Below are 72,089 nucleotides of genomic sequence, written 5' to 3' on the forward strand. Positions count from 1 at the left end.
CGTCAACTCAAATTTTTCTCCACGGATGTTGCCTGACCTGCTGAGTTTTTCCAGCATTTTCTGTTGTTATTTCGGATTTCCAACATCTGCAGTATTTTGCTATCGTACCCCTTATCCTTAGTCTGCGACCCCTGGTTCTGGACTCCCCGGCCATCGGGAACATCATTCCTGCATCTAGTCTGTCTAGTCCTGTTAGAATTTTATAAGTTACAATGAGATCCCCTCTCATTCTTCTAAACTCCAGTGAGCATAAGCCCAATCGACCCAATCTCTCCTCATACGTCATTCCTGCCATCCCAGGTATCAGCCTGGTGAATCTTCGCTGCACTCCTTCCATGGCAAGAACAACTTTCCTCAGATAAGGCGACCAAAACTGCACACAATACTCAAGGTGCGGTCTCACCAAGGCCCTGTACAACTGCAGCAAGACATCCTTGTTCCTGTACTTGAACCCTCTCGCTACGAAGGCCAGCATACCATTTGCCTTCTTAACTGCCTGCTGCACCTGCATGCTTACCTTCAGCGACTGGTGCACAAGGACATCCAGGTCTCGTTGCACTTCCCCTTCTCCCAATCTATTGCCATTCAGATAATAATCTGCCTTCCTGTTTTTGCCACCAAAGTGGATAACCTTGCATTTATCCACATTATACGCATCTGCCATGTTTCTGCCCAATCACCCAACCTGTCCAAATCATACTGGAGTTTCTCGGCATCCTCCTCACAGCACACATGCCCACCCAGCTTTGTGTCATTTGCAAACTTGGAGATATTACATCTAGTTCCCTCGTCTAGATCATTTATATATATTGTGAATAGCTGGGGTCCCAGGACCGATCCCTGCGGTACCCCACTAGTCACTGCCTGTGAGTCTGATTAAACATCAGCAAGTTCACACTGATGAGAGACCGTTTAGTTGCTCTCACTGTGGGAAGAGGTTCATCCAAACATATGGCACACCAGTGTGTTCACACGAGGGGGCGGCCATTATCTGCTTCGTGTGTGTGAAGGAATTCTCCCAGTCATCCAACCTGCTGACACACCAGCGAGTTCACGTGTGACTGCAGGGGTTAGATTCTGCTATTTTTCTGCTGTTAATCACATCCAGGACTGAACCATGTTCACTCTGCTGGTGTTAATAACCCTTCTAACTGGGGTGGAATTTAATATTAAAAGAAAAACTTACATTTATATAGCGCCTTTCACGACCACCGGACGTCCCAAAGCGCTTTACAGCCATTGAAATACTTTTTTTTTAAGTGTAATCACTGTTGTAATGCAGGAAATGCAACAGCCAATTTGGGCACAGCAAGCTCCCACAAACAGCAATGTGATAATAACCAGATAGTCTGTTTCAGTGATGGTGATTCTGGATATATGCCAAATAAATCATCTTTGTTTTAAACAGTGTATCAATTCCTTGGTTTTTCCATGATAAGAGGAGACGAATGGATTTCCTGCTACCGATTGTTCCATTTTCGGGCCTTTTCTCCTGTCTTACTCTAGAATTTTTAAGTTCTCATAAATTTGGTTACCCTCATGGACAAGTCCCCGCTCCCCATATCTTTCAGAGAGCCTCTCCTAGCCTTGGTAGCCTAACTGTAAGACCCTAACCCGAATCATTAACATAATCCCTAACCCCAACCTCTGACTGTATCTCCCTAACCACAGTCCTCACGTCTATCACTGATCCCTAAAGTGCCCGCTCGCAATAGTGCTTGTGACGTCATCGTTGGGCAGAGGTCAACGGCCAGGTTATTTTTAAATATATAACTTGCCAAGGCTTCTTCGGCAGCACCTCCCAAACCCGCAACCTCTTCCACCTAGAAGGACAAGGCAGCAGGCGCATGGGAACACCATCCCCTCCAAGTCACACACGGTTCTGATTTTCAAGTATATCGCTGTTCCTTCATCGTCACTGGGTCAAAATCCTGGAACTCCCGCCCTAACAGCACTGTGGGAGTACCTTCACACACGGACTGCAGCGGTTCAAGACGGCGGCTCACCGCCACCTTCTCAAGGGCAATTCGGAATGGGCAATAAATGCTGGCCTTGCCAGCGACGCCCACATCCCATGAAAGAATTTTTAAAATGCTTTCCTCGCCTCACTTCCTGGTCCAAATGCACCTCTTCTGTTCCTCAACCGCTCCATTCACCCAAGACATGTGGTATTATTTAGAGGACAGGCCGCTGATACGCGTAAAAAAGGATCAATTATCAGTAATTGCTTCACATCCTCAATGGCGGCAGTAGGTACCCAGAATGCCGCGCGGTTGTGAATACGCCCTATCTGAGTGATGGGGGCCCGGTGCGCAGGCGCAGTGGAGCCGGGTTCCTGGGCCGCCTGGAGGAAGATGATGGTCGGGACAGAGCGGACGCGGTAGGAGAGGGCGGGCGGGCGCGGTGGGAGAATAAACCACAAGGCCGACTTTATAATAAAGGGGCTGTGGCCTTAGAGCCGAATAACAGCCTCCGGGGCCGGGGTTCATCCAGATGCGGGGTGGCGGCTGTGAGGCTTTCTCCCGGGGACAGAAGGAGGAATTGGACCCGTGGGTGGGCTGGGAAGCTTCACAAACACCCGGTGTAGGCCTCAGGCCCCAAATTAGAGCCCAGAGGCCCCGGGTTTACCCCGCGGGGACAGGCCCGGGCCAGCGGGGGTCACTGGCTGCCATCTTGGGCAGGGCGGGGGTCACGGCGCATGCACAGCCATCTTGGGCAGGAACCAAGAGTGGGCGGGGCTTCAGGGTCCCAGTGACCAGGAGAGACAATCATTGACTCATTGATTTTATTCTCACTCTGCACACAGCGGGTGGAGAACTGAACCCAACCAGAGTAGAGGGAGGGGGAAAACTGGGAGTGGAGGAAAGAAATGTTGGAGATGTACGCTGTCGACACCCAGCTCTACCTCACTACATCTTCTCTCAACCCCTCCACGGTCTCTAAATTGTCAGACTGCTTATCCGACATACAGTTCTGGATGAGCAGAAATATTCTCCAATTAAATATTGGGAAGACCGAAGCCATTGTTTTCGGTCCCCACCACAAACTCCATTCCCTAGTCACTGACTCCATCCCTCTCTTTAACATCTGTCTGAGGCTGAACCACACTGTTTGCAACTTTGGTGTCATATTTGACCCTGAAATGAGCTTCTGACCACATATCTGCTGCATAACAAAGACAGCTCATTTCCACCTCCGCAACATCGCCCATTTCCACCCTTGCCTCAGCTCATCCGATGCTGAACCCCTCATCCATGCCTTTATTACCTTTAGACTTGACTATTCCAACTCACTCCTGGCTGGCCTCCCACATTCTGCCCTACGTAAACTTGAGGTCATCCAAAACTCAGCTGCCCGTGTCCTAACTTGGACCAAGTCTTGCTCACCCATCACCCCTGTGCTCGCTGACCTACATTGGCTCCTGGTTAAGCAGCACCTCGATTTCAGAATTCTCGCTCTACCATTGGTGGCCGTGCCTTCTGTTGCCTGGGCCCTGAGCTCTGGAATTCCCTGCCTAAACTTGTCCACCTTGCTACCTCTCTTTCCTCCTTTCAGACGCTCCTTAAAACCTACCTCTGACAAAGCTTTTGGTTATCTGCCCTAATTTATCCTTATGTGGCTCGGTGTCAAATTTTTTGACTTACAATACTCCTGTGCAGCGCCTTGGAACATTTTGCTATGTTAAAGGTGCTATATAAATACAAGTTGTTGTTGTTGTTGAGATGGTGTGATGGGTTTGGATTTCAGCACAGGGAGGAGGGAGAGTGTGTGGGATGGGGATTTACAGCTTTGGGGGAACAAGAGAGACAAGAATGTTCCATAGAAACTAGAATTGTCTGTTCTGAATTTCTATCCTGTAATTACAGTGATGACTTTTGTAAACTCCTTTTACAGGGTATTAGAAGGCAGGAATTGCAGTCAGGAAAATCAAACCAAACATCATATCAAGATCTGACAGAGTCACTCCATTCATCAGGACCCGAATATCAACAGCCTCTGAAATTGGAAGGAGAAATGTTTGTCTGGTCTGTCTGTGGGAAAAGATTTCAAACATCAGTGTGACTGGAAAAGCACCGAGACACACACACCCGAGTGAGAGTGTTCCAGTGCACTGACTGTGGAAAGAACTTTAACCAGTTACACAGCCTGAAAAAACATTGCACCGCTCACAGCGGGGAGAAACCGTACACGTGTTCTGTGTGTGGACAAGGCTTCAACTGATCATCCAACCTGGAGAGACACAAGGACACCCGCACCACGGAGAAACCGTGGAAATGTGAGGACTGTGGGAAGGGATTCAATTACCCATCCAAGCTGGAAACTCATAGGCGCAGTCACACCGGGGAGAGGCCATTTACCTGCTCCGTGTGCGGGAAGGGATTCACTCAGTCATCTATCCTGCTGACACACCAGCGAGTTCACACTGGGGAGAGGCCATTTTCTTGCTCAGTGTGTGGGAAGGGATTCAGTTGTTCATCCCATCTTCAGACACACCAGCGAGTTCACACCGGGGAGAGGCCATTCACCTGCTCCGTGTGTGGGAAGGGATTCACTTCTTCATCCCATCTTCTGACACACCAGCGAGTTCACACCGGGGAGAGGCCGTTCACCTGCTCTGTGTGTGGGAAGGGATTCACTTCTTCATCCCATCTTCTGACACACCAGCGAGTTCACACTGGGGAGAGTACGTTCACCTGCTCCGTGTGTGGGAAGGAATTCACTGTTTCATCCAGGCTGCTGACACACCAAGGCGTTCACACTGGAGAGACACCATTCACCTGTTCCATCTGTGGAAAGGGATTCACTCATTTATCACATCTGCTGAGACACCAGCGTGTGCACTTTTAGCAGAGGCCATTATTGCTGCTGTTAATCTGCCCATGTGTGCAAAGAGATTCAGTTGATCACCCACCTCAGTAAACAACAGCATGTTTACAACAGTGACTACACTCCGAAAGTACTTCATTGACTATAAAGTGCTTTGAGACGTCCGGTGGTCATGAAAGCGCCATATAAATGCAAGTCTTTTTACACTAATAAAAGACTTTTCAAATGTTCTGACTGTGAGAGGGGACTGTGGGAAGGGATTCACTACTTCATCCAACCTGCTGAAACACCGGCGAGTTCACACATCATTGCAGGGGTTGGATTCTGCTGTTATTGCTGCTGTTAATCACAACCATGACTGAACCATGTTCATTCTAACAGTTGGGGTTTGTTTCTGCTGATGGGAGGAGGCTTGTGTGGAGCATACAGCATTTCTGTGCTGTAAATACCATGTAATACTTTGTAGGTAAAGAGATAAGGGAATGGAGTTCCTACAATGTGTTCAGTACTCCTTTCTAACCCAGTATGTAACAAGCCCAACAAGGGAGGATTCTCTACTGGATCTAGTAATGGAGAATGAACCAGAGCAGATAACAGAAGTAAAAGTAGGGGAACATCTAGGCAATAGTGACCATAATATAATAAGCTTTAAGATAATAATTGAGAAGGACATAAGTATGACGAAGACCAAGGTAATAGATTGGAGAAAAGCTGATTTTTGAAGGGCTGAGAATAGAACTTGGGAAAATAAAATTGACGACAATATGGGCAAGCAGTGATGTAGAAGAGCAATGGGAAACATTTAAAACGGTGTTCATCAGAGTCCAGGAAAAATATATTCCGCTAAAAACAAACTTAGCTCTCATGAGACACCATAGATGAATAAAGACACAAGTGGACAATTACGGGTAAGGAAAGAGGCATACACCAAGTACATGGACAGCAGGGGAGAACATGACAAGGGAGAATAGAAAGAGATTTTAAAAAACAATTAGGAAGGCAAAGAGGGACTATGAAATTAAATTATCAAGGAACATAAAGCAAAATAGTAACATACTCTGCAGGTACATAATTTTTTTTAAAGTCTGGAATGGGAATATGGCTACTAAGGGATGGACAGGATAAAATCACAGGCAGCAATAGCAAAATGGGAGAAATATTAAAAAATTACTTTGCTTCAGCATTTACCAGGGAGACAGATCAGGTGGACATGACATCAGCGATAAGATTAGAAATGATATAACTGCATTTAAAATGAAAAGTGGAGAAATATTAAATAAACTAATCAAACTCAAAGAGGATAACACCCCTGGTCTAGACAGATTACATCCGCGCATTTTAAAAGAAACTATGAAAGAGATAGCAGAGGTGCTATTATTTAATAATTCATTAGAAAAATGTGTAGTGCCAGAGGACTGGTGGATAGCTAAAATTATACCTCTATTTAAAAAGAGAGATAGAACATGTCCAGGGAGCTATAGACCAGTCAGCTTAACATCGGTGGTAGGGAAAATAATGGAATCCCTACTAAAGGAGAAAATAGAACATCTCGAAACCAATAACATTATAATGATTAGTCAGCATGGAATTCAAAAGGGAAGGTCTTGCTTGACCAACCTCATTGAATTGTTTGAAGAGGTAACAGAGAGAGTAGACAAGGGTAATGCAGCAGATGTAATTTATCTAGATTTCCAAAAGGCCTTCGATAAGGTGCCACATAATAGACTAGTGAAATAGCAGAATGGATTGCTGGCTGGCTTCAGGGCAGGAAGCAGAGAGTAGGAGTAAAGGGTAGCTATTCACAGTGGTAGAAGGTGGGAAGAGGTGTTCCACAAGGATCAGTGCTGAGACCACTGCTGTTCACAATTTACATTAACGATTTAAACTTTGGAATCAAAAACACAATTTCTAAATTTGCAGATGAGACCAAATTGGGTGCGATAGTCAATACTGAGGAGGACTGCAACAAATTACAAGAAGACTTTAATTAACTTGAAGAATGGGCCTATAATTGGCAAATGAAATTCAACACAGATAAGTGTGAGATATTACATTTTGGTAGGAAGAATGGGGAGGTCACTTATCACTTGGAGGTTGCGAGTCCAGGTGGGGTAGAGGAGCAAAGGGATCTGGGAGTACAAATACACAAATCACTAAAAGTAACGACACAAGTTAACAAGGCCATAAAAAAGCAAACCAAGCACCAGGGTTTATTTCTACAGGTGTCAAATTGAAAAGTAGGAAGTTATGCTAACCCTGTATCGAACCTTGGCTAGACCACACTTGGAGGACTGCGTACAGTTCTGGTTGCCATATTATAAAAAGGATATAGAGGCACTGGAGAGGGTGCAGAGAAGATTTACAAGGATGATACCAGAAATGCGAGGGTATACAGATCAGGAAAGGATGAACAGGCTGGGTCTCTTCTCTTGTAAAAAGGCTGAGGGATGACCAAATAGAGGTCTTTAAAATTATGAAAGGTTTTGATAGAGTGGATACAGAGAGAGTGATTCCACTTGTGGGGAAGAACATAACTAGAGGCCATCAATATAAGATAGTCACCAAGAAATCCAATAGGGAATTCAGGAGAAACTTCTTTACCCAGAGAGTGGTGAGAATGTGGAACTCGCTACCACAGGGAGTGGTTGAAGTGAACAGTATCGATGCATTTAAGGGAAGGCTGGACAAGCAGATGAGGGAGAAGGGAATAGAGGGTTACGCTGATAGATTTAGATGAGGAAAGACGGGAGGAGGCTCGAGTGGAGCATAAACGCCAGCTTGGACTGGTTGGGCCGAATGGCTTGCTTCTCTGCTTTGTAATTTTTAAAAGATGGATCTACAAGATGTCCAAGTCTGACAGGACAGAAAATTCTGTTATATAACAAAAGTCCACTTCAATCACCCTGGGCAGATTTCCATTATAAAGGATGTGATAACACGACTTAGAAAATATCAACGGGATTAGACAAAGTCAACATGGATTTATGAAAGGGAAATCGTGTTTGACAAACCTACTGGATTTTTTGAGGATGTAACTGGTAGAATAGGTAAGGGAGACCCAGTGGATGTGGTGTATTTGGATTTTCAGAAGGCCTTCGATAAGGTCCCACATAAGAGGTTAGTGTGCAAAATTAAAGCTCATGGGATTGGGGGTAATATACTGGCACGGATTGAAAAGTTTTTTTTTTAACTCGTCCATGGGATCTGGGTGTCGCCAGCAAGGCCAGCATTTATTGCCCATCCCTAATTGCCCTCGAGAAGGTTGTGGTGAGTCGCCATTTCTGAGGGCGGTTAAGAGTCAACCACATTGCTGTGGGTTTGGAGTCACCAATAGGCCAGACCGGGTAAGGACGGTAGATTTCCTTCCCTAAATGACATCAGTGAACCAGGTGGGTTTTGACGACAATCCAGTCGTTTCATGGTCACCATTACTGGTATTAGCTTTTTATTCCAGATTTTATTGAATTAACTGAATTTAAATTCCCCAGCTGCTGTGGTGGGATTTGAACTCACGTCTACGGATCATTAGGAAGGCAAAAATGGTATGTTGGCCTTCATTGCAAGAGGATTTGAGTACAAGAGCAAGGATGTCTTACTACAGTTATACAGGGCCTTGGTGAGACCACACCTGGAGTACTGTGTGCAGTTTTGGTCTCCTTACCTAAGAAAGGATATACTTGCCATAGAGGGAGTGCAGGGAAGGTTCACCAGACTGATTCCTGGGATGGTGGGACTGTCGTATGAGGAGAGATTGGGTCAGCTAGGCCTGTATTCACTAGAATTTAGACGAATGAGAGAGGATCTCATTTAAACGTATAAAATTCTGAGGAGAAATGTCTTCACTCAGAGGGTGGTGAACCTGTGGAATTCTCTACCACAGAAGGCTGTGGAGGCCAAGTCACTGAATATATTTAAGAAGGAGATAGATAGATTTCTAGACACAAAAGGCATCAAGGGGTATGGGGAGAGAGTGGGAATATGGTGTTGAGATAGAGGATCAGTCATGATCACATTGAATGGTGGAGCAGGCTCGAAGGGCCAAATGGCCTACTCCTGCTCCTATTTTTCTATGTTTCTAACAGCTGCTTTCTGATTTCACTCCTAGGTGGCCGAGCCTTAATTTGAAGGTGATGGCCTCTTGTTCTGGACCCACCTACCAGAGAAAATAGTTTCTATTTGGACATTAGGCAATCCCTTTCTCATTTTAAATACCCGGATCAGATCACCCCTCAATGTTTGAAACTCAGGGGAATACAAACCAACTTTATACAACCTGGCCTCATAATTGAAGCCTTCAAGCCCCAGTATCATTCTGGTGAATCTGCACTGCACCCCCTCCAAGGCCAGGCTATCCTTCCTGAGGATCAGTGGCCAGTACTGAACACAGTTCTCCAGATGGGTTCTGACCCAGGCTCTGTACAACTGAAGCATCATTCCCCCCTTTGTATTCCAGCCCCTCGAGATAAAGGACAACATTCCATTACCATTGTCATTACTTTCTGTATCTGTGCCCTGGCTTTTAGTGATTTGTGTACATTGACACCCAAACCCCTCTGCTCCTCCACAGTTCCCAGTCGCTCGCTTTAAGAAAATACTCAGATTTATCTTTCTTGCACTTAATCTACATACGTCTCTTTGTAACTTCCTGCTCCCATCTACACATCTTACTGTGCCTCCTAATTTAACATCACCTGGAAACTTGGATATAAAACTCTCTCTTCCTCCATCCCAGTCAATGGTGTATATGGTGAAAAGCTGAGGCTCCAGTACTGATCCCCAGGGATCACCACTTGTCACATCCTGTCAATCAGAGTACGTTCCCTTTATCCCAGTCTCTGTCTCCTATCTCCCAACCAATTTCCAATCCATGTCACAAGATGATTTTCAATTTTTTAAGCTTTTATTTTTGCTAATCACCTCTTGTTATGAACCTTATTAAATGCTGTCTGGAAATCCATAGACAACATCCATAGACACTCCCATGTCTACCTTATCAGAGACCTCAAAAATGCTACTAGGTTAGTCAGACATGACCTACTCTTCACAAATCCACGTTGACTTCCTTTGATCAGCTCGTACTTGTTCAAGTGCTCAATCATTTTGTCTGATAGATTCCAGTAACTTCCCCACAACTGACATTAAACTGACAGGTCTGTATTTTCCTGGTTTTCCCTCCCTCCTTTCCTAACTAATGGACTGACGTTATCAGTTTTCATATCCAAAGGCACAATTCCAGAGTCTCTTCTTCTTAGGCAGTCCCTCGGAACTGAGGATGACTTGCTTCCACCTTAAAAATGAGTTCTCAGGTGACTGATGAGTCCAATGCGGGACCTACAGTCTCTGTCACAGGTGGGGCAGACGGTGGTTGAAGGGGCGGGTGGGTGGGGGGCTTGGGTTGACGTGCGCTCCTTGTGCTGCCTGTGCTTGGCTTCTGCTTGCTACTGGCGAAGAGACTCGAGGTGTTCGGCGCCTTCCCGGATGCTTCTCCCCCACTGGGCCAGGGATTCCCAGGTGTCAGTGGGGAAGTTACACTTTTTCAAGGAGGCTTTGAGGGTGTCCTTGAAGCATTTCCTCTGCCCACCTGGGGCTCTCTTGCCGTGCTGGAGCTCCGAGTGGAGCGCTTGTTTTGGGAGTCTCGTATCAGGCATGCGGACAATGTGACCCGTCCATCGGAGCTGATTGAGCGTGGTCAGAGCTTCGATGCTGGGGATGTTGGCCTGAGCAAGAACACTGACGTTGGATTTGCAGGATCTTGCGGAGGCAGCGTTGGTGTTACCTCTCCAGTGCTTTGAGGTGCCTGCTGTACATGGTCCATGTCTCTGAGGCATACAGCAGGGCGGGTATTACTACTGCTCTGTAGACAATGAGCTTAGTGCCAGGTTAGAGGTCCTGGTCTTCAAACACTCTCTTCCTCAGGCGACCGAAGGTTGCACTGGCACGCTGAAGGCGGTGTTGGACTTTGTCATCAATGTCTGCCCTTGTTGACAGTAGGCTCCCAAGGTATGGAAAGTGGTCCATATAGTGTATGTGCCTTTAAGAGCCCCCTGTGTACTGTAATGCCAGTAATGGCCACTCGGGCTATATAAGCCTGTATATTGTGTTGTATCAGTTAGTTCCCCTCCAGACTTTGTTCAGTAAACACCTGTGAAACCAACTCCTGTCTTCAGTGTCTCTATTAACACACGGACACAACAGTGGTGACGAATTGGAAACGGACTTACCTGCAATTCGGCAGCACCTCAAGGACATCGATTCCTCTGGCATCCAAAGTCAAAGAAAATCAAGAGAAAGAAAAAGCTGTGGTTTCACCAGCTAGCCGAGCTGGTGGCAGGTACTGCAATAATCCTTCCTGGACGTCGGGCTGGGGCTCCAGTGGCTGGCTCTGCAGCTAGGCCAAGCAGCGAAGGCGGAGGCAAGCAGTAACAGACAGGGAGGGAGCACTCGGGAGACGGCCGGCGCTGCAAGCAGGTCAGCGTTCAGACCTAGCAGAGAGAGTCTGGCGGGAACGAGCCTCCACCTGTAAATAAATGAATAAAAAGAAGGGAAACCCGTGGGAAACAGTGTTGTCATCGGCAGCAGCGGTGGGGAAGCGCGGGAAGCGCCATATCTTTTCTGCAGAAAAGAAAGAAAAGCGTGGGAGGCGCCATTTTTTTTCTAGGATGCCTAAGTCTGGCAATATTGATGCTTTTGATAATGAGATAGAGGATTGGACCACATATGTGGAAAGAGTGGAGGTATATTGAACCGCAAATGGAATAGAAAATGAAAAAAAAGCGTCAGTACTTCTAAATCTAATGGGCGCAAAGACATACGGGCTGTTACGAAACTTAATCACTCCAGCCAAACCAAAGGACAAGAATTTTAAAGAAATTGTTGATACCCTACAGGAGCACTTAAACCCAACACCGCTGCTGATAGTGGAACGATTCAAATTCTTCAAGAGGAATCAACACAAGAATGAAAGTAACGCTGATTACCTCACCGAATTAAGAAAGCTATCAAAGCACTGCCAAGTCGGGGCAGGACTAGCAGATTATCTTCGAGACAAATTCGTCTGCGGTCTTCTAAGTGAAGGAACACAGAAAAGGCTGCTTTCTGAAAAAGATATAACACTGGACAAGGCTTTCAGTATGGCTGTATCATACGAAGCAGCCGCAAGAGGAGCTGCAGAGATACGACAAAAGACACAGGACTTCGGCACCCATGAAATGACACAGGGTTTCGAGAGATATTATCGCTGTGGCAGATCCACCCATGACCAGAGGGACTGCTGGTTCAAGGACAAAGCATGCAGGCAATGCGGAAAGATTGGACACATTGCATGGGTATGCCGATCTGGACAAAAAAAATCCACGGACAGGAAAAAAAAATCAATAAAGAAAAGTACAGAAAGGTACAAATGATGACGGACAGTAGCTCCGAAGACCAGAAGAGCGCTAGCAACTCCGAAAACAAGAGACTAAGCTGTCTCAAATTACATAATGTAATTGCTAAAGAAGATTACCAGACCATTTGGGTTACCCTCACGATAGCAGGGTCCCCAGTTAAAATGGAGCTAGATACAGGATCAGCTCTGACCGTCATAAATCGACGGGATTACGAGCGTCTATTTCCGCATATACCTTTAAAAGACACATCCATTATCTTGAAAACATATACGGGGCAGAAAGTATACCCCAAAGCAAAAATAAGGGTGCCTGTTGTATACAACGGCAAGGAAATACAAAAGTTGTATTTATACGTTCTACAAGATGGTGGTCCACTGCTGTTGGGACGTGAATGGATCAGGAAAATATGTTTAGACTGGCACTCCATTCAGGCACTGACGGTGACCAGTAAGGAAAAAAACGATGATGATGTCATACCTGACCGATTCAAAGACATCTTGGCCAACGCCAAAGAAGCGTTTCAAGAGAAACTAGGAACCTTGAAAGGCATCACCGCCTCAATAAAAGTGGAAGATGCGGCAATTCCCAAGTTTTTTAAGGCAAGACCGGTGCCATACGCAATTCGTCCAGCCGCCGAGGCAGAGCTGGAGAATTTGGAAAAGGCAGGCGTATTATCCAAAATAGATTGGAGCGAGTGGGCAACACCCATCGTCCCAGTCATGAAGAAAGCGTTGAATAATGATAAATCTGAAGAACAGAGAAAAATTCGCATCTGTGGAGACTTCAAGGTGACTGTAAACCCGGTCCTTCACACGGTACAGTATCCTCTTCCGAGGATAGAAGATATTTTCGCCTCACTATCCGGAGGGAAACGTTCCACCAAAATTGACTTGGCACAGGCATATCTACAGATGGAGGTAGAAGAGGCTTCTAAAAAGTATCTCACGATAAATACACACAAAGGTCTGTACCAGTACAATCGACTGGTTTTCGGAGCAGCATCCGCTCCAGCTATCTGGCAAAGAGCTATGGAGCAAGTCCTCCAAGGGATTCCGGGGACTCAATGCTACCTAGACGACATCCTTGTAACAGGAGAAAACGACAATGAGCACCTTGCCAATTTGGAGCAAGTGCGAATTTTTCCGGAATCAAATATCATATTGTGGCCACATGATTAATAAGGAAGGGTTGCATAAGTCACCTGAAAAAATTGAAGCGGTCATAAAAGCCCCAGCACATGAAAATGTTTCACAATTAAGGTCGTTCCTGGGATTAATAAATTACTATCATAAATTTTTACCGAACATATCAACTCTTCTGCACCCTCTTAATGAACTGCTACAAACAGGAGTAATTTGGAAATGGAGCGAAGACTGTAAACGTGCCTTCCATAAATGCAAAGACTTAATCACATCCAAAGAAGTTTTGGCTCATTACAACCCACCACTGCCAATCAGACTGGCGTGCGATGCATCCCCTTACGGCGTAGGAGCAGTATTATCGCATAAATTCCCTGATGGCTCGGAACGGCCTATAGCTTTTGCGTCACGCTCATTGAACTCAGCTGAGCGTAACTATGCCCAAATCGTCAGGGAAGCACTCAGCCTGGTATGGGGAGTGAAGAAATTCAACCATTACCTACACGGACAAAAAATTACCTTATTGACTGACCATCAACCCTTCATCTCCATATTCAACCCTAAAAAGGGTGTTCCCATTATGACAGCGCAAAGGCTACAGAGGTGGTCCCTTTTTCTAGGGGCACACCAATATAACATAGAATACAAAGGATCAAAACAGCATGGGAATGCTGATGGTTTATCGCGTCTACCGTTGCCAATGGTAGAAGAAGCACCTACCGTAGACCCAGTGGAGATTTTTCACTCTGCCATAGTCGAATGTGTACCAGTAACAAATTCTGCCATTGAAAGGGAAACTAGAAATGACCCGACTCTCTCACGAGTCTACGATTTAACAGTGAAGGGATGGCCAGCACATGGCGAACCACTGTTGCCAGCATTCTCGCAAAGAAGAGAACAGCTGCCAGTGTGCCGAGGAACCTTGATGTGTGGATCTAGAGTGGTGATTCCACCCAAACTCCAGGATAACGTTCTAAAGGAGCTTCACGAGGGGCATCTGGGTGGAGTGAAAATGAAGAACCTAGCCAGGGCGTTTGTATGGTGGCCAGGTATCGATGGAGACATCGAAGAAATGACCAAGAGCTGCCTAGGATGCCAGAAGGTCCAAAACGCTCCACCACAAGCCCCTCTACATCCATGGGAGTGGCCCTCATCTCCCTGGCAAAGGGTACACATCGACTTTGCTGGTCCATTTATGGACTCAATGTTCTTAATCGCGGTTGATGCACACTCCAAGTGGCCGGAGGTAATAAAGATGTCCTCCACCACCACGGAAAAAACCATCACAGTATTAAGGACCATATTTGCCAGGAATGGGCTGCCTGAACAGATCTGTTCTGATAATGGACCACAATTTGTGTCCGAAGAATTCAGGAAGTTCTTAAAAAACAATGGGGTTAAGCACTACACGTCCACCCCATACCATCCCGCCACCAATGGATTGGCTGAAAGGTTTGTCCGGACCTTCAAGAAGGCCATAAAGGCCATGGGTAATGAAGACATAAAACTTCAGCACAAGGTGAATAACTTCTTGTTTGCATACAGGAATGCAACACATATGTTTACAAACCAAACTCCCGCCATGATGTTCTTCAATAGAAGCCTAAGATGCCGACTGGATTTGATCAAGCCAAACATCAGAAGGGACGTGGAGAACCGGCAATTTCAAGGCATGAATGAAAGGCCAACTAGAACCTTCCAGGTAGGTCAACAAGTTTTGGCCCGGGACTACCGTACCGAGAAATGGCAGCCTGGAACTATCTGCACACGACTAGGACCACTGATGTATACCGTGGACATCGGAGAAAGCATAATAAGGTGCCATGCTGACCAAATCATAGAGTCATCCGAAAAGGGACAACCTACACCACAACTCTATACGCCTAATGATGAAGTAGAGATACCCATATCTACCTCCGATCCGGTGATACTGGAACCCGATGAACCCGACACTGGCATTCAAGCCGAATCAGCCTTGCCAAAAGAACCTACTACACCACCAGAAACTACTACACCACCGAGGCGTTATCTGGACCGAGTCAGGAAGCCTCCAGAGAGACTGACTTATAATTAATTAACTACAGCAATGTGTAGATTATTTTTCTTGTAACATGTAATTAATGATTACTTAAAATATTATGTACTGCTTGGCTAAAAGGGGAGGAATTGTAGTGTATGTGCCTTTAAGAGCCCCCTGTGTACTGTAATGCCGGTAATGGCCACTTGGGCTATATAAGCCTGTATATTGTGTTGTATCAGTTAGTTCCCCTCCAGACTTTGTTCAGTAAACACCTGTGAAACCAACTCCTGTCTTCAGTGTCTCTATTAACACATGGACACAACAGTCCACGTTGTCCAAGGCCTTGTCGTGGATTTTGATAATCGGGGAGCAGTACTGTGTGGCGGGGGCAGGTTGGTAGAGGACCTTTGTCTTATGGATGTTTAGTGTAAGGCTCATGCTCTCGTACGCTTCGGTGAAGGTGTTGACAATGGTTTGGAGTTCGACCTCCGAGTGAGCACAGATGCAAGCGTCGTCTGCACACTGTAATTCGACGACAGAGGAAGGGATGACCTTGGATCTGGACTGGAGGCGACGGAGGTTGAATAGTTTCCCATTTGTTCTGTAAATTAGCTCCACTCCAGTGTGGAGCTTGCTGAGGGTGAGATGGAGCATTGCAGCAAGGAAGATCGAGAAGAGCGTTGGTGCAATGACACAGCCTTGCTTGACCCCAGTTCGTAAATGAATTGGGTCTGTGGTGGAACTGTTGGTCAGGATTACGGCTTGCATGTCATCGTGAAGCAGGCGGAGGATGGTGACAAACCTTTGAGGGCAGCCGAATTTGAGGAGGACACTCCATAATCCCTCACGGTTGACAAAGGGATTACTTAAGAAAGGGAAAATAGAATATGAGAGTAAGCTTTCAGGGAACAAAGAAACTGACTGTAAAAGCTTTTATAGATATGTGAAGAGAAAAAGATTGGTGAAGTCAAGCGTAGGTCCCTTGCAGTCAGAATCAGGGGAATTTATAATGGGGAGCAAAGAAATGGCTGACCAATTAAATACATATTTTGGTTCTGTCTTCACAAAGGAGGACACAAATAACCTCCCAGAGATGTCGGGGAACATAGGGTCTGATGAAAGGGAGGAACTGAAAGAAATCAGTATTTGTAGGGAAATGGTGTTAGGAAAATTGATGGGATTGAAGGCCGATAAATCCCCAGGGCCTGATAATCTACATCCTAGGGTACTTAAGGAAGTGGCCCTAGAAATAGTAGATGCATTGCTGATCATCTTCCAACATTCGATAGAATCTGGAACAGTACCCATGGGTTGGAGGGTAGCTAATGTTACCTCACTATTCAAAAAAGGTGGTAGAGAGAAAACGGGGAATTACAGATCGGTAAGCCTGACATCGGTAGTGGGGAAAATGCTAGAGTCCATTATAAAGGATGTAATAGCAGAGCACTTGAAAAACAGTGACAGGATCGGACAAAATCAACATGGATTTACAAAAGGAAAATCGTGCTTGACTAATCTACTGGAATTTTTTGAGGATGGAACTAGTAAAATAGATAAGGGAGAACCAGTGGATGTGGTATATTTGGACTTTCAGAAGGCTTTTGATAAGGTCCCGCATAAGAGATTAGCGTGTAAAATTAAGGCACATGGGATTGGGGGCAAGGTATTGACTTGGATAGAGAACTGGTTGGCAGACAGAAAGCAAAGAGTTGGAATAAACGGGTCTTTTTCCGAATGGCAGGCAGTGACTAGTGGGGTACCGCAGGGATCGGTCCTTGGACCCCAGCTATTCACACTATATATTAATGATCTAGACAAGGGAACTAGATATAATATCTCCAAATTTGCAGATGACACAAAGCTGGGTGGGCGTGTGTGCTGTGAGGAGGATGCCAAGAAACTACAGGATGATTTGGACAGGTTGGGTGATTGGGCAGAAGCATGGCAGATGCAATATAACGTGGAAAAATGTGAGGTTATCCGCTTTGGTGGCAAAAACAGGAAGGCAGATTATTATCTGAATGGCAATAGATTGGGAAAAGGGGAAGTGCAACGAGACCTGGGTGGCCTTGTGCACCAGTCGCTGAAGGTAAGCGTGCAGGTGCAGCAGGCGGTTAAGAAGGCAAATGGTATGTTGGCCTTCGTAGCAAGAGGGTTTGAGTACAGGAACAAGGATGTCTTGCTGCAGTTGTACAGGGCGTTGGTGAGACTACATCTTCAGTATTGTGTGCAGTTTTGATCATCTTATCTGAGGAAGGATGTTCTTGCCATGGAAGGAGTTCAGCGAAGATTCACCAGGCTGATACCTGGGATGGCAGGAATGACATATGAGGAGAGATTGGGACGATTGGGCTTGTACTCGCTGAAGTTTAGAAGAATGAGAGGGGATCTCATTGAAACTTATAAAATTCCGACCGGACTGGATAGACTAGATGCAGGAAGGATGTTCCCGATGGTCGGGGAGTCCAGAACCAGGGGTCACAGTCTAAGTTTAAGGGGTTGGCCATTTAGAACAGAAATGAGGAATTTCTTCACCCAGAGAGTGGTGAATCTGTGGAATTCTCTACCACAGAAGGCAGTAGAGGCCAATTCATTAAATATATTCAAGAAGGAGTTGTATATATTTCTTAAGGCTAAAGGGATCAAGGGATATGGGGAGAAAGCAGGGACCGGGTACTGAATTTGGATGATCAGCCATGATCACATTGAATGGCGAAGCAGGCTCGAGGGGCCGAATGGCCTACTCCTGCTCCTATCTTCTATGTTTCTAAGTTTCTATGACAGTGTCGAAGGCCTTTGTGAATTCAAAGAAGGCTATGTACAGCGGTTGGTGCTGTTCCCTGCATTTCTCTTGTAATTGACGTGCGGTGAAGATCATGTCCATTGTGCCCCTTAGTGGCCGGAAGACCAACCACCCGCTCGGTCCTCCAGCCCTGCCCCGCTCTTCCTATTGTTCCGGAGCTCCCGTCAATCACCCGGGCAGTGTGAGCTGAGCATGCGCGGGCGGCGGTGGCGACTGTGGGTGAGGCAGCAGGTGAGAGAAGGGTGGAGGGAGCAGGTTAATAAACCCTGGGGGGACGCGGGCTGCACACACTCCAAGTGCAGCCCAAGGCCCCATTATTAAAACACACAGGGCTAGAAATTCGGTATCGCCCCGTTTGGGGCGCTAGTCCTGGTGAAGTGCAAAGTTTAGTGCCAGGCGCAATTTAGCGCCACCTAGCGTGATATTGGGTCGCAGCGCCCCTGAAGGTGATTGCGGCGCTAAATCAGGCACTGCACGAGACTCCTAAGGCGCTAACCCGGCGGCGCAACCCAATTTCGCGGCGGCGGGGCGCAGCGCAGGTGCTGTCAATAATCACTTTACCTGAGACACACTGGCGCCAACCAGCTCTTAAAGGGGCAGGTCAATTGGCATCACCAGGCACACTCACTGCCTTGTAGGCCTTCAAATCGGTGGGAGCCTACCTGTGGCGCACCAGCCTAGCAAGACATGGAAAGGGTGAGGCAGAGGGCGGAACGCCTCACTGATGGGGCATTGGATGCTTTGGTTGGCGCAGTGGAATCAAAGCCAAGGAAGATGGTCGGAATGTGATTTATGTTTTGGACAGTCTCCCGGGTGTGAGAGGCAGTTATGTGTCAGTGTATTAGTTTTGCTTTCTGTTGCCATAGCTTTCTCATGTTTGAAGGAACCACATTTTGTGTAATGAAACACTTTCTTCATTTACAATGGCCATGTCTGCTATACAATGGCCATGTCTGCTATTTACATGCATCTTGCCCTTCACAAGCTTGGGGGTATCAGACCAGTTCCATGCCTGTTCTTGGAATGGCAGCAAGCATTCCGTGAGAGGGGTCTAGAAGCTACTGCTGATCAGCCTCTGACGTGCAGCCTGAGAAGAGCCGCTCGCGTAGAAGTTCAGGCCAGCAGGCATCTTCTCAGCCACCGACAGAGATTACCTGCACCTTATCTGAGGCTGCAGATCTGGCTGAAGCAGCTGGCACAGCTCAGTCACCACCTCCTTTCTAAATCGCAGCCTTCTGACACACTGCTCATCCGATATGTTCATGTAGGAAAACTGCTGTCGGAAATTCCTGCCAGCGCAAGGTCTGCTGTGGCGACGTCTGTTGGCTCTCCTCCGTCTGGCCATGCCCGCCCCCCTCTCCCAGCGTCTCAGTGCCCTTTCCAGATGATACAGCAGCAGGACATTCCCCTCCAATGCAGCCCCCATAATAAGTGCCCACAGGAAGGTTCCCCATTGTTAAGGCTCACCAACAGCAAGGTGATGGTCAGAAGGCTGAAGATCGTCTGCCTGCGCTGGCTCAATAGTCAAATGGCTCTCAGTGTGCAGCTCAGCAACTCTTTGTAGCTCTCGAGGAAATTGTGCTCCAAAAGCGGCTGCCGCTTTTAAACCACACCAGTCCCCTTTAAATAACGCCCCTCCAGCCCGAGAGCGACTTGGTAAGTTTCCAGGTAAGCTGTCACTATTAGCGCCAGGTGCTACGGAGGTGGGCGACACTGAATTTCCGGTCTGGGGCACCCAAAAGGTGTTGCACACTCAAATGACATCATAATCTGCCTGTGCCCATGAGCGGGCGCTAAGATTTAGCGCCGACACTAAATGCATGCTCAATATGTGGCTAGGCGCACTGCGCCCGGGCGGAAATTGGTTAGCGCCCCACTTTTCGGCCTCTTTAGGTGCTAATCGGTGGTGCTACCAACCGAATTTCTAGCCCTCAACATTATCCACTTCACAAAACACCCGGGGTGGGCCTCAGACCCCGAACAAGAGCCTCTGGGCCGGGCGTTTGCCCTGAGCGGGGCGGCAGCAGTGGGGCTTTCTCCTGGTGACAGGCCCGGGTTAACGGCCGACATCTTGAGAGGCTCAGGGGGCAGCAGGGCGCATGCGCGGCCCCCTTGGCCAGGAACCAGGAGGAGAGAATTGTAATGTATATACCTTTAAGGGGGGAACTAATTTTTACAGCTCATGTATACTGTAGTACAGGCAGTGACCACACCTGTATATAGCACTGAGTAGTGTGAGCCACGTTGAGTAAATACCTGTTGTACCGTTCTCCTGCAGTCTGTGTCTTATTATACACGGACGCAACATTGGCGATGAGGCAGGTTCGAACCTACCTGCAACTCTGCATCACCTCCCAGGGATTCGTTCCTGGAGATCAGTGGATTGGAGGTCAAGGCCAGAGACTTGGGCGTCGACCACAGGCAACTACCCTGTCATCCAGCAGAGACTCGAGAATTGCGGGGGAGGCTGTCGAGAGCCAGGCTTGGCTTTCCAGTCGATGTGGTCCAGTGAAACGGGCTGGCAACAGATAGTGCGCAGACCCCTCCCGGGCAGCGGTGGGTTAGAGCCCGACCGAGCAGCACAGCAAAGGGCCGAGCAGCATCGATGGTGGAGAGAGAGAGAGGGCAGAGCGCACAGGGCGCAGCCGGTGTTCAGGGGCTGAGCAGCATCGGAGAGAGGGAGAGAGAGACGCGCAGAAACCCGCGAGGCGCCGCCATTGCCACGAGGACCGCCGAGAGCGGCGTTGGCAGCAGAGCAGGAGAAGCGCGCGAAACCTACAGGGCGCCGCCATTGCCACAAGAACTGCCAGGAGCGGGGGAGGAAGGAAAGCGGGGGAGACGCCATTTTAAGCCATTGGGAGACGCTATTATAAACCACACCCAAAATGCCGAAGAGTGGCAGTATCACCGCATTTGACAATGAAGTCGAAGATTGGAATACATATGTCGAACGATTAGAGGTGTACTGCAAGGCAAATGAGGTGTCAGATGACAAGAAAGCGTCGGTATTGTTACATTTAATGGGTGCAAAGACGTATGGTTTATTACGAAATCTAGTAACCCCAACGAAGCCAATGGAAAAGAGTTTTGAAGACATAGTAACGATACTAAAGGAACATTTAAACCCCACACCGCTGCTGATAGCAGAAAGATTCAAGTTTCACAAACAGAACCAGCATAAGGATGAAAGCAATGCGGATTATTTAACAGAACTGTGCAAACTATCGAAACACTGCCAGTTTGGAGCGGGATGGCAGATACCTTAAGGGACAAGTTTGTGTGTGGGCTTCAAAGTGAAGGAACCCAGAAACGGCTTTTATCTGAAAAGGACCTTACGCTGGAAAAGGCTTTCAGCATTGCGGTATCATATGAAGCAGCAGCACGGGGCGCTGCAGAGATACAACAGAGACCGCAAGAATATGGCACAAACGAAATGTCATATGGAACAGAGAAGTGCCATCGCTGCGGCAGAACAACACACGACCAGAATGATTGCTGGTTCAAAGACAAAGTGTGCAGACACTGTGGAAAAGTAGGACACATAGCACGAGTCTGCAGGTCGGGAAAGAAAACCAGCAATAAGAAACCTACCAAAGGAAAGTACAAGAAGGTACATAAGATGACGGAGAATAGTTCAGATGAACAAAAGAGTGATAATGACTCTGAAAGCAGGGAACTGAGTTGTCTGAAACTACATAATGTGATCACAATGGAGGATCACCGAACCATTTGGGTCACTCTCAAATTAGCAGGAGTCCAGGTAAAGATGGAGTTGGACACAGGATCAGCCCTAACAGTCATAAACCGACAGGACTATGAGCGGCTATTCTCACACATACCCATGAGAGACACAAAAATTATTTTGAAGATGTACACGGGGCAAAAAGTCTACCCCAAAGGAAAAATAAGGGTGACCGTTATATATAACGGTAAGGAAACACCAAAACTAGACCTGTATGTATTGCAAGATGGAGGACCACCATTACTGGGACGTGAATGGATCCGGAAAATACAACTGGATTGGCATTCCATACAGGCACTGACTGTGGCTGACAAAAAGGATGACGATGTCACACCTGGGCGACTGTCAAAGATCCTAACTGACGCGAAAGAAGTGTTCCAGCAAGGACTTGGAACACTAAAAGGCATGACAGCGATGATTAAAATGGAAGAAAACGCAAGCCCAAAATTTTTTAAGGCCAGACCTTATGCGATCCGCCCAGCCGTCGAAGCACAGCTGGAGAGTCTAGAACGTTCAGGTGTACTGTCCAAGGTAGACCGGAGCGAGTGGGCTACACCCATCGTCCCCGTGATGAAAAAGTCATTGAGCAGCACGCCTGGGGAACCAAGGAAGGTTCGCATCTGTGGGGACTTTAAGGTAATTGATAAGTATCCTCAATCTAGCAGGAGCATCTGCTTTACATTCATCCAGAAAATTCTCAAAAGTACAGTACCAATGCTTCCATACCCTGCCAGCTGCTGGTGTATTCGGGTCCAAGTCCAGACGAATAGGTCTAAGGATTCTCTCCATGATGGGTGGTTCCCTGGATCCTTAACTCCGAGTTTGTCCGAAGGTCTAGTATTTGTGAGTGTAAATACTAAGTTACTTAAATCGATGTAAGAAAAAGGAGTCTTACCATCAAGTAACTTTAAAGTAAGCTTTAAGTAACTTATAAACACACTATATACAAGAGAGGTCTTTACCATGCCTCTGGTAGAAGCCTCTTACAGTACTGAACAGACCAGTATTTATACCAGTCCAACAGGAAGTGACATATGACAGGAAGTGAGGTATGTACACAGTTCATAGTTCATAGTTCACAGTTCACAGGAAGTGATGACATAACTTGCCGGAAGTTATTATTATTATCACACCCCCCACCCCAATTGCCCCTTGACTATCCATTATTGGGATGCTTTTAGTGCCTTCTACCATGAAGACCAATACAAAATATTTGTTCAAAGTCTCCGCCATTTCCCTGTTTCCCATTATTAATTCCCCAGACTCTTCCTCTAGGGGACCAATGTTTACTTTAGCTACACTCTTCCTTTTTATATACCTGTAGAAGCTCTTACTGTCTGTCTTTATATCTCTTACTAGCTTACTCTCATAAGCTATCTTCTCTCTCTTTAGCATTAAAAAAAAAATTCCCAATCCTAGGCCTTCCACTATTCTTCACAACATTGTATGCTTTTGTTTTCAATTTGATACCATCCTTTACTTCCTTAGTTAGCCGCAGATGGTTCATCCTTCTCTTAGAGTCTTTCTTTCTCTCTGGAATATATCTTTGCTGAGAGTTATGAAATATCTCCTTAAATGTTTGCCACTGCTTTTCTACAGTCTTACCCTGTAATATATTTTCCCAGTCCACTTTAACCAAGTCTGCCTTCATACCTTTGTAATTACCTTTGTTTAAGTTCAGGACACTAGTTTGAGACCTAGCTTTCTCACCCTCAAACTGAATTTGAAATTCTACCATGATATGATCACTCTTCCCAAGAGGATCCTTCACTTTGAGATCATTAATTAATCCAGCCCCGTTACACATTACCAGATCTGAAATAGTCTTCTCCCTGGTTGGTTCCACAGTGTATTGTTCCAAGAAACCATCCCTTATACATTCTAAGAACTCTTCCTCAAGTCTACCGTTGCCAATATGCTTTGTCCAATCAATATGAAGATTAAAATCTTCCATGATTATAGCCATACCTTTCTTACAAGCCTGTATCATTTCTTGATTTATATTCTGTCCTACAGTGTAGCTACTGTTTCGGGGCCTATAGACCACTCCCACCAGTGACTTCTTACCCTTATTATTTCTTATCTCCACCCAAACTGATTCTACATCTTGATCTACTAAACCAATATCATTTCTCATTACTGCACTGATCTCATCCCTTATTAACAGAGCTACACACTTTCTTTTCCTTTCTGCCTATCCATAAGAAATGACAAATACCCCTGAATATTCAGTTCCCAGCCTTGGTCACCTTGCAACTGTTGGATCCGTGGTTCAGTGGATATGCTATTATTAAATAATCACACAGATGCTGTACATTAACAAATAACAGGTCTTTACTGGAGGAGGGTAGTCTCTAGACTGGGGGTACAGAGGCATGCGCAAAGCTTATATACCGGTGTGGTCACTGCCGGTACTACAGTATACAGGAGCTGTAAAAGTAGTTCTGACTTAAAGGCACATACACTACAATTCCTCCCCTTTTAGATTAGTAATACCCCTAATATTCAAATAACAATTAACATTTCAACATGTACATTAAACACAAAAGTCCATTTATAGATTCAGTCTTTGGGGCGGCTTCCTGACCCTTTTGGGATAGCGCCTTTCCAGAGGTTCTTGTTCTTGGTGCAGAGGCGATTCTAACCCCTTTTCATTGGGTAGTTCATCGGGTTCCACTGCTACTGGGTCTGAAGTAGATGTTACCGGTATGTCGGGTTCATCCCCAGGTACTCGAGACATGGGGTTGACGCGTTCCTGTGACGCTAAGATCTGATCGACGTGGCGTCTCACAATGTTCTCCCCGACATCCACTGTGTACATTAATGGCCCCTGCCTTGTACATATCGTTCCGGGTTGCCACTTCTCTGTTCGATAGTCATGGGCCAAGACTGGTTGCCCTACATTGAAGCTCCTTGTCGGCTTCTCATTGATGTGCTGGAATTGTTTGTCCTCAACATTTCTTCGCACATTTGGTCTGAGCAAGTCCAGACGAGATCTCAACCTTCGGTTAAAGAACATCATGGCCGGGGTCTGGTTGGTAACTGCATGTGTCGCGTTTCGGTAGGCTAATAAGAAATTGTCCATCTTATGCTGTAGTGGAATTTCATCGTCACACATGGCCTTTATCGTCTTCTTAAAGGTTTGTACGAACCTCTCAGCCAATCCATTTGTGGCTGGATGATACGGGGCGGATGTGTAATGCCTTACCCCATTCCTTTTCATGAATTTTTGGAACTCATCGGACACAAACTGTGGTCCATTATCAGAGCAAATCTGCTCTGGCAAACCGTTTCTGGCAAATATGGTCCGTAGGACTGCAATCGTTTTCTCTGTAGTGGTTGAAGACATTTTTATCACCTCAGGCCACTTTGAATGAGCATCCACTGCTATTAAGAACATTGAGTCCATGAATGGACCAGTGAAATCAATATGCACCCGTTGCCATGGAGAGGAGGGCCACTCCCATGGGTGTAGAGGGGCATGTGGTGGTGCATTTTGGACCTTCTGGCATCCTAAGCAGCTCTTAGTCAGGTCTTCGATTTGTTGATCGATTCCCAGCCACCACACATAAGCCCCAGCAAGGCTTTTCATTTTCACTCCCCCCCAGATGACCTTCATGTAGCTCATTTAGCACTCTCTCCCTTAACTTGGGTGGAATCACCACTCTGGATCCACACATCACTGTCCCCTGGCATACTGACAGCTGTTCTCTTCTGGATGAGAATGCTGGCAACAGTGAGTCGCCATGTGTTGGCCATCCCCTCACCGTCAATTCATATACACGTGACAGCGTCGGATCATTGCAGGTCTCCTTCTCTATATCCGCGTTTGTTACTGGCAATCGTTCAATTATTGACGAATAAAATATCTCGATAGGGTCCACTGCTGGTGCTTCCTCCACAGTAGGCAGTGGCAGGCGCGATAGCCCATCAGCGTTCCCATGCTGTTTCGTGCCTTTATATTCTATTTCATATTGATTTGCCCCTGGAAACAGGGACCATCTTTGTAACCGCTGTGCAGTCATCACTGGAACGCCCTTCTTAGGATTAAAGATGGAGACAAGTGGTTGGTGGTCAGTCAGCAAGGTGAACTTCTGCCCATGCAGATAGTGGTTGAATTTTTTTACTCCCCATACTAGGCTGAGGGCCTCCCTGTCAATCTGGGTGTAGTAGCGCTCGGCTGAGGTTAGTGACCGAGACGCAAAGGCTACTGGCCTCTCCAACCCGTCTGGGAATTTGTGCGACAGCACCGCTCCAATACCGTAGGGTGATGCATCACATGCCAAATGAATTGGTAGTGCTGGGTTGAAATGGGCCAACACCTCTTTTGATGTGATCAATTCTTTACACTTCTGGAAAGCTCGTCTACGTTCGTCATCCCACTTCCATGGTACCCCTGTTTGCAGTAGGGTGTTCAGCGGGTGTAATACCGTAGACAAATTTGGCATGAACTTGTGGTAGTAGTTTACCAGCCTGAGGAATGACCTCAGTTGTGACACATTTTCCGGTGCTGGAGCCTTGACTACTGCCTCAATCTTGTCAGGGGACTTATGTAACCCCTCTTCATCGATGACGTGACCACAATACGAGATCTGTTTCTGGAAAAACTCGCACTTGTGGCGATTAGCTCGTAGCCCATACTCCTTTAATCATTTTCGCCCATGACCAAGCTGTCGTCCAAATAACACTGGGTCCCTGGAATCCCTTGCAGGACCTGATCCATCGCCCTTTGCCAGATAGCCGGAGCCGAGGCTACTCCAAACACCAGCCGGTTGTATTGATAGAGACCTTTATGTGTTGATCGTAAGGTAAGGTTTTGAAGCTTCTTCTACCTCCATTTGCAAGTACGCCTGGGCTAGATCAATTTTGGTGAAGCGTTTACCTCCAGATAGCGAGGCGAAAATATCCTCAATTCGTGGAAGCGGATATTGCACCGTGTGAAGGATTGGGTTCACTGTCACCTTAAAATCCCCACAGATGCGGACCTTCTTTGGTTCCCCAGGAGTATTACTCAACGACCTCTTCATTACAGGAACAATGGGTGTAGCCCACTCACTCCAGTCCACTTTGTACAGTACTCCTGAATGTTCCAACCCTTCCAGCTCTGCTTCAACAGCTGGTCTGATCACATAAGGCACTGGTCTGGCCTTCAGAAACTTTGGGCTTGCATTTTCCTCTATTTTAATCGTTGCTGTTATTCCTTTTAGTGTTCCTAGTCCCTCCTGGAACACTTCTTTTGCGTCAGTTCGCATTTTTGACAGTCGTCCAGGTGTGACGTTGTCATCCTTTTTGGCCTCAACATTCAGTGCCTGTATAGAATGCCAATCTTATTGTATCTTCCGGATCCATTCACGTCCTAGCAGTGGTGGTCCTCCATTTGGCAATACATATATATCCATTTTAGGTATTTCCTGGCCTTTATATGTCACTTTCACCCTTATTTTTCCTTTGGGGGAGACTTTTTGCCCCGTATACGTCTTCAAGACAATCTCTGTAGCTTTCAAGGGTATGTGTGAAAATAGCCGCTTGTAGTCTCTTTGATTTATGACTGTTAGAGCTGACCCTGTGTCCAATTCCATTTCCACTTGGACTCCGTCTATCTTGAGTGTAACCCAGATAGTCTGGTGATCCTCCATTTCGGTTACCTTATGTAGTTTCGGACAACCCAGCTCCTTGCTTCCGGAGTCTGTGTCACTTTTCTGTTCGTCTAAACCACTGTCCATCACCTGGTGTACCTTTTTGTACTTCTCATGTGGAGATTTCTTACTGTTGGTTTTCTTCCCAGACCTGCAGGCTCTTGCTATGTGTCCTGCTTTCCCACACTGTCTGCACACTTGGTCCTTGAACCAACAATCTTTCTGGTCATGTGTTGTTCTGCTGCAGTGATAGCACTTCCCTGTTCCATAGGACATTTCATTGGTGCCATATTCTTGCGGTCTCCGTTGTATCTCTGCAGCGCCCCTTGCGGCTGCTTCGTGTGATACTGCCATACTGAAAGCTTTGTCCAGCGTAAGGTCCTTTTCTAATAGAAGCCGTTTCTGGGTTCCTTCACTTTGTAGCCCACACGCAAACTTGTCCCTTAACGTGTCTACTAGTCCCGCTCCAAACTGGCAGTGTTTCGATAGCTTGCGCAGTTCCGTTAGGTACTCAGCATTGCTTTCGTCTTTTTGTTGGTTCCTTTTATGGAACTTAAATCGTTCTGCTATCAGCCGCGGTGTGGGGCTTAAGTGGTCCTGTAGGATTTCTACTATGCTTTCAAAATTCTTGTTTACCGGCTTCTCTGGGGTTATTAGATTTCGCAGTAACCCATAAGTTTATGCACCCATGGAATTTAACAGAACCAGTGCTTTATTAGCATCTGGCACTTCATTCACCCTGCAGTACACCTCAATACGTTCCACATATGTCGCCCAATCTTCGACTTCGACTTCATTGTCGAACGTAGAGATACTGCCACTCTTCGACATCCTTGGGTGTGTGTTAACTATCACAAATGGCGCCTCCCGCGCTTCCCCTTCTTCTCCGCTGGCACAAAATGGCGTCTCCCGCGCTTTCCTTCCTTCCCGCGCTCGCCCTTCTTCTCCGCTGCGGCTTCTAAAAATGGCGTCTCCCGCGCTCTTCCTTCTTCTCCGCGGCTCAATGGCGTCTCCCGCGCTCTTCCTTTTTCTCCGCGGCTCAATGGTGTCTCCCCTTTCTTCGCCCCGCGGACCCTGTTCAGCCCGTGAGCACTGGCTGTGCTCTGCACGTTCTTCTTTTTATATTTTTCGACGCCGCTCAGTCTCGAACCCGGCTGTTTCTTACCCTCTCTCTCTCTGGTTTGTTTTATTTTCCTCGATGCCGCTCGGCGTTCAACCCCCGGCTGCGCCCTGCGCTCTTCACCCTCTGTCTTACCCCGTTGACGCTGCTCGGCTCTCTCTCCGCCGTCGGTCGGCTCCAGCCGCTGCTGCTCGGGAAGGGTCTGCTCTGGACCTGTCATCGGTCTCTTACTGCTTGTTGTGGCTGGGGAACCAAGCCCGGCTCTCCACAGCCTCCCCTGCAAAGTTGGATCTCTGCCTAACTGCTGGGCGGTTGCTCGTGGTCAACGCCTGTGTTCCTGGCCTCGACTATTTTTTTTTTTATGTTGCAGGTAGATTCGAATCGACACTCATCACCATTGTTGGATCCGTGGTTCAGTGGATATACTATTATTAAATAATCACACGGATGCTGTACATTAACAAATAACAGGTCTTTACTGGAGGAGGGTAGTCTCTAGACTGGGGGTACAGAGGCATGCGCAAAGCTTATATACCGGTGTGGTCACTGCCGGTACTACAGTATACAGGAGCTGTAAAAGTAGTTCTGACTTAAAGGCACATACACTACAGCAACCACGTCTCTGTAATAGCTATCAGATCATACCCATTTATTTCTATTTCTGCTGTCAACTCATCTATTTTGCTATGAATGCTGCATGCGTTCAGATATGGAGCATTTAATTTAGTCTTTTTACCATTTTTCCCAACTCTGACCCCTCTTTCAGATGCACCCTTATGTGTATATGCTCTGTCCCTTCCTGTCACACTCTGGTTATCATTACCCCTATCACTACCCTGCACTTTTGCCTTCTAATTTTTCTTTGACTCAGCATATCCCTCCTCCCCACTATTTAGTTTAAAGCCCTATCTACAGCCCTAGTTATGCGATTTGCCAGGATACTGGTCCCAGCCTGGTTCAAATGAAACCCGTCCTGAAGGAACAGCTCCCTCTTATCCCAGTACTGGTGCCAGTGCCCCATGAATCAAAACCCATTTCTCCCACACCAATCTTTGAGCCACTCATTCATCTCTCTGATTTATTTACCCTATGCCAATTTGCACGTGGCTCAGGTAGTAATCCAGGTAGTTACCTTTGTGGTTCTGCTTTTTAATTTAGCCCCTAGCTGCTCATACTCCCTCAGTAGAATCTCTTTCTTTGTCCTACCTATGTCGTTGGTACCTACATGGACCACTACAACTGGGTCTTTCCCCTCCCACTCCAAGTTCCTCTCCAGCCCAGAGGAAATGTCCTTTACCATGTCACTGGGCAGGCAACACAGCCTTCGGGACTCACGCTCTTGGCTGCAGAGAACAGTGCCTATCCTCCTAACTATGCTGTCCCCTACCACTACCACATTTCTTTTTGCTCCCCCCACTTGAATGGCTCCCTGTACCACAGTGCAATGGTCAGTTTGCTCATCCTCACTGCAGTCCCTGCTCTCGCCCACACAGAGAGTAAGAACCTCGTAACTGTTGGACAATCATCTGTAGGTCTGTAAGTCTACGATCGTCCTTGCAAATCTTTGTTACACCTTCTCCAGTGCCTCGACTTTTTATAATTTGGAGACCAAAACTGGGCACAATTCTCCAATTGTGGTCTAACCAAGGTTCGATACCAGTTTAACATAACTTCTCTGCTGTTCAATTCTATCCCTCTAGAAATGAGCCCCAGTGCTTGGTTTGCTTCTTTTATGGCCTTATTAACCTGTGTCATTACTTTTAATGATTTGTGTATCTGGACCCCGAGATCACTTTGCTCCTGTGCCCTATTTAGACTCTTACTTTGCAAGTAGCATGTGGCTTCCTTATACTTCCTACTAAAATACCTCACACTTATCTATATAGATATTCATTTGCCAATTACATGCCCATTATACAAAGGTATTAATATCTTAGAAGATAGGAGCAGGAGTAGGCCATTCGGCCCTTCGAGCCTGCTCTGCCATTCAATGAGATCATGGCTGATCATCCAAATTCAGTACCCTGTCCCTGCCTTCTCCCCATATCCCTTGATCCCTTTAGCCTTAAGAAATATATCCAACTCTTTCTTGAATATATTTCTTGTATTTTGTCGCAGTCTTCCTCAGTAATAACTTTACCCTCCAACTTGGTGCCAACAACAAATTTTGAAATTGTTCTTCTGATTCCCGAGTCCAAATCATTTATGTAAACAGTGGGCCCAGCACCGATCCCTGTGGAACACCACTTTCCACCTTTTCCCAGTCTGAGTAGCTACTCCTGACCCATACTCTCTTTTCTGTTTTGTAACCATCTTGCAATCCATAACAGTTAGTAAGATCTAGAAGATGACCAAGGTCAGGCCGTGTGGAGTGAAGGGCCAGGCAGCAGAATGGATGGAAAGATGTTACAAAACAGGAATCAGAGGGTTGGAGTTGAGGGAAGTTGCTGAGCACTTGGAAAATAGTGACAGGATCGGACAAAGTCAACATGAATTTACAAAAGGTAAATCGTGCTTGACTAATCTACTGGAATTTTTTGAGGATGTAACTGGTAGAATAGATAAGGGAGAACCAGTGGATGTGGTGTATTTGGACTTTCAGAAGGCTTTTGATAAGATCCCGCATAAGAGATTAGCGTGTAAAGTTAAGGCATATGGGATTGGGGGCAAGGTACTGTCTTGGATAGAGAACTGGCTGGCAGACAGGAAGCAAAGAGTTGGAATAAATGACTCTTTATCCAAGTGGCAGGCAGTGACTAGTGGGGTACCGCAGGGATCGGTCCTAGGACCCGAGCCATTCACAATATATATTAATGATCTAGACGAGGGAACTAGATGTAATATCTCCAAGTTTGCAGACAACACAAAGCTGGGTGTGTGTTGCTGTGAGGAGGATGCTGAGAAACTCCAGTATGATTTGGACAGGTTGGGTGATTGGACAGATGTATAGCAGATGCAGTATAATGTGGAAAAATGCAAGGTTATCCACTTTGGTGGCAAAAACAGGAAGGCAGATTATTATCTGAACGGCAATAGATTGGGAGAAGGGGAAATGCAACGAGACCTGAGTGTCCTTGTGCACCAGTTGCTGACGGTAAGCATGCAGGTGCAGCACGCGGTTAAGAAAGCAAATGGTATGTTGGCCTTCATAGCGAGAGGGTTCGAGTACAGGAATAAGGATGTCTTGCTGCAGCTGTACAGGGTCTTGGTGAGACCACACCTTGAGTATTGTGTGCAGTTTTGGTCGCCTTATCTGAGGAAGGATGTGCTTGCCATGGAGGGAGTGCAGCGAAGATTCACTAGACTGATACCTGGGATGGCAGGAATGACATATGAGGAGAGATTGAGTCGATTGGGCTTATACTCACTGGAGTTTAGAAGAATGAGAGAGGATCTCATTGAAACTTATAAAATTCTAACAGGACTAGACAGACTAGATGCAGGAAGGATGTTCCCGATGGCGAGGGAGTCCAGAACTAGGGGTCACAGTCTAAAGATAAGGGGTAAGCCATTTAGGACAGAGATGAGGAGGAATTTCTTCACCCACAGAGTGGTGAACCTGTGGAATTCTCTACCACAGAAGGCAGTTGAGGCCAATACATTAAATATATTCAAGAAGGAGTTGGATATATTTCTTAAGGCTAAAGAGATCAAGGGATATGGGGAGAAGGCAGGGACAGGGTACTGAGTTTGGATGATCAGCCATGATCCCATTGAATGGCGGAGCAGGCTCGAGGGGCCAAATGGCCTACTCCTGCTCCTATCTTCTATGCTTCTATGTTTCTAACAGCAGTCTAGTAACCCAGAATCCCCCGTGTGGCAGAATGTGCCCCATCAAACATAGAAACAGTGACTACAGGAGCCCAGTGCGCAGGCGCAGGACAGGGCTGTGCTCTGAACATGCGCAGTGCGAGAGGTAGAGACGGAGTGAAGCAGAAGACATGCTCCCAGGAGGCGGTAGGAGATTGTGGGCTGCAGGAGCAATTCAATCCATGGATGGGCTGGGAAGCTTCATAAACACCCGGTGTAGGTCTCAGCCCCGAATAAGAGCCCACAGGCCCTGTGTTTGCCCCGCGGTGACAGGCCTGGCCGCCCGGGTCAAGGGGTCACTGGCCGCCATCTTGGGCAGGCCGGGATCACGGCGCATGCGCAGCCATCTTGGGCAGGAACAGAGAGTGGGCAGGGCTTCAGGGTCCCAGTGACCAGGAGAGACAATCATTGACTCATTGATTTTATTCTCACTCTGCACACAGCGGGTGTAGAACTGAACCCAACCAGAGTAGAGAGAGGGGGAAACTGGGAGTGGAGGAAAGAAATGTTGGAGATGGTGCGATGGGTTTGGATTTCAGCACAGGGAGGAGGGAGAGTGTGTGGGACGGGGATTTACAGCTTTGGGGGAACAAGAGAGGAAATAATGTTCCATAGAAACTAGAATTGTCTGTTCTGAATTTCTATCCTGGACTCACAGTGATGGCTTTTGTAAACTCCTTTTACAGGCTGTGAGAAGGGCAGCATTTACACACCGCAAACTCAAACCAAACATCACGTCAAGATCTAACAGAGTCACTCGATTCATCAGGACCTGAATAGCATCGGTTTTTGAATGTGGAAGGAGAAATCTTTCGCTGTTCTGTCTGTGGGAAAAGATTTCAAACGTCAGTGTGACTGGAAAAGCACCGAGACACCCACACGCGAGTGAGAGTGTTCCAGTGCACTGACTGTGGAAAGAGCTTTAACCAGTTACACAGCCTGAAAAAACATTGCACCATTCACAGTGGGGAGAAACTGTACACGTGTTCTGTGTGTGGACGAGGCTTCAACTGATTGTCCAGCCGGGAGAGACACAAGGACACCTGCACCACGGAGAAACCATGGAATTGTGGGGACTGTGGGAAGGGATTCAGCTCCCCGTCCCACCTGGAAACTCATCGACACAGTGACACCGGGGAGAGGCCGTTCACCTGCTCCGTGTGTGGGAAGGGATTCAATTCACCATCCGGCCTCCAGTCACACCAGCGAGTTCACACTGGGGAGAGGCCGTTCAGTTGCTCTCATTGTGGGAAGAAGTTCAGGCAGTCATCCAACCTCACTGAACACCAGCGAGTTCACACTGGGGAGAGTGCGTTCACCTGCTCCATGTGTGGGAAGGGATTCACTTGTTCTTCCCACCTCACTGAACACAAGCGAGTTCACACTGGAGAGAGACCGTTCGTCTGCTCCGTGTGTGGGAAGGGATTCACTAAATCATCCCAACATCTGAGACACCAATCTGTTCACACAGAGGAGAGGCCATTCAGCCCGCTCCATGTGTGGGAAGAGATTCACGCATTCATGGAGTGTCACTGAACACCAGCGCACCCACACCAGGGAGAGACCGTTCACCTGCTCCGTGTGTGGGAAGGGATTCACTTGTTCATCCAACCTCACTGCATACCAACTTGTTCACACTGATAAGAGACCTTTTAAGTGTTCTGACTGTGAGATGAGTTGTAAAAGCAGAAGTGGCCTGCTGAACCACCAATGCACTCACACTGGGGAGAGGCCATTCGCCTGCCTTGTGTGTGGGAAGGGATTCACTCAGTCATCTAGCCTCCGGACACACCAGCGAGTTAACACTGGAGAGAGACCGTTCACCTGCTCTGTGTGTGGGAAGGGATTCACTCAGTCATCCAACTTGTTGGCACACCAGTGAGTTCACAAGTGACTGCAGGGGTTGGATTCTGCTGTTATTGCTGCTGTAAATCACATCCAGGACTGAACCATGTTCATTCTGACAGTTGGGGTTTGTTTCTGCTGATGTCAATAACCCCTATTTCCCACACTTCTGCTCCCACCCCTTCCCCTCCCTCCCTGAACCACGATAGGGTTCCCCTTGTCCTCACCTTTCACCCCACCAGCCTCCACATTCAACGGATCATCCTCTGCTATTTTCGCCACTTCCAGCGTGATCCCACCACCAAACGCATCTTCCCCTCACCTCCCTTTTCAGCATTCCAAAGGGACCGCTCCCTCCGTGACACCCTGGTCCACTCATCTATCACCCTCAGCACCCCTTCCACTTCCCACAGCACCTTCCCGTGCAAGCACAGGAGATGCAACACCTGCCCTTTTACCTCCTCCCTTCCAACCATCCAAGGCCCCAAACACTCTTTCCAGGTGAAACAGCGATTTACTTGTACTTCTTGCAATTTAGTATACTGTATTCGCTGCTCACGATGCGGTCTCCTCTACATTGGGGAGACCAAACGCAGATTGGACGACCGCTTTGCAGAACACCTCCATTCAGTCCGTAAGGGGGACCCCGAGCTTCCGGTCGCCTGTCACTTTAATTCTTCGCTCCACTCCCGCTCTGATCTCTCCATCCTCGGCCTCTTACACTGTTCCAAGGAAGCTCAACGTAAGCTCGAGGATCAGCACCTCATCTTTTGATTAGGCACTTTACAGCCTTCCGGACTCAGCATCGAGTTCAACAATTTCAGACAATAACCTCTGCCCCCATTTTTTTTTCTCTCTCACATGGCAGCTGTTGACCATCCTGCCATTGCCATTTACTCTTCATCTAGAGTCATCTTTTGTTCCTTATCTTGTCCCATTACCATCTCCTTTTGCCTTGCAACATCATCCCTTTTGTCTTTTAATCTCTCCTGCCTTCCATCCTATCACAGACTTTCCCTTTTGCTCTTTCCTCCCCTCCCCCCTTTCCCTGCCCCTACACTTGCTTAAAAACCTGTTACATCTCCAACTTTTTCCAGTTCTGACAAAGGGTCATCGACCTGAAACGTTAACTCTGTTTCTCTCCCCACAGATGCTGCCTGACCTGCTGAGTGTTTCCAGCATTTTCTGTTTTTATTTCAGATTCCCAGCATCCGCAGTATTTTGCTTTTGTACCCCTATAACTGGGCTGGAGTTTAATATTCTGGATATCTGTTGAAAACATCAGCTTTGTTTCAAACACACAGTGTGTCGAGTATTTGATTTCTCTAAGATAAGAGGAGATTAATTGATGGAAGAAGTTGCTGCCAAAGTCATAGTGAAAGAGTTGATAGTGGAGATACTGGTTGAGATGAGAATTGATAAAGAGGAGGTACTAGAAAGGCTGTCTGAACTTAAAGTAGGTAAGTCACCAGGACCGGATGGGATGCATCCTAGGATGCTGAGGGATGTTAAGGATGAAATCGCGGAGGTACTCACCATAATCTTCCAATCCTCCTTAGATACAGGGGTGGTGCCAGAGGACTGGAGAATTGCAAATGTTACACCCTTGTTCAAAAAAGGGTGTAAGGATAAACCCAGCAACCACGGGCCAGTCAGTTTAACTTCGGTAGTGGGGAAGCTTTTAGAAACAATAATCAGGGACAAAATTAACAGTCACTTGGACAAGTGTGGATTAATTAAGAAAAGCCAGTATGGATTTGTTAAAGGCAAATCATGTCTAACTAATTTAATCGAGTTTTTTGATGAGGTAACAGAGAGGGTTGATGAGGGCAATGCGGTTGACGTGGTGTACATGGACTTACAAACAGCATTTGTTAAAGTGCCACATAATAGGCTTGCCAGCAAAGTTGAAGCCCATGGAACAAAAGGGACAGTGACAGCATGGATACGAAATTGGCTAAGTGACAAGAAACAGAGAGTAGTGGTGAACGGTTGTTTTTCGGACTGGAGGAAGGTATACAGTGGTGTTCCCCAGGGGTCGGTACTAGGATCACCACTTTTCTTGATATATATTAATGACTTGGACTTGGGAGTACAGGGCACAATTTCAAAATTTGCAGATGACACAAAACTTGGAAGTATAGTGAACAGTGAGGAGGATAGTGATAGATTTCAAGAGGACAGAGACAGGCTGGTGGAATGGGCGGACACGTGGCAGATGAAATTTAACGCAGAAAAGTGCGAAGTGGTACATTTTGGTAGGAAGAATGAGGAGAGGCAATATAAACTAAAGGGTACAATTCTAAAGTGGGTGCATGAACAGAGAGACCTGAGGGTATGTGTGCACAAATCATTGAAGGTGGCAGGGCAGGTTCAGAAAGCGGTTAAAAAAGCATACGGGATCCTGGGCTTCATAAATAGAGGCATAGAGTCCAAAAGCAAGGAGGTTATGATGAACCTTTATAAAACACTGGTTTGGCCTCAACTGGAGTATTGTGTCCAATTCTGGGCACCGCACTTTAGGAAGGATGTGAATGCCTTAGAGAGGGTGCAGAAAAGATTTATGAGAATGATTCCAGGGATGAGGGACTTCAATTATGTGGGTAGACTCGAGAAGCTGGGGTTGTTCTCCTTAGAGCAGAGAAGGTTGGGAGGAGATTTGACGGAGGTGTTCAAAATCATGAAGGTTCTGGACAGAGTAGATAGAGAGAAACTGTTCCCATTGGCGGAAGGGTCGAGAACCAGAGGACACAGATTTAAGGTGATTGGCAGAAGAACCAAAGGCGACATGAGGAAAAACTTTTTTACGCAGCAAGTGGTTAGGATCTGGAATGCACTGCCTGAAAGGGTGGTGGAGGCAGATTCAATCACAGCTTTCAAAAGGGAATTGGATAAGAACCTGAAGTAAAGGAATTTGCAGGGTTACGGGGAAAGGGCGGGGAGTGGGACGAGCTGAAGTGATCTTGCAGAGAGCCGGCACGGGCTCGACGGGCCGAATGGCCTCCTTCTGTGCTGCAACCAATCTATGATACTGTTCCATTATTTGGGCCTTTTCTCCTTTCTAACTCTAGATTATTTCAGTTCTCATACCTTTGGTTACTCTCATGGACAAGTCCCAGCTCCCCATACATTCCAGAGTGCCTCTCCTACCCTTGGTATCCAGGGAAGGTATTGGTAACACGCCCAGGATCACTAAACACAAAACCCAGTCTGTTAATCACTGTCAGCAACTGGACTTAGCGTGTGACCCACAGCATCTCTCTCACCTTCGATGTGTGAATAGAGCATCACGACTCAGAACCTGATTTAATGGCAGCTCTATATTCACAGGAGAAAGGCTGATATCTAACTCCCCGAGAACAGAGAAAGATTCCAACTCTCTGAAAACTCCTTGAATTCTTTCTAAAAGCCTTTCAAATGCTGACAGATTCCTTCCTTCTTTTGAAATTCCACTTCTGTGTGCTGGGGGTGCAGGCAGTGCTGGGCACAGAGGGAGCAGCAAACCGGGTTCAGAGTGGGCTCGCTGGGTGCACCTTACCCGGGGTTTTCCGATGAGCAACAAACCGGGTTCAGAGTGGGCTCGCTGGGTGCACCTTACCCGGGGTTTTCCGATGAGCAACAAACCGGGTTCAGAGTGGGCTCGCTGGGTGCACCTTACCCGGGGTTTTCCGATGAGCAAACCGGGTTCAGAGTGGGCTCGCTGGGTGTACCTTACCCGGGGTTTTCTGATGGGCAGGTTAATAAGGCTGTTAAAAATAGCAAACCAAGCACTGGGCTTCATTTCTAGAGGGATAGAATTGAAAAGTCGAGAAGTTCTGTTAAACTTGTGTCGAACCTTGGTTAGACCACACTTGGAGAACTCTGCACAGTTCTGGTCTCCATATTATAAAGAGGATATAAAGGCACTGGAGTCGGTGCAAAAAAGATTCACAGGGTTAATCCCAGAACTGAGAGGATGTACTTATCAGGAAAGATTGGACAGGCCGGGGCTCTTTTCTCTCGACCTGATAGAAGTCTTTAAAACTGTGAAGAGGTTTGATAGGGTGGACGTAGAGAAGATGTTTCCTCCTGTGGGGAATCCAAAACTAGGGGCCATAAATATAAGACAGTCACCAATAAATCCAATGTGGAATTCTTTACCCAGAGAGTGGTGAGAATGTGGGACTCGCTACCACATGGAGTGGTTGAGGTGAATAGCACGGATACATTTCAGGGGAAGCTCGATAAGTACACGAGGGAGAAAGGAATAGAAGGATCTGCTGATAGGTTTGGATGAAGAGGAGCAGGAGGAGGCTCGTGTGGAGCAGGAACACCGGCACGGACCAGTTGGGCTGAATGGCCTGTTTCTGTGCTGCAGACTCTCTGTAACTCTGTGAATTCCTCATCCCTGTGGGAGCCGATATTAGTCAAAAACTGCTTCTTGGGCATTTCTGACAGTCAATATTAGTGGAGACTGAACCAATCACACAGCTCGGTAACAGATTGAATGATTCCTCTCTCCAGCCTGTAACCGATGAAACTTGTAACACTGAGGCTGAAATTCCACTGCCGTGTGCCGGGGGTGCAGGCAGTGCTGGGCACAGAGGGAGCAGCAAACCGGCTTCAGAGAGGGCACGCTAGGTTTGCCCTTGACCTGGGCTTTCCATTGAGCATTTGCTGGGGCCCAGTGGGATCTCACTGCTCCGGGGCATTTCTGAGTGTGTCACAGGAACATTAGGAACAGGGGGAGGTGATTCAGCCCCTCGAGCCTGCTCCACCATTCAATTAGATCAGGGCTGATCTGTATCTTAACTCCATTTACCCGCCTTTAATCCACATCCCTTGGAACAATTACCTCACAAAAATTGATCATCTCAGTCTTGAAAGCTCCAATCGACCCCCAGCATCCACAGCCTTTTGGGGGAGAGAGTTCCACATTTCTACTGCCCTGTGTGTGAAAAAGTGCCGTCTGATGTCACTCCTCAATTACCTAGTTCTAACTTTAAGATTATCGTTTTAAGGATCTTATTAAAGGTGGAAAGAGAGGTTTATGGAGGGAATTCCAGAACTTAGGGCCTTGGCAGCTGAAAGCATGCCCGCCTATGGTGGAGTGATTAAAATAGGGGATGGGCAAGATGCAGGATTGGAGGAGCACAGAGATCTCGGAGGATTGTAGGGCTGGAGGAGGTTGCTTTGACAGGGAGGAGTGAGACCCTGGAGGGATTTGAAAACAAGGATGAGAATTTTAAAATCGAGGTGTTGCTGTCCTAATGTCTTAGTCATTAATCCCACCCCCATCCTGACACTGCGTTAACCACGGATGGGTTGTTCCACGTATTGCCACGGAATTCCAGATCACAGCTCTTATCTGGGCTGAAGAAACAGCATGTCCCTGTTAGGAATGTGTAAGCTTCTGTTATCAGAATATGAACTGACCCCTGGCCCCACATGGTGTTATGTTCATAAATAACTAGACGTTTTCATTATGAACAGCTAGCTTGAGCTAGTCACTTTATTCATGCCATGTGGACTTGTACAGCATCCATCTTGACTACTTGTGATGAAATAACTGTGTTCTGATATTTGTACTTGTACTGTAATGTCTGGAATGTTCCACCGGGGGGAACCACTAATGCTCCTCCCTGGCCCCGCCCCTCTTCTGGTATGTTCTACCAAGGGCTCGGTCGATGATGGACTCTGTTAACTCTGCCATGATTCTTATTTAATAAAAGGCTTCTGTCTTAAGCTTTAACTTCGGATTCGGGCAGTTATTTGGCGCATCAATTTTATTAAATAACAACTTTTGGAAGATGGATCGATTTTTGAAACCAGAGTGCCTGGATATCGATCCCCATTCGGCAGATGCGTCGAAGAAATTTACGCATTGGCTCCGATGTTTTGAACACTTCATCGCATCATCGACCGATCCGACGATTAACAAGTTGGGTCTTCTAACCAACTTGGTAAGTCATCAAACTTACTCTATAATTGAAGATATTACTACATATGAAGAGGCCTCGCAGCTCTTAAAGCCCAGTACCTTAAGTCGGTTAACGAAGTATACGCCAGGTATCTCCTGTCTACTCGCAGGCAATTACCCGAGGAATCTCTGGACGATTTCCTGCAGGACCTTAAGGCTTTGGCTAAGGGTTGCAACTACAAGGCTGTCTCTGCCATAGTGTATCAGGAAGATGCCATCCGCGATTCTTTCATGTCTGGCCTCCGATCTAATTATATTAGACAGAGACTCCTCGAGAACGACTCGTTAGTTTTAAAAACGGTTGTTGCTGCTGCTCGATCATTAGATGTAGCCCAGAAGAATTCAGAAGCGTATGCATCAGCCCATGCATCTCTCTCAGCCTCGTGTGTTCTGAGTATGGAGGCATCCATAACACCAATGGAGCCCCCACTTAATCCTATTGTTGCGGCTGTGCCCCATGTGGCCAATCTAAACACCCCAGGCAAAGTTGCCCAGCCAGAGAGGCTACTTGTTTTAAATGTAAGAAACGGGGACATTTTAGTAAAGTGTGTAAGGGTAATCCTGTACCCGATGTCTTCTCTGCTGCCGCCTATCGTTTTACTCTAGCCTCGGCGACAGTTGACCAGACCATATCGTGATCCTTGTCAAAATCTATGATGGACATTAAGATTAATGGTCGTCCTACTGGGTGTTTGATAGACTGTGGCAGTACTGAAAGTTTTATACACCCCAACCTTGTTAACTCCTGTTCATTGAAGGTGTATCCTACTCGAAGTGAAATTGTGATGGCGTCCAAATCCCTTACTTCGGAGGTAACTGGATATTGTAAAGTCACATTGACCGTTAAGGATACGGAGTGTAAGGACTTTAAACTCCTCATATTACCTCAGTTGTGTGTGAACTTAATATTAGACTTGGACTTCCAGTGTCAGCATGAGAGCGTTACCCTTAAGTATGGTGGGTCTCAGCCTCCGCTCACAGTCTGCATCCTTTCTACTTTAAACGTAAGTCCGCCTTCTTTGTTTGCGAACCTTGCTCCTAATTGTAGACCTATAGCGACTAAGAGTCGACGGTATAGTTCAGAAGATAAAACATTTATAAAAGAGGAAGTGGAAAGGCTTCAACGGGAGGGAATCATTGAACACAGTGGTAGCCCGTGGCGTGCCCAGGTGGTGGTGGTTAAAACTAATAAGAAGAAAAGACTTGTGGTCGATTATAGCCAGACTATAAACTTGACGCCTATCCTTTGCCTTGTATTTCTGAGATGGTGAACCAGATAGCTCAGTGCATTGAGTGCTGCTGGAGTTTTGCTAAGTGGGAGAAAAATCATTTAAGTGTATTTTGTGAATTTTAGTGTGTTAAGAAGTCAATTATTTGAAGTAAGTTAAATTTTTTAAGGGTTTTTTAAACTCTTGGGCAGTTTAAACCGGAAGTAGAATCCAGGTATAAAAGGGGAGGGGCTAGTGCGGTGCACGGAGTGCTTTGTGCATTGAGTGGTGCTGGAGTTTTGCTAAGTGGGAGAGTTTGGATAAGTGGGAGGTGAGGGTGTGTTTTTTGCTCTGTTTTGTTCCCCACTCCCAGGCTTAGACAGCACTGCGGAGGCGGAGCAGTGAGACGAGTCAACCAAACAGGCCCGACAGACAGTATTCAAGGAGGAGGTTGGTGATCAGCTGGTTGGTTGGTTTTCTTCCTTCTCTTCTCTTTTATACCTTTAAGTTGGTAAGTCTTATTGAATAGTGGTGTGATATTATCATATATATCCGGGCAGGGTCTTCATAACTAATAATAAGAAATGTAATTAATTATATAGAATGGAGCAGGTGCTGTGTTACTGTTGCGAGATGTGGGAGCCGGTGAACCCCATTGAGGCTCACGGTGATTACATCTGCGACAAGTGTTTGCTGCTAGAGGAACTCAAGTTCCATGTTATGGAGCTTGAGACCGAGCTTCAGACACTGCGACACATCAGGGAGGGGGAAAAGTTCCTGGACTCTATGATTCAGGAGATGGTCACACCTATGAAGTTAATTACTGCAGATGTAGTCCATGGTCAGGGACAGGACGGTGTGACTACGAGTGAGGAAGGTACAGGGATCATAAGAACATAAGAAATAGGAGCAGGAGTAGGCCAATCGGCCCCTCGAGCCTGCTCCACCATTCAATAAGATCATGGCTGATCTGATCCTAACCTCAAATCTTCTATCACTCTGCATCCACCCGAACCCATGTGATCTCCCGGGAGAGGCGAAAAACCAGATAAAGACCCAATGGACCTTGGATGTAGTGTTGAAGGAGACGCAGCCCTTGTTCTTGTCCAGCAGGATCGAGGTTCTTACTCCCTGTGAGGGCGGGAGCGGGGACTGCAGGGAGGATGAGCAACCTGGCCACAGCACCGTGGTACAGGGGGCCATTCAAGTGGAGGGAGTAAAAAGAAATGTTGTAGTGGTAGGGGATAGTATCATTAGGGGGATAGATAGGGTTCTCTGCAGTCAAGAGCTGGAGTCCCGAAGGCTGTGTTGCCTGCCTGGTGCCAGGGTTAAGGACATCTCCTCTGGGCTGCAAAGAAACTTGGAGTGGGAGGGGGAGGATCCAGTTGTCGTGGTCCATGTTGGTACAAACGACGTAGATAGGACAAGGAAGGCGGTTCTGTTAAAGGAGTATGAGTAGCTAGGGGTCAAATTAAAAAACAGAACCTCAAGGGTAATAATCTCTGGGTTATTACCTGAGCCACGAGCGAATTTGGCTAGGATAAATAAAATTAAAGAGTTAAATGCGTGGCTCAAAGACTGGTGTGGGAGAAATGGGTTTTGCTTCTTGGGACACTGGCACCAGTACTGGGACAGGAGGGAGCTGTTCTGTTGGGACAGACTCCACTTGGCCAGTGCTGGGACTAGAGTCCTGGCGAATCATATAACTAGGGCTGTAGAGAGGGCTTTAAACTAATTAGTGGGGGGGAGGTTTCTAGAGAGCAAATAATAGAAATGACAACAGAGAAGGTCATAGACTTAGGTAGCAGTGGGGGGATTAAAAAACAACGTGTCAGGAAGGGACAGAAGGTATGGAGTAAAAAGTAAAGTACTAAAAAGGGAAAAAACAGGAACTAAGTGTTACAAAACATATTTGAAAGTTCTTTATCTGAATGCACGTAGCATTCGTAACAAAATGAATGAGTTAACGGCACAAATAATGACATATGGGTATGATCTTGTGGCTATTACAGAAACATGGCTGCAGGGTGACCATGACTGCTAAATAACCTGGTATGTTTAATTCCCAATCAGGAAGGACAGGCAGGAAGGGAGAGGAGGTGGGGTGGCTATGTTAATAAAGGAAGGAATCACTATGATATAGAGAAATGATATTGGGTCAAAGGAGCAGGATAGTGAAACAGTTTGGGTGGAGATAAGGAATAATAAGGGGAAAAAAATACTAGTGGGCGTAGTCTATAGGCCTCCGAACAGTTGCAACTCTGTTGGACGGAGTATTAATCAGGAAATAGTTTAGGCTTGTAATAAGGGAACAGCTATAATTATGGGGAATTTTAATTATCATATTAACTGGACAAATCAAATTGGGCAGAGCAGCCTTGGGGATGAGTTCATTGAGTGTATTAGGGATGGGTTTCTTGAGCAGTATGTAACTGAACCGACCAGGGGGCAAGCAACCTTAGATTTGGTCCTGTGTAATGAGACAGGATTAATTAAAAATGTCCTAGTAAAGGATCCCCTTGGAATGAGTGACCATAACATGGTTGAGTTCCATATTCAATTAGAGGGTGAGAAGGTTGGATCTCAAACAAGCGTGCTGAGCTTGAATAAAGGAGACTATGAAGGTATGAGTGCGGAATTAATTAGAGTGGATTGGGAAAATAGATTAAAGGGTAAGACGGTACATGATCAGTGGTGTACATTTAAGGAGTTATTTTACAACTTCCAAAAAATATATATTCCACTGAAGAAAAAAGGGTGTAAAAGTAAAGATAGCCATCCGTGGCTAAGTAAAGTAATTAAGGATAGTATCCGACTAAAAACAAGGGCATATAACGTAGCCAAATCTAGTGGGAGGATGGAAGATTGGGAAGTCTTTAAAAGACAGCAAAAAATAACAAAAAGATTGATTAAGAAAGGGAAGATAGATTATGAAAGTAAATTTGCAAAAAATATAAAAACAGACAGTAAAAGTTTCTATAGTTATATAAAAAGAAAAGGGGTGGCTAAAGTAAATGTTGGTCCCTTAGAGGATGAGACTGGGAAATTAATGATGGGAAACATGGAGATGGCAAAAACACGGAACAATTATTTTGTATCAGTCTTTACAGTAGAGGACACTAAGAATATCCCAACACTGGACAAACAGGGGGCTCTAGGGGGGGAGGAACTAAATACGATTAAAATCACTAAGGAAGTGGTACTTGGTAAAATAATGGGACTCAAGGCGGATAAATCCCCTGGACCTGATGGCTTGCATCCTAGGGTCTTGAGGGAAGTAGCGGTAGGGATTGTGGATGCATTGGTAATAATTTTCCAAAACTCACTGGACTCAGCAAAGGTCCCGGCAGATTGGAAAACTGCTAATGTAACACCCTTATTTAAAAAGGGTAGTAGGCAGAAGGCTGGAAACTATAGACCTGTTAGCCTAACATCTGTGGTTGGTAAAATGTTAGAGTCCATTATTAAGGAGACAGTAACGGGACATTTGGATAAACATAATTTAATAGGACAAACTCAGCATGGTTTCATGAAGGGGAAGTCATGTTTGACAAATTTGCTTGAGTTTTTTGAGGAAGTAACATACAGGGTGGATAAAGGGGAACCAGTGGACGTAGTGTATTTAGACTTCCAAAAGGCATTTGACAAGGTGCCACACAAAAGATTATTGCTCATGATAAAAAATCACGGGATTGGGGGTAATATTCTGGCGTGGGTGGAGGATTGGCTCTCTAACAGAAAGCAGAGAGTTGGGATAAATGGTTCGTTCTCAGATTGGCAACCAGTAATTAGTGGTGTTCCGCAGGGGTCAATGCTGGGTCCCCAACTCTTTACAATCTATATTAATGATTTGGAGGAGGGGACCGAGTGTAACATATCAAAGTTTGCAGATGATACAAAGATGGGACGGAAAGTAGTGAGTGAGGAGGACATAAAAAACCTGCAAAGGGACATAGACAGGCTAAGTAAGTGGGCAGAGATTTGGCAGATGGAATACAATACTGGAAAGTGTGAGGTTATGCACTTTGGCAGGAAAAATCATAGAGCAAGTTATTATCTTAATGGCAAGAAACTGGAAAGTACTGTAGTACAAAGGGATCTGGGGGTCCTGGTGCACGAAACTCAAAAAGTTAGTATGCAGGTGCAGCAAGTGATTAAGAAGGCCAATGGAATGTTGGCTTTTATTGCTAGGGGGATGGAACATAAAAACAGGGAGGTATTGCTGCAGTTGTACAAGGTATTGGTGAGACCGCACCTGGAATACTGCATACAGTTTTGGTGTCCATACTTAAGAAAAGACATACTTGCTCTCGAGTCACTACAAAGAAGGTTCACTCGGTTAATCCCGGGGATGAGGGGGTGGTCATATGAGGAGAGGTTGAGTAGATTGGGACTCTACTCATTGGAGTTCAGAAGAATGAGAGGCGATCTTATTGAAACATATAAGATTGTGAAGGGGCTTGATCGGGTGGATGCGGTGAGGATGTTCCCAATGATGGGTGAAACTAGAACTAGGGGGCATAATCTTAAAATAAGGGGCTGCTCATTCAAAACTGAGATGAGGAGAAACTTCTTCACTCAAAGGGTGGTAGGTTTGTGGAATTTGCTGCCCCAGAAAGCTGTGGAAGCTACATCATTAAATAAATTTAAAACAGAAATAGATAGTTTCCTAGAAGTAAAGGGAATTAAGGGTTACGGGGAGCAGGCAGGAAATTGGACATGAGTCTAGGTTCAGAATGGTCATGGCCCCGTGGGTAGTGGAGTGGGCCCAGGGGCCGTGTAGCCTTGTTCTGCTCCTACTGTGTTCTAATTCTGTATTAGATTTCAGGAGATGGTTTTACTCCTGTTCCTGGCTGGGGTGGAGATCGCCTTTACAGAAGGTAAGTACTGTAGAAAATATAGGGACAGAGTGATCTCCTGGAAGAATTTCGATCGCCTAGATGGGTCGGAGAGGAATTTCCCAGATTTTTTTCTCCCAAATTGGCCATTGGGTCTTTATCTGGTTTTTCGCCTCTCCCGGGAGATCACATGGGTTCGGGTGGATGCAGAGTGATAGAAGATTTGAGGTTAGGATCAGATCAGCCATGATCTTATTGAATGGTGGAGCAGGCTCGAGGGGCCGATTGGCCTACTCCTGCTCCTATTTCTTATGTTCTTATGTTCTTATGTTCTAGTACCGCGTGTTCTCCACCATTGATTTAAAGTCTGCCTACCATCAACTCCCCATCAAAATAGAAGACCGACCTTATACGGCCTTCGAAGCTAATGGGCGCCTGTTCCAATTCCTTCGGGTGCCCTTTGGAGTGACGAATGGGGTATCCGTCTTCCAACGGGAGATGGATTGTATGGTGGATGAATACGCATTGGAAGCAACATTCCCGTACCTGGACAATGTTACCATCTGTGGGCGTGACCAACGGGAGCATGATCAAAATCTCGCGAAGTTCCTAGAGACTGCAAAGAGGTTAAACCTGACCTACAACGAAAACAAGTGTACCTTCAATACTACACGTTTGTGTATTCTTGGTTGCGTTGTGGAGAATGGGGTAATCGGGCCAGACCCTGAAAGATTACGCCCACTTAAGGAATTACCTTTACCTCACACTGTAAAAGCTTTAAGAAGGTGTCTGGGATTCTTCTCGTACTATGCCCAGTGGGTGGCTAGCTACTCAGGTAAAGTCCGACCTCTTATTAAGTCGACGTCTTTTCCGCTATCGGCGGAAGCTCAGGAGGCTTTCCTTAATAGCAAACGGGACATTGAGAAGGCAGTGGTATGTGCCATGGATGAGAAGATCCCATTTCAAGTGGAAAGTGATGCATCTGATTTTGCGTTGGCAGCAACTCTTAACCAAGCTGGTAGACCAGTAGCTTTCTTCTCTCGTACATTGCAAGGACCAGAAGTTCGACATTCTTCAGTGGAAAAGGAGGCACAGGCAATTATTGAAGCAGTCAGGTATTGGAGACATTATCTCGCTGGCCAACGTTTTACGCTCATTACTGACCAGCGATCTGTGGCCTTTATGTTCAACACTAAGCAGAGAGGCAAGATCAAAAATGATAAGATTTTAAGATGGCGAATAGAACTGTCAACATATGACTATGATTTTCAGTACAGGCCTGGAGTATTTAATGAGCCATCGGATGCTTTGTCACGAGGAGTATGTGCTAGTCTAGGTACAGATAAGCTTCAAAGTCTCCACAACGCACTCTGCCACCCTGGTGTTACCAGAATGAACCACTTCATTAAGTCCCACAATCTACCCTACTCTATTGAGGAGGTCCGGACAATGACCAGAACCTGTCATGTTTGTGCTGAATGCAAACCCCGCTTCTATAAGCCGTCCAAGCCAGCTCATCTTATTAAAGCAACTCGACCATTTGAGCGTTTGAGTTTCGATTTTAAAGGTCCCCTTCCATCGAGCGACCGTAATGTCTATTTTCTTAATATTATAGACGAGTACTCTCGGTTCCCTTTTGTTATCCCCTGTCCGGCTGTGACTAGTGCTGTTGTAATTAAATGCCTCTGCCAACTGTTTTCCTTGTTCGGCATGCCTAACTATATACATAGTGATAGGGGTTCTTCCTTTATGAGCGAAGAATTACGACAGTTTTTGCTATCGAAGGGGATTGCAACGAGTAGAACTACCAGCTATAACCCTCGTGGTAATGGGCAGGTCGAGAAAGAAAATGCGACAGTGTGGAAGGCTATCGCACTGTCTCTGAAGTCACGAGGCCTGCCGACCTCTCGCTGGCAGGATGTCCTGCCAGATGTGCTGCATTCCATAAGGTCTCTTTTGTGTACAGCGACGAATGCCACCCCTCATGAAAGGATGTTTAGTTTTCCAAGAAAAGCTACTAATGGAGTATCGTTACCCACATGGTTGACGACCACAGGCCCTGTGTTGTTGCGCAGACATGTGAGAGGCCACAAGACTGATCCACTGGTGGAGGAAGTACAACTCCTCCATGCTAATCCCCAGTATGCGTATATTCAATATTCGGATGGGCGAGGGGATACGGTCTCTATTAAAGATCTTGCACCTGCTGGAGCTCGAAAAGAGTTCGACTCTGAGAGTAGAGTTTTCAATCGTGGTATTGGACCTTCAGAGACACAAACCCTCAGTGTGGAAAATACTGATGGTTCTGGGAATTCGAATGAACCAGAGTTAGTACTCCGGGAGGAGCCTCAGCAAGAGTTACGTCGTTCCCAGAGGATTATCAGACCTCCTGACAGACTGAATCTATAGCAGGGGGTGAATGTGATTGAAATAAAGAGTAGATTGCCTTTCAAAAGCTAGGCTTTATTAACCTTAAAAAACCAGCAAGTACATGTTGAGCACCCAGTCTCAACCAAACTGTAGAAAACTGAATTTAAGATGGCCACCACAGGTCACATGGAATCAACTAACCAATAATTTACAGCATATATCTCAAGGCAGGAAAACAGGCAACCAATTACAATGCTTCTTATAAAACAAGAATAATCACCACATTCACCCCTCCTTTTAAAATATACTTCAACCTAGGTAGCCTTTACAGTTTACAATTAGTTATTTATGACTAGAGCAATACATGTATAATGCCTTCAACAATTTTAAAATTTTACTATTAAATTATTAATTATTTTAAAAGTCCATTTTTAATCGGTCGACCGGATATCTTGTTCGTGTCGACCTTCTTAGCCTTGGTGGAGTTCCTTGCCCTCCCACACCAGGAGACACAGAAATATCTTCTGCAGGGAGGCTATCAATATCCCGATTATCAACGGTTTCTGGATTGGAAGTCCCATTAGAAGGTAGACTGGGAGGGTCATGAACATCCATCGGGGGCAGACTAAGAGAATTGTAAGTGTCTGCAATAGGATTGGAAATGTTCGTAGTATCTGTGACGACATCAACATTATCTAAATTATGGCTATTGTTAATGTCCTCAGGAGAGGGCTGGCCACCACAAGGAGCTAAGTCTTTAACTGAAACCGTACTTTTTTTCCCATCTTGGAATCGAATGTGAGCATATTGGGAATTTGCCTCCAATAACTCCACCTCCTCCACTAAAGGATCATACTTTGACAGTCTAACATGGCGTCGGAGCAGCACAGGTCCCTGCATAGTAAGCCATGAAGGTACCGAATATCCCGTAGTGGATCTCCATGGATAGTTGAAGAGCCTTTCATGGGGGGTCACATTAGTAGCCGTTGAAAGCAATGATCTAATGGAATGCAGAGCATCAGGCAGTACCATTTCCCACTGTGTATTCTTAAGGTTCCGGGATGTCAAAGCCAACATAACTGCCTTCCAGATCACCCCATTGTATCGTTCGCACTGTCCATTACCCTGGGGATTATACGGGGTAGTTCTGCTAGTAGAAATTCCCCGACTCTGGAGGTATTCCTTCAACTGGGAAGACATAAAAGAACTTCCCTGATCCGAATGGATATACGCAGGCATCCCAAAGATGACAAAAAGTTGAGTCAGACATTTAATAACTGTAGCAGCTGATACATCTGCACAAGGAAAAGCAAAAGGGAACCTTGAAAACTCATCCACAACAGTAAATATATATCGATTCTGAGTCGTTGAAGGAAGAGGCCCCTTAAAATCAACGCTCAGGCGTTGAAAGGGAGAAGTAGCCTTTATAAGATGAGCTCGTTGAGGCTTAAAGAAATTCGGTTTACACCGGGCGCAGACAGAGCATGACGAAGTCATCCGCTTGACGTCTTCAACTGAAAAGGGCAAATTCTTACTGCGTACGAAGTGTATCATCCTCGTAACACCAGGATGGCACAAAGCATTATGAAGATTAATAAGCGTATCTCCATGAAGCACAGAACAATAAGCCCTCGACAGCGCATCAGCGGCAACATTATCCTTCCCCGGATGATAGACTATATCAAAATGGTAGCATGCCAACTCGATCCTCCACCTCATTATTTTATCATTCTTAATCTTTCCGAAATGTTTGACATCAAACATGAAGGACACAGATTTTTGGTCAGTTACTAACGTAAAATGTCGCCCAGATAAATAATGTCTCCATTTACGCAGTGCTTCTACTATTGCGTACGCCTCTTTCTCTATTGATGAATGTCTCTGCTCACTATTGCTCAGAGTACGTGAGAAAAAGGCCACAGGTCTTCCATTTTGGTTCAGGGTAGCCCCAATTGCAAAATTGGAAGTGTCCATCTCAATCACAAAGGGAACCTGCTCATCAATAGAATGCACAACTGCTCCAAGGATATCCTTTTTAAGATTATCAAAACACGTCCTGGCCTCCCATGATAGAGGATATGTCGTAACCCGAATAAGGGGCCGGATTTTCTGTGAGAAGTTTGCAATCCAATTAAAATAATAAGAAAACAGTCCAACAACTCGTTGCAAGACCTTAGAATTAGTAGGGCAAGGTAAATCAATCAGTGGTCGCAGTCGTTCTGGATCTGGTTTAATCTTGTTTCCTGAGATAATATACCCCAGTAAATTTACCTCGGTGGTCAAAAAGATACACTTCTCTTTATTGAAAGTTAAGCCAACTTTTTCCGCAACTTGAAGGAATCTTTCTAGATTAAAATCGTGCTCCACCCTTGATTTGCCACACACCGTGATGTCATCTAAATATGAGAAGGTGTCAGAGAGAGAGTTATCACTTATAAAAGCATCCATTGCCCGTTGAAAACAGGCGACACCGTTAGTAACACCGAATGGTACTCGGCAAAACTGGTACAGCTTTCCGCCAGCTTCAAAGGCCGTATATGGTTTGTCCCTCTTAGCGATAGGAATCTGATGATAAGCACTCCTTAGGTCAATAGTGCTAAAAACCTTATATTGAGATACTTTATTGATAAGCTCATCAATCTTAGGCAGGGGGTACGCATCTAATTGAGTATACCTGTTAATAGTTTGAGAGTAGTCTATCACCATTCGCTTCTTATGTCTCTCATTAGTGGTGACAACTACCTGTGCCCGCCAGGGCGAAAAACTAGGTTCAATGATTCCTTCCAATAAAAGACGTTGAACTTCAGAATTAATAAATTCTTTATCCTGACTGCTATACCTTCTTGACTTGGTAGCAATTGGCTTACAGTCCAGCATCAAATTGGAAAAAAGTGATAATGGAGAAATGAATAAAGAAGTTAATCCACAAATAGACAAAGGTGGCTTAGTTCCTCCGAAAGAAAGACTGAGGGACTCATGTAATTGAAGCACATCATGACCAATCAAAATGTCCGCACAGAGATTAGGCAGAACAGATAGGCGTATATCAGTATATGTATTACCTAGGAGAATTAATTTCACAAGGCAACAACCAGCTACTTGTGAGGTGAGAGTCGTCTGAGCCATACACACCTGATAGGAAACAGGCGAAATTTTCAAACGCTTCTCCCTCACAAACTGAAGACTTATAAAGCGCTCAGTACTGCCCGTATCTATAAGAGCCTTCACTTCTAACCCATTAACTTGGGCCATAACTATAGCTATGTTTAGGCCATGGGAAAAGGCGGCAGAAACTGATGCAATAAACGCCCTATCTAAAGGCTGAATGGTCGCAGAGGAGGCAACCGATTTGCAAACACATGCGTAATGACCTCCCTTGCCACATTTACTACACACAGCCTCCCAGGCAGGGCATTTCAGACGGGGGTGCCGGGCGTTCCCGCAAAAATAACACTTCGGAATCCTAGAGGCAACAGCTGCCGAAGTAGAAACTGTTTCGGAATCTGATAAACTACTCCTATTAAATCCACGTAACCCCCTTTCATCCAGAACTGCCGAAACCACAGTCGCAGGCCGATCAAAAAGAGCATAAGAATCCGAACTTCTCTGAGCCGAATCCAATGTAGAGGCTTGCTCAAAAGACTCTTAAGATCCAAGATCTTATTTTCTAATAACCGCTGACGAATTGATCTAGACAGTAATCCATTAATAAATGCATCCCGTACCGACTCTTCCCTATGTTCTTCTGCAGACACGGCCTTATAATTACAGTTAGCACCAAGGCGCCGGAGTGCTTGTAAATAAGCATCCAAGGATTCTCCCGCCTGCTGCCTACGGGCAGATAAAAGGTGACGTGCAAATACCTCATTTTTGGGTTTAACAAAATTTTTTCCAACGTAGCAATAGCCAATTCATAAGTTTCACAGTCCAAAATATACTTATACACATCCGGAGCAATGTAGTTGATTAGTATATCCAACTTATTTAGAGATTGCTGATTCAACACACCCAAAAAGTTTTTAAATGTACGATACCAATGTTTCCATTGATCATCCACTCCTGCAGGATTAGGGTCAGCGTTAAATCGTTCCGGTCGAAGATATCGTTCCATTATAGCAAAAGGTTAATAAATTGAAATAAAGAGTAGATTGCCTTTCAAAAGCTAGGCTTTATTAACCTTAAAAAACCAGCAAGTACATGTTGAGCACCCAGTCTCAACCAAACTGTAGAAAACTGAATTTAAGATGGCCACCACAGGTCACATGGAGTCAACTAACCAATAAGTTTACAGCATATATCTCAAGGCAGGAAAACAGGCAACCAATTACAATGCTTCTTATAAAACAAGAATAATCACCACAGTGATGAAATAACTGTGTTCTGATATTTGTACTTGTACTGTAATGTCTGGAATGTTCCACCGGGGGGAACCACTAATGCTCCTCCCTGGCCCCGCCCCTCTTCTGGTATGTTCTACCAAGGGCTCGGTCGATGATGTACTCTGTTAACTCTGCCATGATTCTTATTTAATAAAAGGCTTCTGTCTTAAGCTTTAACTTCACGGATTCGGGCAGTTATTTGGCACATCACTACTGCCTTGTGGGTAGCCTAGTGCATCGTGGGTAGCCCCCACTCTTATATACATACAGCTCCACCTAGTGTACCATTCTAGAATGACATGTTACTGATCATTACACACGGTACCAACAAGTCTACTGCCCAAGCAATTCCCAGTGTTATTGGGTCTTTAGATATGTGGTAATGGCCTTCTCTTGACCTGGGTGTTTATCATTTCAGTATTCTCTGTCTTTGAGTTTCCAAACTGTCTGCTGCTCACACACAGAGACAAGATTCAACTTCCCCTTTTCTCCACATTCGCTCTCTGGCTAGAATGGTCAAGCAAAGCATGCTGGGATACCCCGACCATTTGGGCCACTTTAAAATATTCCAACGGTGCAGGAGCAGGAAGAGGAGCCATTGCAGGAGACAATGATTACAAACGATCTGAGGGTTTCTTAGAGCTGGGATCTTTCTGTATTCTGTCCACTCGAGGAGTTAGATAACAGACTTACTCCTGTGAATATAGAGCTGGATTATTGGGCCGTGATGTGTTTAATTGTTCATCTTATTGACTCTAATCCTTTGCTAATTGTTTGATGTGATCTGTTTACTTGTTCATTTAAAAAAGACATTTGCTGAGTGGATTAAAATTTAAATTTAAACCAGGTTCTGAGGCGTGATGCTCTATTCACACATCGAAGGTGAGAGAGATGCTGTGGGTCACACACTAAGTCCAGTTGCTGACAGTGATTAACAGACTGGGTTTTGTGTTTAGTGATCCCGGGCGTGTTACCGATACCTTCCCTGGATACCAAGGCTAGGAGAGGCACTCTGGAGATATGGGGAGCTGGGACTTGTCCATGAGAGTAACCGAAGGTATGAGAACTGAAATAATCTAGAGTTAGAAAGGTGAAAAGGCCCAAAAATGGAAGTCGGTAACAGGACATCAATTAGTCTCCTCTTATCTTAGAGAAATCAAATATTTGACACACTGTGTGTTTGACACAAAGCTGATTATTTGAAATAAACACGTTGAATCTTCGTAGAATAATTACTAGTCATTTTTAGACTGGAAACTTAAACCTGCCGTTTCACTTTCAGTCAGGAACAGATCGCAGTTTGACACCAATCTCTGATTTGACAGCACGTTTCCAGCATTCACCGTTGTTCTTCCTGACTCTAAACACAGTTGTAAAGGAGCCTTCTGTTCCATGTCTAGGAACTCTGAACCATGGGAGCGGCTGGAACACATTTCTTACAGGCCTCAGGATTACGCGCACGGGGACTTTGCTGTCAGTGAAGAGAGACGAGAAATCTACAATGTGTTGAAAACAAAGCTGATTTATTTGACATATAACCAGAATATTAATAACCCTATAACTGGGCTGGAGTTTATCAGCAGAAACAAACCCCAAATGTCAGAATGAACATGGTACAGTCCTGGATGTGATTAACAGCCACAATAACAGCAGAATCCAACCCCTGCAGTCACTTGTGAACTCGCTGGTGAGTCAGTAGGTGGGATGAACGAGTGAATCCTTTCTCACACAGAGCAAGTGAACTCGCTGGTGTCTCAGCAGGTTGGATGAAGTAGCGAATCCCTTCCCACACACGGAGCAGGTGAATTGCCTCTCTCCAGTGTGAACTCGCTGATGCACCATCAAGCGAGAGGAATAAGTGAATCCCTTCCCACACACGGAGCAGGTGAACGCCCTCTCCCCGGTGTGAACTCGCTGATGCACCATCAAGCGGGAGGAGTGAGTAAATCCCTTCCCACACACGGAATATTTAACTGGTTTCTCTTCCTTGTGAACCCACTGGTGTTCCACCAGGTTAGCAGACTGGGTGAATCCCTTGCCACACACGGGTCAGGTGAATGGCCTTTCCCCGGTGTGACTGCATTGGTGTGCCCGCAGGTGGAACGACCGCCTAAACCTCTTGCCACAGTGAGAGCACTCGAATGGTCTCTCGTCAGTGTGAACTATCGCGTGCTTCTGCAGGCCAGATGAATTTTTGAATCCCTTCCCACACACGGAGCAGATGAATGACCTCCCCCCGGTGTGAATGCGCTGGTGTCTCAGCAGGTTGGATGAATCTTTGACTCCCTTCCCACACACACGGCAGATAAATGGCCTCTCCCCAGTGTGACTGCGCCAATGAGTTTCCAGCTGGGATGGGGAACCGAATCCCTTCCCACAGTCCCCACATTTACACAGTTTCACCCTGGAGTGACTGCATTTGTGTCTTGACAGGCCCGATGATTGGTTGAAGCCTCGTCCACACACCGAGCAGCTGCATGGTTTCTGCCCGCTGTGATTGGGGCTTTTTCCTTCCAAATTCAAAATCTGATGATATTCAGGTCCTGGTGAATCGAGTGATTCTGTCAGATCTTGACATGATGTTTGGTTTGCGTTTCCCGTCTGTAAATCCTCCCCTTCTAATAGCCTGTAAAAGGAGTTTACAAAAGTCATCATTGTAAGTACAGGATAGGAATTCAGAACAGACAATTCTAGTTTCTTTGGAACATTCTTTCCCCTCTTGATCCCGCAAAGCAGTAAATCCCTGTCCCACACACTCTCCCCCCACCCTGTGCTGAAATCCAAACCCATCGCACCATCTCCAACGTTTCTTTCCTCTGCTCCCAGTTGTCTCCCTCCCCTGAAGGTGCTGACTCTGGCTGGGTTCAGTTCTACACTCACTGGTTCCCCTCCTTCTCCTCCCGTGAAGGTGCTGACTCTGGCTGGGTTCAGTTCTACACTCACTGGTTCCCCTCCCTCTCCTCCCCGGAAAGTGCTGACTCTGGCTGGGTTCAGTTCTACACTCACTGGTTCCCCTCTCTCTCCTCCCCTGAAGGTGCTGACTCTGGCTGGGTTCAGTTCTACACTCACTGGTTCCCCTCTCTCCTCCCCTGAAGGTGCTGACTCTGGCTGGGTTCAGTTCTACACTCACTGGTTCCCCTCCCTCTCCTCCCCGGAAAGTGCTGACTCTGGCTGGGTTCAGTTCTACACTCACTGGTTCCCCTCTCTCTCCTCCCCTGAAGCTGCTGACTCTGGCTGGGTTCAGATCTTCACTCACTGGTTCCCCTCCCTCTCCTCCCCTGAAGGTGCTGACTCAGGCTGGGTTCAGTTCTACACTCACTGGTTCCCCTCCCTCCCCTCCCCTGAAGGTGCTGATTCTGGCTGGGTTTAGTTCTGCACACACTGGTTCCCCTCTCTCTCCTCCACTGAAGGTGCTGACTCTGGCTGGGTTCAGTTCTACACCCACTGCTTCCCCTCTCCCTCCTCCCCTGAAGGTGCTGACTCTGGCTGGGTTCAAGTTCTACACTCACTGGTTACCCTCCATCTCCTCCCCTGAAGGTGCTGACTCTGGCTGGGTTCAGTTCTACACTCACTGGTTCCCCACTCTCTCCTCCCCTTAAGGTGCTGACTCTGGCTGGGTTCAGTTCTACACTCACTGGTTCCCCTCTCTGTCCTCCCCTAAACGTGCTGACTCCGGCTGGGTTCAGCTCCACACTCACTGGTTCCCCTTCCTCTCCTCCCCTGAAGGTGATGACTCTGGATGGGTTCAGCTCCACACTCACTGGTTGCCCTCCCTCTCCTCCCCTGAAGGTGCTGACTCAGGCTGGGTTCAGTTCTACACTCACTGGTTCCCCTCCCTCTCCTCCCCTGAAGGTGCTGATTCTGGCTGGGTTCAGTTCTACACTCACTGGTTCCCCTCCCTCTCCTCCCCTGAAGGTGCTGATTCTGGCTGGGTTCAGTTCTACGTTCACTGGATCCCCTCCCTCTCCTCCCCTGAAGGTGCTAACTCAGGCTGGGTTCAGTTCTACACTCACTGGTTCCCCTCCCTCTCCTCCCCTGAAGGTGCTGATTCTGGCTGGGTTCAGTTCTACACTCACTGGTTCCCCTCCCTCTCCTCCCCTGAAGGTGCTGATTCTGGCTGTGTTCAGTTCTACACTCACTGGTTCCCCTCCCTCTCCTCCACTGAAGGTGCTGACTCAGGCTGGGTTCAGTTCTACACTCACTGGTTCCCCTCCCTCTCCTCCCCTGAAGGTGCTGATTCTGGCTGGGATCAGTTCTACGTTCACTGTATCCCCTCCCTCTCCTCCGCTGAAGGTGCTGACTCTGGCTGGGTTCAGTTCTACACTCACTGGTTCCCTCCCTCTCCTCCCCTGAAGGTGCTGACTCCGGCTGGGTTCAGTTCTACATTCACTGGTTCCCCTCCCTCTCCTCCCCTGAAGGTGCTGACTCTGGCTGTGTTCAGTTCTACACTCACTGGTTCACCTCCCTCTCCTCCCCTGAAGCTGCTGACTCTGGCTGGGTTCAGCTCTACACTCACTGGTTCCCCTCCCTCTCCTCCCCTGAAGGTGCTGCCTTTGGCTGGGTTCAGTTCTACAGTCACTGGTTCCCCTCCCTCTCTTCCCCTGAAGGTGCTGACTCTGGCTGGTTTCAGTTCTACACTCACTGGTTCCCCACTCTCTCCTCCCCTGAAGGTGCTGACTCTGGCTGGGTTCGGTTCTACACTCACTGGTTCCTCTCTCTCTCCTCCCCTGAAGGTGCTGACTCTGGCTGGGTTCAGTTCTACACTCACTGGTTCCCCTCTCTCTCCTCCCCTGAAGGTGCTGACTCTGGCTGGGTTCAGCTCCACACTCACTGGTTCCCCACTCTCTCCTCCCCTGAAGGTGCTGACTCTGGCTGGGTTCAGTTCTACACTCACTGGTTCCCCTCCCTCTCCTCCCCTGAAGGTGCTGACTCTGGCTGGGTTCAGTTCTACACTCACTGGTTCCCCTCTCTCTCCTCCCCTGAAGGTGCTGACTCTGGCTGGGTTCAGTTCTACACTCACTGGTTTCCATCCCTCTCCTCCCCTCAAGGTGCTGACTCTGACTGGGTTCAGTTCTACAGTCATTGGTTCCCAGCCCTCTCCCTCCCTGAAGGTGCTGACTCTGACTGGGTTCAGTTCTACACTCACTGGTTCCCCTCCCTCTCCTCCCCTGAAGGTGCTGACTCTGACTGGGTTCAGTTCTACACTCACTGGTTCCTCTCCCTCTCCTTCCCTGAAGGTGATGACTCTGGCTGGGTTCAGTTCTATACTCACTGGTTCCTCTCTCTCTCCTCCCCTGAAGGTGCTGACACTGGCTGGGTTCAGTTCTACACTCACTGGTTCCCCTCCCTCTCCTCCCCTGAAGGTGCTGACTCTGGCTGTGTTCAGTTGTGCACTCACTGGTTCCCCTCCCTCTCCTCCCCTGAAGGTGCTGACTCTGGCTGGGTTCAGTTCTGCACTCACTGGTTCCCCTCCCTCTCCTCCCCTGAATGTGTTGACTTTGGCTGGGTTCAGCTCTACACTCACTGGTTCCCCTCTCCTCCCCTGATGGTGCTGACTCTGGCTGGGTTCAGTTCCACACTCACTGGTGCCCCTCTCTCTCCTCCACTGACGGTACTGATTCTGGCTGGGTTCAGTTCTACACTCACTGGTTCCCCTGTCTCTCCTCCCCTGAAGGTACTGACTCTGGCTGAGTTCAGTTCTACACTCACTGGTTCCGCTCCCTCTCCTCCCCTGAAGGTGCTGACTCTGGCTGGGTTCAGCTCTACACTCACTGGTTCCCCTCCCTCTAGCCCCTGAACGTGCTGACCCTGGCTGGGTTCAGTTCTACACTCACTAGTTCCCCTCCCACTCCTCCACTGAAGGTGCTGGCTCTGGCTGGGTTCAGTTCACTGGTTCCCCTCCCTCTCCTCCCCTGAAGGTGCTGACTATGACTGGGTTCAGTTCTACACTCACTGGTTCCTCTCTCTCTCCTCCGCTGAAGGTGCTGACTCTGGCTAGGTTCGGTTCTACACTCAGTGGTTCGCCTCCCTCTCCTCCCCTGAAGGTGCTGACTCTGACTGGGTTCAGTTCTACACTCACTGGTTCCCCTCTCTCTCCTCCCCTGAAGGTGCTGACTCTGGCTGGGTTCAGCTCTACACTCACTGGTTCCCCTCTCTCTCCTCCCCTGCAGGTGCTGACTCTGGCTCGGTTCAGTTCTACACCCACTGGTTCCTCTCCCTTTCCTCCCCTGAAGGTGCTGACTCTGGCTGGGTTCAGTTCTACACTCAGTGGTTTCCATCCCTCTCCTCCCCTGAATATGCTGACTCTGACTGGGTTCAGTTCTGCAGTCACTGGTTCCGAGCCCTCTCCTTCCCTGAAGGTGCTGACTCTGGCTGGGTTCAGTTCTACACTCACTGGTTCCTCTCCCTCTCCTTCCCTGAAGGTGCTGACTCTGGCTGGGTTCAGTTCTACACTCACTGGTTCGCCTCCCTCTCCTCCCCTGAAGGTGCTGACTCTGACTGGGTTCAGTTCTACACTCACTGGTGCCCCTCTCTCTCCTCCACTGACGGTACTGATTCTGGCTGGGTTCAGTTCGACACTCACTGGTTCCCCTGTCTCTCCTCCCCTGAAGGTACTGAGTCTGGCTGAGTTCAGTTCTACACTCACTGGTTCCGCTCCCTCTCCTCCCCTGAAGGTGCTGACTCTGGCTGGGTTCAGCTCTACACTCACTGGTTCCCCTCCCTCTAGCCCCTGAACGTGCTGACCCTGAGTGGGTTAAGTTCTACACTCACTAGTTCCCCTCCCACTCCTCCACTGAAGGTGCTGGCTCTGGCTGGGTTCAGTTCACTGGTTCCCCTCCCTCTCCTCCCCTGAAGGTGCTGACTATGACTGGGTTCAGTTATACACTCACTGGTTCCTCTCTCTCTCCTCCGCTAAAGGTGCTGACTCGGGCTAGGTTCAGTTCTACACTCAGTGGTTCCCCTCTCTCTCCTCCCCTGAAGGTACTGACTCTGGCTGGGTTCAGTTGCACACTCACTGGTTCCCCTCTCCTCCCCTGATGGTGCTGACTCTGGCTGGGTTCAGCTCTGCACTCACTGGTTCCCCTCTCTCTCCTCCCCGGAAGGTGCTAACTCTGGCTGGGTTCAGTTCTACACTCACTGGTGCCCCTCTCTCTCCTCCACTGAAGGTACTGATTCTGGCTGGGTTCAGTTCTACACTCACTGGTTCCCCTGTCTCTCGTCCACTGAATGTGCTGATTCTGGCTGGGTTCAGTTCTACACTCACTGGTGCCCCTCCCTCTCCTCCCCTGAAGGTGCTGGCTCTGGCTGGGTTCAGCTCTACACTCACTGGTTCCCCTCCCTCTCATCCCCTGAAGGTGCTGACTCTGGCTGGGTTCAGTTCTACACTCACTGGTTCCCCTCCCTCTCCTCCCCTGAAGGTGCTGACTCTGTCTGGTTTCAGTTCTACACTCACTGGTTCCCCACTCTCTCCTCCCCTGAAGGTGCTGACTCTGGCTGGGTTCAGTTCTACACTCACTGGGTCCACTCTCTCTCCTCCCCTGAAGGTTCTGACTCTGGCTGGATTCAGTTCTACACTCACTGGTTCCCCTCTCTCTCATCCCCTGAAGGTGCTGACTCTGGCTGGGTTCAGTTCTACACTCACTGGTTCCGCACCCTCTCCTCCCCTGAAGGTGATGACTCTGGATGGGTTCAGCTCCACACTCACTGGTTGCCCTCCCTCTCCTCCCCTGAAGGTGCTGACTCAGGCTGGGTTCAGTTCTACACTCACTGGTTCCCCTCCCTCTCCTCCCCTGAAGGTGCTGATTCTGGCTGGGTTCAGTTCTACGTTCACTGGATCCCCTCCCTCTCCTCCGCTGAAGGTGCTGACTCTGGCTGGGTTCAGTTCTACACTCACTGGTTCCCTCCCTCTCCTCCCCTGAAGGTGCTGACTCTGGCTGGGTTCAGTTCTACACTCACTGGTTCCCCTCCCTCTCCTCCCCTGAAGGTGCTGACTCTGGCTGGGTTCAGTTCTACACTCACTGGTTCCCCTCCCTCTCCTCCCCTGAAGGTGCTGACTCTGGCTGTGTTCAGTTCTACACTCACTGGTTCACCTCCCTCTCCTCCCCTGAAGGTGCTGACTCTGGCTGGGTTCAGTTCTACAGTCACTGGTTCCCCTCCCTCTCCTCCCCTGAAGGTGCTGACTCTGGCTGGGTTCAGTTCTACACTCACTGGTTCCCCTCTCTCTCCTCCCCTGAAGGTGCTGACTCTGGCTGGGTTCAGTTCTACAGTCACTGGTTCCCCTCCCTCTCTTCCCCTGAAGGTGCTGACTCTGGCTGGGTTCAGTTCTACACTCACTGGTTCCCCTCTCTCTCCTCCCCTGAAGGTGCTGACTCTGGCTGGGTTCAGTTCTACAGTCACTGGTTCCCCTCCCTCTCCTCCCCTGAAGGTGCTGACTCTGGCTGGGTTCAGTTCTACACTCACTGGTTCCCCTCCCTCCCCTCCCCTGAAGGTGGTGACTCTGGCTGGGTTCAGTTCTACACTCACTGGTTCCCCTCCCTCTCTTCCCCTGAAGGTGCTGACTCTGGCTGGGTTCAGTTCTACAGTCACTGGTTCCCCTCCCTCTCTTCCCCTGAAGGTGCTGACTCTGGCTGGGTTCAGTTCTACAGTCACTGGTTCCCCTCCCTCTCTTCCCCTGAAGGTGCTGACTCTGGCTGGTTTCAGTTCTACACTCACTGGTTCCTCTCTCTCTCCTCCCCTGAAGGTGCTGACTCTGGCTGGGTTCAGTTCTACACTCACTGGTTCCCCTCTCTCTCCTCCCCTGAAGGTGCTCACTCTGGCTGGGTTCAGTTCTACATTTACTGGTTCTCCTCCCCTGAAGTTGCTGCCTCTGGCTGGGTTCAGCTCCACACTCACTGGTTCCCCTCTCTCTCCTCCCCTGAAGGTGCTCACTCTGGCTGGGTTCAGTTCTACATTTACTGGTTCTCCTCCCCTGAAGGTGCTGACTCTGGCTGGGTTCAGCTCCACACTCACTGGTTCCCCACTCTCTCCTCCCCTGAAGGTGCTGACTCTGGCTGGGTTCAGCTCCACACTCACTGGTTCCCCACTCTCTCCTCCCCTGAAGGTGCTGACTCTGGCTGGGTTCAGTTCTACACTCACTGGTTCCCCTCCCTCTCCTCCCCTGAAGGTGCTGACTCTGGCTGGGTTCAGTTCTACACTCACTGGTTCCCCTCTCTCTCCTCCCCTGAAGGTGCTGACTCTGGCTGGGTTCAGTTCTACACTCACTGGTTTCCATCCCTCTCCTCCCCTCAAGGTGCTGACTCTGACTGGGTTCAGTTCTACAGTCATTGGTTCTCAGCCCTCTCCCTCCCTGAAGGTGCTGACTCTGACTGGGTTCAGTTCTACACTCACTGGTTCCCCTCCCTCTCCTCCCCTGAAGGTGCTGACTCTGACTGGGTTCAGTTCTACACTCACTGGTTCCTCTCTCTCTCCTCCCCTGAAGGTGCTGACTCTGGCTGGGTTCAGTTCTACACTCACTGGTTCCCCTCCCTCTCCTCCCCTGAAGGTGCTGACTCTGGCTGGGTTCAGTTCTGCACTCACTGGTTCCCCTCCCTCTCCTCCCCTGAAGGTGCTGACTCTGGCTGGGTTCAGCTCTACACTCACTGGTTCCCCTCTCCTCCCCTGATGGTGCTGACTCTGGCTGGGTTCAGTTCCACACTCACTGGTGCCCCTCTCTCTCCTCCACTGACGGTACTGATTCTGGCTGGGTTCAGTTCTGCACTCACTGGTTCCCCTGTCTCTCCTCCCCTGAAGGTACTGACTCTGGCTGAGTTCAGTTCTACACTCACTGGTTCCGCTCCCTCTCCTCCCCTGAAGGTGCTGACTCTGGCTGGGTTCAGCTCTACACTCACTGGTTCCCCTCCCTCTAGCCCCTGAACGTGCTGACCCTGGCTGGGTTCAGTTCTACACTCACTAGTTCCCCTCCCACTCCTCCACTGAAGGTGCTGGCTCTGGCTGGGTTCAGTTCACTGGTTCCCCTCCCTCTCCTCCCCTGAAGGTGCTGACTATGACTGGGTTCAGTTCTACACTCACTGGTTCCTCTCTCTCTCCTCCGCTGAAGGTGCTGACTCTGGCTAGGTTCAGCTCCACACTCACTGGTTCCCTCTCACTGCTCTCCTGAAGGTGCTGACTCTGGCTGGGTTCACTTCTACACTCACTGGTTCCCCTCCCTCTCCCTCCCTGAAGGTGCTGACTCTGGCTGGGTTCAGTTCTACACTCCCTGGTTCCCCTCTCTCTCCTCCCCTGAAGGTGCTGACTTTGACTGGGTTCAGTTCTACACTCACTGGTTCCCCTCCCTCTCCTCCCCTGAAGGTGCTGACTCTGGCTGGGTTCAGTTCTACACTCACTGGTTCCCCTCTCTCTCCTCCCCTGAAGGTGCTGACTATGGCTGGGTTCTGTTCTACACTCACTGGTTCCCCTCGCTCTCCTCCCCTGAAGTAGCTGATTCTGGCTGGGTTCAGTTCTAAACTCACTGGTTCCCATCCCTCTCCTCCCCTGAAGGTACTGACTCTGGCTGGGTTCAGTTCTACACTCACTGGTTCCTCTCCCTCGCTGAAGGTGCTGACTCTGGCTGGTTTCAGTTCTGCACTCACTGGTTCCCCTCCCTCTCCTCCCCTGAAGGTACTGACTCTGGCTGGGTTCAGTTCTACACTCACTGGTTCCTCTCCCTCTCCTCCACTGAAGGTGCTGACTCTGACTGGGTTCAGTTCTACACTCACTGGTTCCCCTCTCGCTCCTCCCCTGAAGGTACTGACTCTGGCTGGGTTCAGTTCTACACTCACTGGTTCCCCTCTTCTCCCCTGATGGTGCTGACTCTGGCTGGGTTCAGCTCCACACTCACTGGTTCCCCTCTCTCTCCTCCCCGGAAGGTGCTGACTCTGGCTGGGTTCAGTTCTACACTCACTGGTGCCCCTCTCTCTCCTCCACTGAAGGTACTGATTCTGGCAGGGTTCAGTTCTACACTCACTGGTTCCCCTCCCTCTCCTCCCCGGAAGGTGCTGACTCTGGCTGGGTTCAATTCTACACTCACTAGTTCCCCTCTCTCTCCTCCCCTGAAGGTGCTGACTCTGGCTGGGTTCAGTCCTACACTCACTGGTTCCCCTCCCTCTCCTCCCCCTGAAGGAGCTGATTCTGTCTGGGTTCAGTTCTGCACTCACTGGTTCCCCTCCCTCTTCCTCCCTGAAGGTGCTGACTCTGGCTGGGTTCAGTTATACGTTCACTGGTTCCCCTCCCGCTCCTCCACTGAAGGTGCTGACTTTGACTGGGTTCAGTTCTACACTCACTGGTTCCTCTCCCTCTCCTTCCCTGAAGGTGCTGACTCTGGCTGGGTTCAGTTCTACACTCACTGGTTCCCCTCCCTCTCCTCCCCTGAAGGTGCTGACTCTGGCTGGGTTCAGTTCTACACTCACTGGTTCCCCTCCCTCTCCTCCGCTGAAGGTGCTGACTCTGGCTGGCTTCAGTTCTACACTCACTGGTTCCCCTCCCTCTCCTCCCCTGAAGGTGCTGACTCTGGCTGGGTTCAGTTCTACAGTCACTGGTTCCCCTCCCTCTAGCCCCTGAAGGTGCTGACTCTGGCTGGGTTCAGTTCTACACTCACTAGTTCCCCACTCTCTCCTCCCCTGAAGGTGCTGACTCTGGCTGGGTTCAGTTCTACACTCACTGGTTCCCCTCCCTCTTCCTCCCTGAAGGTGCTGACTCTGGCTGGGTTCAGTACAAAGTTCACTGGTTCCCCTCCCACTCCTCCACTGAAGGTGCCGTCTCTGGCTGGGTTCAGTTCACTGGTTCCCCTCCCTCTCTTACCCTGAAGGTGCTGACTCTGACTGGGTTCAGTTCTACACTCACTGGTTCCCCTCCCTCTAGCCCCTGAAGGCACAGACTCTGGCTGGGTTCAGTTCTACACTCACTGGTACCTCCCTCTCTCCTCCCCTGAAGGTGCTGACTCTGGCTGGGTTCAGTTCTACACTCACTGGTTCGCCTCCCTCTCCTCCCCTGAAGGTGCTGACTCTGGCTGGGTCCAGTTCTACACACACTGGTTCCTCTCCCTCTCCTTCGCTGAAGGTGCTGACACTGGCTGGTTTCAGTTCTGCACTCACTGGTTCCCCTCTCTCTCCTCCCCTGAAGGTGCTGACTCTGGCTGAGTTCAGTTCTACACTCACTGGATCCCCTCTCTCTCCTCCCCTGAAGGTGCTGACTCTGGCTGGGTTCAGTTCTACACTCACTGGTTCCTCTCCCTCTCCTCCCCTGAAGGTGCTGACTCTGGCTGGGTTCAGTTCTACACTCACTGGTTCCTCTCCTCGCCTGAAGGTGCTGACTCTGGCTGGGTTCAGTTCTATACTCACTGGAAAGGACAAAAGGTAAGGTCTGTGATAGGGTGGAACGTAGGAGAGATTAAATGACAAAAGGGAGGAGGGTGCGAGGCATAAGAACATAAGAAACAGGAGCAGGAGTAGGCCAATCGGCCCCTCGAGCCTGCTCCGCCATTCAATAAGATCATGGCTGATCTGATCCTAACCGCCAATCCACTATCACAGGAATATCTCCTGAATCTAACAGAATTAGACACACGAAATAGGAGCAGGATCAGGCTACATGGCCCCTGGGCCCGTTCCGCTACCCACAGGGCCATGACCGATCCGAACCTAGACTCATGTCCAAATTCCTGCCCGCTCCCCGTAACCCTTAATTCCCTTTACTTCCAGGAAACTGTCTATTTCTGTTTTAAATTTATTTAATGATGTCGCTTCTACAGCTTTTTGGGGCAGCATATTCCATGGACCTACCACCCTCTGAGTTAAGTAGTTCCTCCTCATCTCAGTTTTGAAAGAGCAGCCCCTTATTCGAAGACTATGCCCCCTAGTTCTAGTTTCACCCATCATCGGGAACATCCTCCCCGCATCCACCCGATCCAACCCCTTCACAATCTTATATGTTTCAATAAGATCGCCTCTCATTCTTCTGAACTCCAATGAGTAGAGTCCCAATCTACTCAACCTCTCCTCATATGTCCATCCCCTCATCCCCGGGATTAACCGAGTGAACCTTCTTTGTACTGACTCGAGAGCAAGTATGTCTTTTCTTAAGTATGGACACCAAAACTGTATGCAATATTCCAGGTGCGGTCTCACCAATACTTTGTACAACTGAAGCAATACCTCCCTATTTTTATATTCTATCCCCCTAGCAATGAAAGCCAACATTCCATTGGCCTTCTTAATCACTTGCTGCACCTGCATACTAACCTTTTGAGTTTCGTGCACCAGGACCCCCAGATCCCTTTGTACTTCAGTACTTTCCAGTTTCTTGCCATTAAGATAATAATTGCTCTACGATTTTTCCTGCCAAAGTGCATAACCTCACACTTTCCAGTATTGTATTCCATCTGCCAAATCTCTGCCCACTTACTTAGCCTGTCTATGTCCCCTTGCAGGTTTTTTATGTCCTCCTCACTCACTACTTTCCCTCCCATCTTAGTATCATCTGCAAACTTTGATATGTTACACTCGGTCCCCTCCTCCAAATCGTTAATATAGATTGTAAAGAGTTGGGGACCCAGCACTGACCCCTGCGAAACACCACTAGTCACTGATTGCCAGTCTGAGAATGAACCATTTATCCCAACTCTCTGCCTTCTGTTAGATAGCCAATCCTCTATCCATGCCAGAATATTACCCCCAATCCTGTGATTTTTTATCTTAAGCAATAATCTTTTGTGTGGCACCTTGTCAAATGCCTTTTGGAAGTCTAAATACACTACGTCCACTGGTTCCCCTTTATCCACCCTATATGTTACTTCCTCAAAGAACTCCAGCAAATTTGTCAAACATGACTTCCCCTTCATAAAACTATGCTGACTTTGTCCTATTAAATTATGATTATCCAAATGTCCTGTTCCTGTCTCCTTAATAATGGACTCCAAAATGTTACCTACCACAGATGTTAGACTAACCGGTCTATAGTTTCCAGCCTTCTGCCTACTGCCAAAAGGAGATGGTAATGGGACAAGTAAAGAAACAAAGGATGGGCCTAGAAGAGGTTTAAATGGGAATGGCAGAATCACCAACAGCTGCCGTACTAAACAATGGGAGCAGTGGTTATGATTTGAAATTGTTGAGTCCAGAATGTTGTAAAGTGCCTCATCGAACGATGAGGTGCTCTTCCTCGAGCTTCCTTAGAACAGTGCAGGAGGCAGAGGACAGAGTGGGAGTGGTCCAGAGAATTAAAATGACAAAGAGGCTGGAAACTCAGGGTCACACTGACGACTGAACGGAGGTGTTCTGCAAAGCGATCACCCAATCTGCGTTTGGTCTTCCCAATGTAGAGGAAACCCTTTCGTGCGCAGTGAATACAGGATACTAGATTCAAAGGAGTACAAGTAAATCGCTGTTTCACCTGGAAGGAGTGTTTGGGGCCCTGGACGGTGGGAAGGGAGGAGGTAAAAGGGCCGGTGTTGCATCTCCTATTGTAATGTAGGAAATGCGCCAGTCAGTTAGCGCACAGCAAGCTCCCACAAACAACATGATAATGACCAGATAATCTATTTTAGCGATGTTGATTGGGGGATATATATTGTCCAGGATACCGAGGTAACGCCCCTGCTCTTCTTCAAAATAGTGCCGTGGGATCTTTTACATCCACCCGAGAGGGCAGACGGGGTCTCGGTTTAACGTCTCATCCGAAAGACGGCACCTCCGACAGTGTAGCACTCCCTCAGCACTGCACTGGAGTGTCAGCCTGGATTTTTGTGCTCAAGTCTCTGGAGTGGGACTTGAACAGTTCTGAGTACATGGGGCCTAAATCTGTTACAATCCTGTGGGATGTAAACCGTAACCCCGGCATTTACCAGCGCCTTCAGGAGAGATGCTGAGAAACCCGCTGTGTGCAGAGTGAGAATAAAATCAATGAGTCAATGATTGTCTCTCCTGGTCACTGGGACCCTGAAACCCCGCCCACTCTCTGTTCCATTGTTAAGATGGCAGCGCATGCGCGGTGCTACTTGCTGACTCTTGATGGCGGCGCTCAAACCCTCCCGATTTCCCTTACAAAGATGGCGGCCGTTAACCTAGGCCTGTTTTCAGGAAAAAGCCCGGTAGCTGCAAACCCGGGAGCTGTAGGTTATTATTCGGGGCTTGCGACCTATGCCAGCTGTTGATGAAGCTTCCCCCTCCAGCTCTATTACTGCCCCGCGCCTCGCCGCCTCGTACCCGCTGCAAAATCGCTCTCCCGACATCTGTCCGCCTGCAGCCTCTGCCCGTATACCGCACTGCGCATGCTCCAAACACAGCCCGGTACCGCGCCTGCGCACTGGGCTCCTGTAGTCTGGGTGCGGCACATTCCCCACCGCGGGGTATGCTGGGTAAAAGACCAGATTCGTGACTAGAATATGATTTACTGAGATTGCATTGAGGACTGAACCATGTTCATTCTCGCAGTTATGGTTTGTTTCTGATGATCTTAATAACCCCTATAATTGGCTGGAGATTAATATTCTTTATAAATATTTAAAATACATTGTTGTTTTAAACGCAGTGTGTCGAATATTTGATTTCTCCATGATAAGATGAGACTAATTGATGTTCTGTTACCGACTTTTCCATTTTTCGGCCTTTTCTTACTCGAGATTATTTTAGTTCTCATCTCGTTCGCCTTCTACCACATCAAACCCCAAGCTTGCTTCATTTGTGTACATGGCTTGTGGGTGTCATAAGCTGTCTCACTTACACTCATTTGAAGTTCCTTTGAACTACCCCTTTATGGAACTGTATCATCACTTTTTTGGATCCGATTTAGCAAAAATCCTGCACACATTGCATATGACAGCCTTTGAATTGTTCTGATCTTTGTAATTGTCATTGCTGATTTTGATGGTCTCGTTGATTTAATCTCTTATTACTAACATACCTTGCACTATTTATTTAATCGAGATAATTGTTTCAAATACTTCCTTTATCAGGTCTTTAGCTCCTCCATTGATCTCTGTCAATAATCCTTGGTTAGGAGCTGGGGTAAGGGTGGTTGGGGCTAGTGGTTATTGGTTAGGATTGGGGTTGCTGGGGTGGGGCCTATTAGGGACAACGAAGGTGATATATGCTTAGAGGCGCAGGGCAAGGCGAGAATACTCAATGAGTACTTTGTATCGGTGTTTACTAAGGAGGTGGATGCTGACAAAATATCGGTGAATGTGGAAAAGGTAGAAGCGGTAAAGGTAGAAGCAATGGAAGGGTGAAAATTGATAGACAGAATGTACTAGAAAAGCTGGGTATGCTTAGAGTGGATAAGTTGCCTGGTCCAGATGGCTTGCATCCCAGGTTGCTAAGGGAATTGGGGGAGGAGATAGCAGAAGGGCTTGCCATAATTTTCCAATCTTCCCTAGATGCAGGGGAGGTGCCTGAGGATTGGAAAGTGGCAAATGTGACACCATTGTTCAAGAAAGGGTGTAAGGACAATCCTAGTAACTACAGGCCGGTCAGTTTAACATCAGTGGTGGGTAAAGTTTTAGAAACAATAATCAAGGAAAATATTAACGGGCACTTGGAGAGGTTTAAGCTAATTAAGGAGAGCCAACACGGATTTGTAAAAGGCAGATCGTGTTTGACTAATCTAATTGAATTTTTTGATGAGGTAACAGGGAGGACTGATGAAGGGAATGCAATGGATGTTGTCTACATGGATTTTAGGAAGGCGTTTGACAAAGTACCACATAGAAGGCTGGTTAACAAAATTGAGGCTCAAGGAATAGGTGGGTCAGTGACAGCTTGGAGAAGGAATTGGCTTAAGGACAGAAAACAACGAGTTGTGGTAAATGGCTGTTTTTCAACTGGAGGATGGTAGACAGTGGTGTTCCCCAAGGGTCAGTGCTGGGGCCACTGCTTCTTTTGATATATATAAATGACCTGGACATTGGAATACAGAGTAGAATTTTTTAATTTGCCGATGACACCAAACTTGGGGGTGTGGCAAACAGTGAAGATGACATCAATTGACTGCAACAGGACATAGAAAGGCTAGCAGGGCTTAGTGCTCACCTCAACTCCTCTTTCGCCCCTACTCTCCAACCCCCTCACCCCAACTCCTCTGTCACCCCTATTCTCCAACCCCCCTCACCCCAACTCCTCTGTCACCCCTACTCTCCAACCCCCTCACCCCAACTCCTCTGTCACCCCTATTCTCCAACCCCCCTCACCCCAACTCCTCTGTCACCCCTACTCTCCAATCCCCCTCACCCCAACTCCTCTTTCACCCCTACTCTCCAATCCCCCTCACCCCAACTCCTCTGTCACCCCTACTCTCCAACCCCCCTCACCCCAACTCCTCTGTCACCCCTACTCTCCAATCCCCCTCACCCCAACTCCTCTTTCACCCCTACTCTCCAATCCCCCTCACCCCAACTCCTCTGTCACCCCTACTCTCCAACCCCCTCACCCCAACTCCTTTTTCACCCCTACACTCCAACCCACCTCACCCCAACTCCTCTTTCACCCCTACTCTCCAACCCCCCTCACCCCAACTCCTCTTTCACCCCTACTTTCCAACCCCCTCACCCCAAATCCTCTTTCACCTCTACTCTCCAAAACCCTCACCCCAACTCCTCTTTCACCCCTACTCTCCAACCACCATCACCCAACTCCTCTTTCACCCCTACTCTCCAACCCCCCTCACCCCAACTCCTCTGTCACCCCTACTCTCCAACACCCCTCACCCCAACTCCTCTTTCACCCCTACTCTCCAACACCCCTCACCCCAACTCTTCTTTCACCCCTACTCTCCAACCCCCCTCACCCCAACTCCTCTTTCACCCCTACTCTCCAAACCCCTCACCCCAACTCCTCTTTCACTCCTACTCTCCAACCCCCCTCACCCCAACTCCTCTTTCACCCCTACTCTCCACCCCCCCTCACCCCAACTCCTCTTTCACCCCTACTCTCCAACCCCCCTCACCCCAACTCTTTCACCCCTACTCTCCAACCCCCCTCACCCCAACTCCTCTTTCACCCCTACTCTCCAACCCCCCTCACCCCAACTCTTTCACCCCTACTCTCCAACCCCCCTCACCCCAACTCCTCTTTCACCCCTACTCTCCAACCCCCCTCACCCCAACTCCTCTTTCACCCCTATTCAGCAGAGGAAACACTTCAAGGACACCCTCAAAGCCTCCTTGAAAAAGTGTAACATCCCCACCGACACCTGGGAATCCCTGGCCCAAGACCGCACAAAGTGGAGGAGAAGCATCCGCGAAGGCGCCGAACACCTCGAGTCTCTTCGCCGGGAGCAAGCGGAAGCCAAGCGCAGGCAGCGCAAGGAGCGCACGTCAACCCAAGCACCCCACCCACCCGCCCCTTCAACCACCGTCTGCCCCACCTGTGACAGAGACTATAGGTCCTGCATTGGACTCATCAGTCACCTGAGAACTCATTTTTAATGGAAGCAAGTCATCCTCGGTTCCAAGGGACTGCCTAAGAAGAGGAGACACAACCCCTTTCTACACAATTGCAGCCGACATGAGCAAGGACGTGAGGCTCATTAAAAGACACACTCATTTCATGACAGCAAAGGTTACCCTGGGACAAATCTTCAGTTATTTTCCATTACAGGCAAAATACAGAGCGGACCAGCAGCACATGGCACCTTAACAGTGTCTCATTAGCCGACAGGCTTTTGTTAAATACATTTGCTGAATGACTTTAAATTTAAACCAGGTTTGCAGGTGTGATGCTCTATTCACACATTGAATGTGAGAGAGATGCTGTGGGTCACATGCTAAGTCCAGCTGAAAGTGATTAACAGACTGGGTTTTGTGTTTAGTGATCCCGGGCGTGTTACCGAGACCTTCCCTGGATACCAAGGCTGGGAGAGGCACTCTGGAGATATGGGGAGCTGGGACTTGTCCATGAGAGTAACCGAAGAGTAATCAGTAGAGGAAAAAGTACTTGAACAACTAATGGGACTAAAAGGCGATAAATCTCCTGGACCTGA

At 47.8% G+C, this 72,089-nt stretch overlaps 2 pseudogenes across 1 annotated transcript; one reads left to right on the plus strand and one right to left on the minus strand.

Moving 5' to 3' along the window:
* The first annotated feature begins 212 nt into the window (after positions 1 to 212).
* On the plus strand, positions 213 to 34,379 carry LOC147119144 (uncharacterized; annotated as a pseudogene).
* Positions 34,380 to 54,590: 20,211 nt separating this feature from the next.
* Positions 54,591 to 68,408, minus strand: LOC147119145 (uncharacterized; annotated as a pseudogene). The gene is made up of 2 exons (XR_015077997.1): positions 68,321 to 68,408; positions 54,591 to 55,710 (listed from the first exon to the last, which is right to left on the minus strand). The product of XR_015077997.1 is annotated as an uncharacterized LOC147119145 (transcript).
* Between the last annotated feature and the right edge of the window lie 3,681 nt (positions 68,409 to 72,089).

Source organism: Somniosus microcephalus, chromosome 4, assembly GCF_052327205.1.
Source record: "Somniosus microcephalus isolate GS21.2 chromosome 4, FLI_Smic_1.0, whole genome shotgun sequence".
Lineage (NCBI taxonomy): Eukaryota > Metazoa > Chordata > Chondrichthyes > Squaliformes > Somniosidae > Somniosus > Somniosus microcephalus.